The sequence below is a fragment of the Gymnoscopelus braueri genome, assembly GCF_963280865.1.
Source record: "Gymnoscopelus braueri genome assembly, chromosome: 1".
NCBI lineage: Eukaryota > Metazoa > Chordata > Actinopteri > Myctophiformes > Myctophidae > Gymnoscopelus > Gymnoscopelus braueri.
This window is the reverse complement of record NC_137603.1, coordinates 6,250,304-6,322,392: the sequence shown is the minus strand read 5'-3', so window position 1 is coordinate 6,322,392 and position 72,089 is coordinate 6,250,304. Positions and strand designations below refer to the sequence as shown.

The following is a 72,089-nucleotide window of genomic DNA, read 5'->3' as shown; positions in this document are numbered from 1 at the left end:
ATTCAAATCACCTGCTATAAGAGTGAACTTGAGAAGTGATCGTTTCAATTCACACTTTTAAAATTATTAATAGGATTACATGCATTTTTTTATATCATCATGAACAACAATGTTACACTTAAAATTTCATTTTCATATTAGATTTTTTTTTGTATTTCAATAAACAACAACATAACAAATAGCTGAATAATTTGAATCAGTTTGTCTGACACAGTGGAGGATATAGATTCAATTTCAAACGTATTCAAACGTACACAGGTCTTGTAAGAGATCTATCCTGCTTTCAGAACCCCTTGAAGCATGGCAGTTTCCCAGCTTTGTAGATGTAGAGCAAAGGATGAGCAAACAATGACATCATAACAATTGTATATGTGATGAGCATCCTGGAAGGGTCAGATTAGTTAAAACATCAGTAATATGGCTCAGTATAGTCACCATCATCACTATCAAGCTGATCAGAATAATTTTAAAAGCCCTTCTCTTCATGTCATTTCCCTCCCCTCTGTCCCTCTGTCCCTCCTGGTCCAAGCTGTTTCAGAGCTCTGAGGACCGAAAAGCAGCAGAAATACATCACAGAAATGCACACAATGCTAAAGCCCAGAGAGATGTAACCCAACACTGGTTTTGACCAAAACCGCAACGAGCTGAATGCAAGACAGATCAGCCAGGCAACACAGCAACAGGCCACCCTGTACCAAAGAGCTTTGTACCTGAAAAATACCACAGGGTGAACAACCGCTATGTAACGCTCCACACAGATACAACACTGGAACCATGGACGAGAGAACCAGAAACAAACAACAAAAGCAAAGGATTTAACAAAGGTCAAAATAATGTTGTGTGTGAAGAGCGATGCTAAGTTAAAGACAGAGGCCAGGGATGAGATGATCATAGAAACAGTCAGGTTGAGATAAAAGAACTCTGAGGCTATCGTCCCACCAGCTCCACTCAGTATCAGCCACACAACGTAGCTGTTGATGGGGAGACCCAGGATGATGTTGATAGAGTTGACAGCAGTTAGTAGTGTCAGAGGAACGTTGTTGTTTTCTGAGGATATGAAGGGGATGGAGGAGTTGGTGCCATTTCCCTGTGTGTCGATGTCGATCATCTCAAGGCTGCGCGTGTGTCCTGCAACTGGTTCAGAAGAGAAAAATATATTGGCTGGATTTGAGTGCAATGTAACATTGACACAAATAAACATTTCGAACATGATCTTCTGAAAATAACAACTATTCTAATGAACAATGAACTCAAGGTTAAAGTGATCTCACGTTTTAGATGCCAGCAGAGAGTCTCAGATCTCTGAGTCGGGTGTTTTGGTGAAGTCTCTTCTTCAGACAGTCACTGTCTTCCTGATGGCAAATCCTCCAAATGAAGATCTCTCTACTTCGCCTCCTCTAACCATTCCCTTCCCTCCTCATCCTTCCTCTGTACTGCTTATTGTACAACTGCACTTGTCACCTTTCTTTTGATGTTTTTTCTACGGAAATGCATATATATGAATCACCTGGTCACTATGCAAACTTTGCCTTTGCTTTTTTATGAAACGACGCATCTGTGTCGGTGTTGCCAGGTCTGCTTATTAGAATCGAATTTAGGCTTGTTTTTCTGTAAAGTTGCTTGCAAATATTGGTAGTTGCAGGGTGCCAAAATTACCTTGTATAAACCAGTGGTTCTCAAACATTTTCATGTCATTTGCGTTATATTATTACTAAAAATATTATTTTGTTTTACTTTTTTCACAATAGTTTTTTGAAAATAGCAGATCTACAAGCGCACAACGTTGTGAGCTTCTAAATCGGTTATTTTTAAACTTCTGATGCTCATAGGTTAAAAGTGCTCATGTAACCTATAATAGTCATTATATATACTATATGGGCCTGTTTTCATAGAGCTGGTTGCTTATTATTCCTCTCGCTAAATCTGGCAACACTGATCTGTGTGTGACATGATTCATATCAGGCCGATTCAACAAATGTCTTCTAAATCCTAAAGTATCTTACTATATCAGTGGTTGTCAAAGGACCCCCAAAATAATATGTAATTGGCCACCGAACCCCATCTCAAAATATGTTGCTCCAGGGACCCCCAGAAAGCAAAGATTTTAGTTAAAGATGTTTTTAAAGATGTTAAAAACATATATTCAAAGATTCGCACACATGTTCAAGATTTTTCAAAAATAGCAGATCAACAAGCTCATAGAGCGGCACGAAGTGACGTACTATGAGCTTGTATATCTGCTTTTTTTGAATAGCAAACTAATTTGCTATATATATATATATATATATATATATATATATATATATATAGCTAAAATGTAAAATGACACAGATGCTTTCCCGGTCTTAATGGGATAGTGATTGATGTGCTGCTCCATGATGCATCCATCACCTGCCTGTTACAACAACAGCAGCAGAATGACCCGTGGACGCATGAGGTCACTATGTAAAGTTTTGACTCCACCTGACACCATGTTTGTCCACCATAACACAGTTGTCAGACTCTTCTAAACGACACGTACATTTGTGTGTGACATGATTCAAAGTGGTGGTTAAGGCGTGTCCCACATAGGCTTTGGTGCCTGAAAACCGTAAACTTGAAACATAAGGTTCCTACAAAGGTGGGGAAATCATATAACCATAGATTTTCGCCAACATGGTAAGAACAACTAAAACAAATGCCTGGCACGATGCAACGTTGATCATCTTTTGTTCTGCTACCAATGCATTCTGTTCCACTCTGGAGCACTATATTCTGAAAGTATCATTGCTATAGAGCAGGGGTCTTCAATAGGGGGTCCGGGTGTAGTTACTACAGGGGGGGAAAAAACCCTGAGGAAGACTGTATTGTCGAAACGTTGGTTGCATTTCATTCTAATTAAACTTTCTGCATCGTGGCTAGGAGCTGTGCGGCCTCATCCTTGTCTACATTATTATCTGCCGTGGCCAGCACCTCATCAACACAGGTGTGCACTCCTTATTCTGTGTTTTCCTTACTACAGGGGGGGCGCCAAATCTTTGTGTGATAGGATTTTTTTTACATTAACCACTGGAACCCTAGCATCCCTATTCTGAGGAGAAATGTAGCCAAAAATTGCAGATCTACAAGCTCACAACGCCTCGCGCTGCGACCCCCACATGATTTTTGGGGGTTCCCCAAATGACAGTGAAGTGATAATTTAAGGACTTTTAAGACTTTTTAAACGTAAAAAAGAAAAGAAAAGAAAAAATACCATTACTGTATCAAAAGTAATCAACAAACTATAAAAACTGTTCAAACATTGGCCAAATGTTCAAGAAAAAAATAACATATTTAAAATAGCAGATTTACAAGCTCACAACTCTTGTTGGCTGGTTGTCACCAGGTTATGTACGCATACAAATGTATAGGATATAGAAAACTTTCAAAGAATAATGATGATTTTAACGAGTACATCACTAATGGAATCATCCTACAGCTGGAGGAAGGAGACAGGGTTTACATGCGTTTACCTGCTAACAACATGCTCTATGATAACACTGACAACCACAACATGTTCAGTGGTGTTCTGGTCTATGCTATGTAACACTGATACCATTACTTTAAAGAGCCCCATAATGCTCATATGCATCCTGTCAATAAAGTCAGATTTAAAAGCACTGTTGTCTCTCCATGTTTCATTTGATTTAGTTATTATATTATATTCTGTAATAAATATAAGTTCAAGTTTTATGAACTTATATGAGGAGGTGTATGGAGACATTTGTGTGATTTTGCACTTACATTTGCAAATAAATAAAACATTTTTATTTATTTAAAGTGCAAAATCACACGACTGGAAGAGGCCCTCCGGTTTAGCCCTCTCCGTCAGCGGGACCTGCCAGTAGCCCTTGGTTAGGTCGAGGATGCTGACGAACCGAGCCGGGCTAAAGCACTCTATCAGCTCATCCACCCGGGGCATGGGATATGTGTCGAACTCTGGGACCTCGTTCAGCTTCCGGAAGTTGTTGCAGAACCTCAGAGGCCCATCAGGTTTAGGGACGATGACTATAGGGCTAGACCAGGGACTTCAGGACTCTTCTATGACTCCGAGCTCCAACATTTTTTTTACCTCCTCTTTAATGGCCTCCCGGCTGGCCTCTGGGATGCGATAGGGCCTCTATGCATACGTACACCAGGTACGTATGCATTTCACTTTTTGCCATCGGTATAACAGTGTCATTACTCTCGACATAAAACAGGTCCCCTAGTCAGTTAGCACTTCATCTGCAATTCCCAACAGTTTGTGGCCCACGGCTTTTGCTGACGCTGTACGTAGTGGTATCGCCTCTGAGTAACGTGTGACATAGTCTACGATTACCAGCACGTAGCGATGTCCTCGGGAAGGTTTCAGGAGCGGACCCACAATGTTCATCGCCAGGCGGAAGACAGAGCGCTGATGATGGGTAGTGGTACCAGGGGGTTCGCTGTGAGAGGGCCTTGGTGCAGTCTTCTGACACTCAGGACAGCCCTTGCAAAAGTCCTCTACGGCCCGTTTCACCCCGGGGCAATAAAAGTGGGCTAATATACGTTCATATGTTTTTTGTACTCCTAGGTGGGCTCCTAGCTGGTGGGTATGGGTTAGGTACAATACTTGGGAGACATATAGTTTAGGTACTAGCAATTGTTCAACAATATCCTCCCCCTTAGTTATCGCACCTTATACAGAAGTCAATTTTTTTGCAAGAAAATAAGGGGGAACCAGTGCACTCACCCGTCACATTTCTGTCCATCTATGGCCGCTACGCGATGACGGGCCATCTCGAGGTCGGGGTCGGTCTACTGCGTGGTGGCGAACTCTCCAACCCTTGGTGAGCCGGCTGGCTAGGCCAGTGGAGACTCTGCGAAGGGGTTCCCCCCTGTTTCTGCTACAGAGGGGTTTCTCACTGGTGTATCTCTCTCTCTCTCTCTCTCTCTCTCTCTCTCCCTCTCCCCCTCTCTCTCTCTCTCTTATAGGGAGCTGTTACCCAGTGGTCCGTCAGAGGTGGGCCGGAACGCTGGGCAGGCCGACAGGGGTATCGCCGGTCTGGGTCGTGGGTTCTGGCGGCGGCGGGCCGGGATCGTATGTAACCCCGGTGTCCAGTAGCCTACCGGGCAAACAGGAAGCAGTCCGCCCCAATCAAGAGCGGCACAGGGAGGTTCGGCATGACTCCCGCCGGGACGATCACATCTCCTCTGGGCATCTGAATGAGTACGTGGGTGATGGGGTAGTGACGTATGTCCCCATGGACACAGGTTACCGGGACGGTGGCGGAGATGAGCGGAGCCGCAAAGTCAGCATGCACGAGGGTGACGGCGCTTCCGGAGTCCAGGAGGGCATGGGTGTCGGTTCCCTCGACCTTGACGGGTAGATTGGCGTGACGTCGGTGGCCGCTCCCGGAGTGTAGGCAGGGCTGGGTCCCGTCGGAGCTGGCTGCTGTGGGCATTGACACATCACGGTCACGGTCCGGCTGGGCCGGGCTGAGCCTCTCTGGGGCTGCGGTTCTCGGTCACAGTCCAGCTGGGCCTGGCTGGGCCTCTCGGGGCTGCGGTTATCGGTTGGGGTGGTGACTGGGTCGGCGTTGGTGCCCTCCTCCGGTCACGGCTGGGTCTCTCCAGCACCTTTCGGCGTCTCCATCTTTGTAGTCCTCATAATCTCCACACTCACTTGGTGGTTCTCCAGCAAGGCCACCGGCGCTTCCAACGAGCTGGGGCTCACTTGTGAGGCATATTTACGGCCGTCAGGCGGCAAGGAACGGATACATTGGTCAATTACAAGTCTTTCGATACAGGGGGGCTCTCCCCCACTCGTTAACCAACTCTGCGTGATGCGTAACAGGCCGCTAGGTAGGCCCAGTTGTGGTACCGCTGGGCTGTGGCTAGAAGGCTTTAGCCTTGACTGGCAAAGATGGCATCCTTTAGTTAGCAGAAATCCCTGGTGTCAGCCAGCGACAGGTCCCGGCAGACCCGCTGTGCCTCGCTGGTTAGAAAGGGAGCCAAGGGTGATTCCCAGTCGGCCAGCTGGTAGCCCTTGGTGCTAGCTGGAGCCACGCAGAGACGTCCCTGAGACAAAACACACGACGAGCTGGGGGCGCTGGTGTGTTTGTTCGGTTGTTAGCTCTGTGGCCAAGAGGCCACCCCGTGGGGAAAGAACACACGCTATTGTGTCTAACCGGTGTTAGCTTGTGGCTAACGGTCGCCTGTCCCGCAGGTGACCGTTAGCCCGGCGTCCTAGAGCTACGGGGGCCCTGCCCGTGTCGTGTGTATGAGGCTACGAGGGCCCGTCGAGAGGAGTGGAAACTCACTGTACTGGAAGCGGAGACCCGCGTCTGGTCTTCAGTCTTGTTTCCCACTCGCGCAAAACGCGGTGCAGCGCAGTGAAGGGGACCATCCAAACACCCGTTTTTCGTACGCTATCCTTGGTAGCATAGACGGAGCAGCCGCAACACGGGCAGTCACTATTAGCTCCAGGCTAATACGCGGGTAGGCTAGTTAGCAGTTGCAAAGCTCGGAGGTACTGTTAGCTCAAGGCTAAGATTGCTACATGGCTAGGCTAGCTGAGCGGCGGCGAAGCTCGGAGTCAACGTTAGCTCGGGGTTAACAAGTGCTACGTGGCCAGGTCGGCTGAGGCAGCAGTGCTAACGGTAGCGGGCGGGGCTACCAGTATTTGCTAGGAGCAAGCGTCAAGGCTTGAATACTGGTCGACCACCTGGTCGAATACTAACGACCAGGTGGTGTTGGGTGGGTCCTACGCCTGGTCCCGAGAGCCATGCTCTTGGTTCGGCCTCTGGGGCGCTCACCAAGGTGTGGGTGGGACGTGAGATTGGCTCTGGGCAACCACTCACTCCAACCGGGTAGGCTTCGAGGAAGGCTCCGCCGACCACAATCTTCCTGCCGGGTTAGCTTTGGTAGCTAGTAGGACGCAACACATGGAGTCAGGGCTAATGTGTTCCAACCAAGCTACTGTGTGAGCTAGCCGTCCGTTGAGCTAGCTTCTTGGCAGCTAGCAGGACAGCCTGGTCTTGCGTTTGTTTCCGGACGCCATGCTCTTAGCGTCAGGCCTTAGTCGGCTTCGACTAAGGCCTGCGTGGGGCTTGGGAGTGTGGCTCTGGGCCTACTCACATCTGACTAGGATAACTCGAGAAAGGCTTTGTCAATCACGAGTTTCCCGTCGAGCTAGCTTTGGGAGCTAGTGGGCCACAACACGTGGAGTCAAGGCCACCCTGCGGATGTAGCCGAGCAACAGAGGTGAGCTAGCCAAAGCAGCTATCACACGTTAGTCACTTGCTAGCTTCCGTGCTAACAAGTGCTACTAGGCTAGGCTGCAGTTAGTAAGCTAACGGTTAGCGATGAAGCTAACTAGTAACAACAACGCTTGGTGCTAAGTTATTTTTATGGAGAGCCGTATTTCTACGTAAAATAAAAAGTCCGAAAAATCACCTGGATTCTGTCAGCGCCTCACAGTCGCAGAAATTCGATCCTGGCCTAGTGAGACGTTAGTTAAGCTAACAATCCTGTGGTGAAACTGAGGAAATGTGTTCTGTGCTCTTTCACGAGAAGAGACGAAAGGACTGAGTGGCTGTTCATCCCCTGGTTATGTCGAGTGGAGGGCGGGACCTCCGCTTCAGGGGAACGAATCAGATCCAGCAAGGGAGTTTCCTTTTAGGAAGTTTATCAAGATAATGCTTCTGTGTTCGCGCGCTACAGGGCGCTCTCCCATAGCGAGACATCGAAGCAGAGTATTAAATAACCACTGGTTTAAATGTGGAAGCAAACCCAAATAAGATACTAGACTGACCTGGCAACACTGGTGGTAATCTCACACAAACCAACCAGCAGGCCAACAAAGGTCATTCCCTGAATATGTTTTCAAATCGGTCAACAACACCTGTTTTTTTTTCTTTCTTTTTTTTCTAAGAATGTATATAATGTGAGAAGAAGATCCAGCGTCCATCCAGGATATGTCCAGTCTGGAGCTGTTGATTTTGTTTTTTGGGATACCTATCATATCCCACGGGGGAGCATCAGTTTTCAGCTTCACCCAGCTGAGTGCTGAGTGCTGCCCACGGAGGAGTGCAGAGGGTTAAGTGGGGTTAAGTGTCTAGCAAAGGCTAAGGGACACTTCGACACATTGCTGAGAGCTGGAATCGTACCTGGGACCTCCAGAGTCCTATAGGTGGGCTCATTAAATATTCATTCATGGCCGCCCCGTGTGTGAGATGTTGTGGTAACGACAAGAACAACAAAAGCTCCAATGAGCCTCGCTCAAGTTCAAACATGGTGTCAGGTGGAGTCAGAACTTTACATAGTAACCTCATGCGTCCACAGGTCATTCTGCCTGCTGTTGTTGTAACAGGCAGGTGAAGGATGCATCATGGAGCAGCACATCAATCATTATTTGAATCATGTCACACACAGATAAGCGTTGCCAGATTTTGAGAGAGAAATAATAAGCAACCAGCTCTATGAAAACAAGCCCAAAAAAGTGACCATTATAGGCTACATGAGCACTTTTAACCTATGTGCGTCACATATTTAAAAATAGCCGATCTACAAGCTCACAACGCGTCACATCGCGGCGCGTTGTCAGCTTGTAGATCTGCTATTTTCCAAAAACAATTGTGAAGAAAGTGACACATCTTGATTAAAAAAACTACAACATTTTAACAACACAAATGACATGAAAATGTTTGAGAACCAACGGCTTAAACAAGGTCATTTTGGCAATATTTACAAGCAACTTTACAGAAAAACATGCCCAAAGTCCATACCCATATTTTTAAAAGCAGACCTGGCAACACTGTCACAGATGCGTCGTTTCAGAAAAAAACTAAGGAAAGTTTGCATAGTGACCATATATGAATTTCCATGGAAAAAACATCAAAAGAAAGGTGACAATGCTTGTAAGTACAGTTGTACAACAAGCAGTACAGAGAAAGGATGAGGAGGGAAGGGAATGGTTAGCGGAGGCGAAGTAGAGAGATCATCATTTGGAGGATTTGCCATCAGGAAGACAGTGACTGTCTGAAGAAGAGACTTCACCAAAACACCCGACTCAGAGATCTGAGACTCTCTGCTGGCATCTAAAACGTGAGATCACTTTAACCTTGTGTTCATTGTTCATTAGCATAGTTGCTGTTTTCAGAAGCGTTGTTCAACATGTTGTGTCAATGTTACATTGCACTCAAATCCATCCAATATGTTTTTCTCTTCTGAAGCAGTTGCAGCGCTCACGCACAGCCTTAAGATGAACGACACACAGGGACATGGCACCAACTCCTCCATCCCCTTCATATCCTCAGAGATCGACACCCGTCTTACACTACTAACTGCTGTCATAAATGCTATCAACATCATCCTGGGTCTCCCCATCAACAGCTACGTTGTGTGGCTGATACTGAGTGGAGCTGGTGGGACGATAGCCTCAGAGTTCTTTTATCTCAACCTGACTGTTTCTATGATCATCTCTTCCCTGGCCTCTGTCTTTGCGTTAGCATCGCTCTTCACCCACAACATTATTGTGACCTTAGTTAATTATTTTGCTTTTGTTGTTTGTTTATGGTTCTCTGTTCCATGGTTCCAGTGTTGTATCTGTGTGGAGCGTTACATAGCGGTGGTTCACCCTGTGGTATTTCTCAGGCACAAAGCTCTTCGGTACAGGGTGGCCTGTTGCTGTGTTGTCTGGCTGATGAGTCTTGCATTTAGCTCGTTACTGTTTTGGTCAATAAGAGTGTTGGGTTGCATCTCTCTGGGCTTTGACATTGTGTGCATTTTTGTGATGTCTTTCTGCTGCTTCTCGGTCCTCAGAGCTCTGAAACAGCCTGGACCAGGAGAAGGACAGAGGGACAGAGGGGAGGGAAACGACATGAAGAGAAGAGCTGTTAAAATTATTCTGATCAGCTTGATAGTAATGGTAGCGACTATACTGAGCCAAATTACTAATTTTGTAACTCATCTGACTAATTCCATCCAAGTTGCTAAGTACATCACATATACAATTGTTATGATGTCAGGGTTTGTTCATCCTTTGCTCTACATCTACAAAGCTGGGAAACTGCCATGCTTCAAGGGGTTCTGAGAGCAGAATAGAGCTCTTACCAGACTTGTGTGTAATAGTATGTTTTAAATTGAAACTATATCTTCCACTGTGTCAGACAAACTGATTCAAATTATTCAGCTATTTGTTATGTTGTTGAATTACTACATGGTACAGAAAAATGTATTATGTAAATGACATTATAGTTATAACATTGTTGTTCATGATGATACAAACAATGCATGTAATTTTATTCATTATTGTAAAAGCGTAAGCTGAAACGATTACTTCTCAAGTTCACTCTTATAGCAGGTGATTTGACATCATTTTATCTGAAATGTTTTGCAGTGAATATTTGTTATGTCATGTCTATTGATCAGAGATGTGATCAAATGGTTGTAGCTTCGGTGGTGAAGTTCAGAAATGAGTTTGATGTTGTTTAATTACTTAACTTTATTTAATGGTTAGTGTAGAGTTTGGTAAAGGATCTGGGAAGAGTGTCTACATAATTTAACCTGCTCATGAACTACTTTTAATTAATTCATTTTTAAATACATCTACATTATGATTGTGATTGCAAAAAAAATAAAAATCTAGTCATTGTGTTACTGTGTTTTGTCTGAGAGAACCACAAAAAGGACAAGACAAGAAACCTCACAAGCTCAAGATTGTATTATCAACATAGGAACATTGGGCCTCATGCAGCAATACGTTCCTAATGTTTCCTCTTACAGGCATGAGTGCATGGCCCTGCCTGCAGTCACACCTGTGTGTGATTGCTGCTCACAGAAATCACAGGAAATCACACAGAAATAAAGGTGAGAGAATGAAGTAAAGAATACCTAAACTAAAGTCTAAAGATGGTTGAACACCAGACTCTAAACATAAACATAAAAATAAATAAATCAATAGTTCTGAAGTGAACACCAAATTATTTTCTTTAATTAATGAATGTATTTTATTATTTCTCTCACATTAATCAACATATCACCACTAGACATCAATGTAAATTTGCTGAAATGAGCATGTTATCCATATTTCCTGTTCAGGAGTAGCGTTAGTAGTGGATATAAAACATTTTATTACTGAAAGCTGGTGGGTGGATATGGAGGGTCTTTAAGGTAGCAGCTGCTTGGTATGTAATGGGGTGGAAATAGGGGTGCGGTGGGTGATATGGTGGTGCAAGGAGGGGTGTAGGGGCTGTGTGGGGGGTATGGGGATGGGTGTGACGGGTGGGTATAGGGTGGCTTTCAGGTAGGAACGGGACGGGAAAATGGGGGTGTGGCGAATGTCGGGGATATGGGGGTGGGGGTATGGGGGGTCGATGAGGGTGGGTTGGGTGGGGGGTTATGGGGTGGGTATGGGGCTTGGTCTTGAACTCAACCGGGTCCGTTTGGGTTAGATTGTAATTTCAGACCCGTTGAAAACTCTAAAGCAGTTGTTCTCAAACATTTTCATGTCAAGGACCCCCAAATTGATATGCATTTGGCTGCAGACCCCCACCTGAAAATATTTTCTGCTATGGAAATGTTTTCAAGATTTATCAAAATGTTTTGAAAATAGCCGATCTACAAGCTCAAAATGGCCAGTAATGGGACGCGTTGTGAGCTTGTAGATCGGCGATTTTCAAACAAAGTATAAAATAGGGTCAAAGTGATTAAACTGTTCCTCGTTTGCTGTGGACCCCCTGGAAATCCCTCAAGGACCCCTGGGGGTCCCCAGACCACACTTTTGAGAACCTTTTTTGCTCTAAAGATATGATACAAATATTATTGTAATTTAAATCCTATATTATACAACTGTAGAATTGAAGAAACTTCGAGAATACATTATTTTTGCACAAACATGTCACACTTAAGAACTCAAAGGCCACCCTAAGAGTGCTCTTCAGTGCGTGTAGATTCTGTTCTTACCTGAGAACAGATCACAGCTAAGAAAACATTGGAGTATCCCAAAATCTTCTTAAAAACTTCTTAAGTGGGTCTAAGAAAAAAATTCCTCTTAAGAAAGCGTGTGTGTAGATTCTGTTCTTACCTAAGAACAGATCACAGCTAAGAAAACATTGGAGTATACCAACATCTTCTTTAAAACTTCTTAAGTGGGTTTAAGAAGAAATTCCCTCTTAAGAACGGTTGCTGCATGAGGCCCATTGGTTGGAGCTTCCCATTGCAGTACATTAACTAAAGTGCACTCCACTGAGTGCAGGCCTTCACCAGGCTGGGTGGCCTACCCCAGGGCTTTGTCAGTCGTGGGTTACAGGCAAAAGGAAGCTGCGGGGTTGAATAGCATTTGTAAAACAACATACGATTGACCTTTTTGTGGAAGAGAAAGTAAGCTCTCTTGAGTCGGGACTCCCCACATGACTACGTACCACTACGTACAGCTGACGCTGTACGTAGTGGTATTGCCTCTAAGTAGCGTGTGACATAGTCTACGATACCAGTATGTAGCGATGTCCTTGGGGTGATTTCGGGAGAGGACCCACGATGTTCATCGCCAGGCGGGAAAACAGAGTGCTGATGATGGGTAGTGGTATCAGGGGATTAGCGCTGAGAGGGCCGTGGTGCAGTCTTCTGACACTCAGGACAGCCCTTGCAAAAGTCCTCTACGGCCCGTTTCAACCCCAGGGCAATAGAAGCGGGCTAATATACATTCATTATGTTTTTTGTACTCCTAGGTGGGCTCCTAGCTGGTGGGTATGGGCTAGGTACAATACTCTGGAGACATATGGTTGAGGTACTAGCAATTATTCAACGATACCCTCCCCCCTTTACACACACCACGGTGTGTGTGTGGGTGGGTGCGTGCGTGTGTTTGTTATCGCCAACCACTGGACTGATCGGCGCTGAATTACTGGTTTATAAGAACCTCAATTCTCTCAATGACAACTATGCATTTTTCTATAATGACAGAGGAATCATACCTCCAGGATATGGGATACCAGGCTGTGGACCAGGAGCTAGCCAAAAGCAGCAGGCCTATGGGATAATAGGCCTGATTATGCTTTGTGTGTCTATGGGTCCACGTGGATCACGATTCTGTACCAGTATGAGCTCTTTATGATGTATGAGGTCTTTATGATGTTATTTTGAATAGAAAGCACTTTGGGTGAACTTCAGTTGTTTTAAATGTGCTATACAAATAAAGGTGACTTGACTTGACTTGACTTGACCAGTGATTCGAAAACTTTTCAATGACCCCTAAATTAATATTTATTTGGCCAAGGACCCCCAACTGAAAAGATTGTGTGCCAGGGATTATGTAAATAAGAGAAGACTTATGTTCAAAATATTCAAAATCATTCCAGTTTTTTTTTCAATATAAGTCAACATTTTTCAACAATAGCAGATCTACAAGCTCACATGTCGCATTGTGAGCTAGTAGATCGACCATTTTTGAATAGCTGAAGCATAAAATAGGCCTAAAGTGGTGAAACCAATTTTGATGCTATATTAATACATTTTGTTGTGGACCCCCGCAAGGACCCCTTGGGGTCCCCGGACCCCACTTTGAGAACCACTGATGTAGGCCTACATAAGGTGCTTCAATGTGTTGTCTGCAGACACATGTTCAGGAGTAACACAGGCTGCGTTATCCAACAGTATGTATTATTTGATTTTTTTTAAATATATTTAAAGAGGTGGTGCCATGGTTTTGCACTTTTTCTGTTTTTCATGAGTCTATGAGGTTGATAGAACTTCATAAAGCCCCCCGGTGGTGTTTTTATGGTGTTTTATGTCTTCTCTGACTATTTGGAGTTTCTTCCTGGAGGCTGAAACCTTGAGGGTCAAACGTGCCAATAGAGAAACAGCGCTTTAGTGACATCACAAAGCCATACCCTCCCCCTCATTATCATAACACAACAGGTGTGGGAATGAGGAGGAGGAGGGACAAGGACAGGTGGGTGGTGCTAAGGTGGTGGAGGAGGTGCTAAGGTGAGAACCAGGTATACTTAATGAACTGGAGGCGTGTCCACATAAAAACATAATTTTAACAATTTCTGTACACTTTTTTGTTGTTGAAAAAAATCCTTACATAATAATAATACCTTATGATCAGGTTTTAGGGTTGAAAAATATCATGGCACCCCATCTTTAATGTTGTTATCTTGCACCTGAGTAGCTTAAGTGTCCACAAATTACGGTAATTAGAGGAAGTTAGTCCATTCTTGCCCAGCAACATGGTGCCACGGTTTTTCAGAGATTTCCAGAGCATGTCCCCCTTAGGGTTTGTAATATTGGATGTATGTAAATGAGAATTAGTAAGTCCTGTGTCTATTGAATATCATTCTGAGTTCATGGTTTGTCTGTTCTGTTACTTTGTTAAAGGTTGCTATTGTGTAGTCATTGTGGGGTGAAATATGGACAAACTCTCTGTTGTGTAGGTTTATGTATCTCAGTCCATTTAAAGTCAGTCGATTACAAGTCGTGAGCTTGAGCTTGTAGATCTAGTATTTTTTTTTTTTTTTAATCTTAAGGGGAAAAAAGTGCAACATGTGGAATATTTTTTGTGATGTTTGAGAACCACTGGTTTAAATAATAATCAAAAAATGTGAAAGCAAGCCAAAACTAGAAAAAGTGCTCCTCGGAGCACAGGTCTCCGCCAGGTCAGGTACGTTATTGTGGCCTCCTGGTGGCGCTATAATAGGCCAATGTGAAAAGTGTGCCATTTCTTCTTAGGCCTTTCACGGCAATCGGACACTGCATTCATGATTTGAGGCATTTTGTTCCAAAAATGTGTTTTGCTAAATTAGACCTGCTGGTGGCGCTATAACAGGCCAATGTGAAATGGGTGGCATTTCTTCCTCGGCCTAATGGGAATATGCGTGTGAAATTTCACGGAAATTGCAAGCTGCATTCATGATTTGAGAGGCATTTTGTTCAAAATGGACCAATCCTGCAAACTTTGGAAGCCAACCGTAGCCAATAAGGATGGAATATGGGAAATCGGACAGATCCGGGTTGATCACATGACTATAGAGATACTGTGTACCTATTTGCATGACGTTTGGATAACATCTGTAGGAGTAATGTAAAAAAATGGGTTTTGCACAAATCGGCCTCCTGGTGGTGCTATAACAGGCCCATGTGCAAAATTTGGGGCAAAGGTTCCGAATTGGCATCCAGGGAGTGTGTGTGCACAGTTTCGCAGCGAGCGGGCCAACGGTGCCGGAGATTAACTGCTAACACACGGACAGGACACACACGGACGGACGGACGGACGGACGGACGGACGGACGGACAGGGGGTAAAACATACTCTCTCGCCATGCCTATCGGCCTGGCGGAGACAATAAGATACTAAACTTTAGAAACAAGCCCAAAAAAAAACACAACACGCAACTACCAATATTTACAGCAACTTAACAGCAAAAACAAGCCCAAAGTCGCTTATAATAAGCTGACCTGGGAACACTGGTGGTAATCTCACACAGACCAACCAGCAGGCCAACAAAGTTCATTCCCTGAATATTTTTTCAAATCGGTCACCGACACTTTTTTTTTCTTTCTTTCTTTTCTTTTTTTCCTATGAATGTATATAATGTGAGACGAAGATCCAGCGTCCATCCAGGATGTGTCCAGTCTGGAGCTGTTACGTCTGTTTTTTGGGCGTTAAGTGTCTTTCTCAGGGACACTTCGACACATTGCTGAGAGCTGGAATCGTACCTGGGACCTCCATAGTCCTATAGGCGGGCTCGCTAAATATTCAGCAGATCATGTTGTGGTGACGACATTAACAACAACAACAACAGCTCCAATGAGCCTCTCTCCAGTTCAAACATGGTGTCAGGTGGAGTCAGAACTTTACATAGTGACCTCATGCGTCCACGGGTCATTCTGCTGCTGTTGTTGTAACAGGCAGGTGATGGATGCATCATGGAGCAGCACATCAATCACTATTTGAATCATGTCACACACAGATAAGCGTTGCCAGATTTTGCGAGAGAAATTATAAGCAACCAGCTCTATCAAAACAAGCACAAAAAGTGACCATTATAGGCTACATGGGCACTTTTAACCTATGTGCATCACATATTTAAAAATAGCCACTTTACGAGCTCACAACGATTGATTTAAAAATAATAAATATAAAAATAAACATTTTAACAACACAAAAGACATGAAAATGTTTGAGAACCACTGGTTTAAACAAGGTCATTTTGGCACCCTGCAACTACCAATATTTACAAGCAACTTTACAGAAAAACAAGACCAAAGTTGATTTTAAAAAGCAGACCTGGCAACACCTAACCTGTCACAGATGCATCGTTTCAGAAAAAAAAAGGAAAAGTTTGCATAGTGACCATATGAATTTCCATGGAAAAACCATCAAAAGAAAGGTGACAATGCTTGTAAGTGCAGTTGTACAACAAGCAGTACAGAGGAAGGAGGAACGGTTAGAGGAGGCAAAGTAGAGAGAACATCATTTGGAGGATTTGCCATCAGGAAGACAGTGACTGTCTGAAGAAGAGACTTCACCAAAACACCCGACTCATCTGAGTCTCTCTGCTGGCATCTAAAACGTAAGATCACTTTAACCTTGTGTCCATTGTTCATTAGAATAGTTGCTGTTTTCAGAAGCGTTGTTCAACATGTTGTGTCAATGTTACATTGCACTCAAATCCAGCCAATATGTTTTTTCTCTTCTGAAGCAGTTGCAGCGCTCACGCACAGCATTACGATGAACGACACACAGGGAAATGGCACCAACTCCTCCATCCCCTTCATATCCTTAGAGATCGACACCTATCTGGCATTACTAACTGCTATCAACTCTATCAACATCATCCTGGGTCTCCCCATCAACAGCTACGTTGTGTGGCTGATACTGAGTGGAGCTGGTGGGACGATAGTCTCAGAGTTCTTTTATCTCAACCTGATTGTTTCTATGATCATCTCTTCCCTGGCCTCTGTCTTTGCGTTAGCATCGCTCTTCACCCACAACATTATTGTGACCTTAGTTAATTCCTTTGCTTTTGTTGTTTGTTTATGGTTCTCTGTTCCATCGTTCCAGTGTTGTATCTGTGTGGAGCGTTACATAGCGGTGGTTCACCCTGTGGTATTTCTCAGGTACAAAGCTCTTCGGTACAGGGTGGCCTGTTGCTGTGTTGTCTGGCTGATCTGTCTTGCATTCAGCTCGTTACTGTTTTGGTCAATTACAGTGTTGGGTTACATCTCTCTGGGCTTTTACATTGTGTGCATTTCTGTGATGTCTTTCTGCTGCTTCTCGGTCCTCAGAGCTCTGAAACAGCCTGGACCAGGAGAAGGACAGAGGGACAGAGGGGAGGGAAATGACATGAAGAGAAGAGCTTTTAAAATTATTCTGATCAGCTTGATAGTAATGGTAGCGACTATACTGAGCCAAATTACTAATATTGTAACTTATCTGACTAATTCCATCCAACTTGCTAAGTACATCACATATACAATCTTTATGATGTCAGTGTTTGCTCATCCTTTGCTCTACATCTACAAAGCTGGGAAACTGCCATGCTTCAAGGGGTTCTGAGAGCAGAATAGATCTCTTACCAGACCTGTGTGTAATAGTATGTTTTAAATTGAATCTTCCACTGTGTCAGACAAACTGATTCAAATTATTCAGCTATTTGTTATGTTGTTGTTTATTGAATTACTACATGGTACAGAAAAAATATTATGTAAATTACATTATAATTATACAATTGTTGTTCATGATGATACAAACAATGCATGTAATGTTATTCATTATTGTAAAAGTGTAAGCTGAATCGATCACTTCTCAAGTTTACTCATATTTGCAGTGAATATTTGTTCCATCATGCCTATTGATCAGAGGTGTGATCAAATGGTTGTAGCTTGCAGGCGTTTAAGTTCAGACATGAGTTTGATGTGGTTTAATTACTTAACTTTATTTAATGGTTAGTGTAGAGTTTGGTACAGGATCTGGGAAGAGTGTCTAAATAATTTAACCTGCTCATGAACTACTTTTAATTCATTCATTTTTAAATACATCTTATGATTGTGATTGCAAACAAAATAAAAATCTAATAATTGTGTTACTGTGTTTTGTCTGAGAGAACCACAAAAAGGACACGACAAGAAACCTCACAAGCTCATTAGATTGTATTATCAACATAGAAACATTGGTTGGAGCTACCCATTGTATACAATAACTTAAGTGCACTCCACTGAGTGCAGGCCTTCACCAGGCTGGGTGGCCTACCCCAGGGCTTTGTCAGTCGTGGGTTACAGGCAAAAGGAAGCTGCAGGGTTGAATAGCATTTGTAAAACAACATACGATTGACCTTTTTGTGGAAGAGAAAGTAAGCTCTCTTGAGTCGGGACTCCCCACATGACTACGTACCACTACGTACAGCTGACGCTGTACGTAGTGGTATTGCCTCTAAGTAGCGTGTGACATAGTCTACGATACCAGTATGTAGCGATGTCCTTGGGGTGATTTCGGGAGAGGACCCACGATGTTCATCGCCAGGCGGGAAAACAGAGTGCTGATGATGGGTAGTGGTATCAGGGGATTAGCGCTGAGAGGGCCGTGGTGCAGTCTTCTGACACTCAGGACAGCCCTTGCAAAAGTCCTCTACGGCCCGTCTCAACCCCAGAGCAATAGAAGCGGGCTAATATACATTCATATGTTTTTTGTACTCCTAGGTGGGCTCCTAGCTGGTGGGTAGGGGCTAGGTACAATACTCTGGAGACATATGGTTGAGGTACTAGCAATTGTTCAACGATACCCTCCCCCCTTTACACACACCGCGGTGTGTGTGTGGGTGGGTGGGGGGGTGCGTGCTTGCGTGTGTTTGTTATCGCCAACCACTGGACTGATCGGTGCTGAATTACTGGTTTATAAGGACCTCAATTCTCTCAATGACAACTATTACATTTTCTATAATGACAGAGGAATCATCCCTCCAGGATATGGGATACCAAGCTGTGGACTAGGGGTGGGACGATATGGGTACCTCACGATACGATATATATCACGATATTAGGCCCACGATAACAATATGTATCACGATATTCGATATATTGCGATATCACGATATTCAATATATATTGCAAGAAATTTCACCAACGATATATCACGATATCTGAAAATATCGATATATTGCGATATCACGATATATTGCATGAAATTTCACCAACGATATATCACGATAGTCCTTGTATTCAATTCATAAACACATAAAATAGCACCAAACAGTTCAAAATCATCATTACACAAATACAGAGTAGGAAAAACAACGTATCACAAACTAAAAAAAAAAAGAAAAAAAAAAGATATTTTTCGGCAGTATATCGATTAGTTATCGCGGGAGAAAGTATCGCGATATATCGCGATATCGATATATCGTCCCACCCCTACTGTGGACCAGGAGCTAGCCAAAAGCAGCAGGCCTATGGGATAATAGGCCTGATTATGCTTTGTGTGTCTATGGGTCCGCGTGGATCACGATTCTGTACCAGTAGCTCTTTATGATGTATGAGGTCTTTATGATGTTATTTTGAATAGAAAGCACTTTGGGTGAACTTCAGTTGTTTTAAATGTGCTATACAAATAAAGGTGACTTGACTTGACTTGACCAGTGATTCTACAACTTTTCAATGACCCCTAAATTAATATTTATTTGGCCAAGGACCCCCACCTGAAAATATTGTGTGCCAGGGATGTATGTAAATAAGAGAAGACTTATGTTCAAAATATTCAAAATAGCAGATCTAAAAGCTCACATGTCGCATCGTGAGCTAGTAGATCGACCATTTTTGAATAGCTGAAGCATAAAATAGGGTTAAAGTGGTGAAACCGATTTTGATGCTATATTTATACATTTTGTTGTGGACCCCCACAAGGACCCCTGGGGGTCCCCGGACCCCACTTTGAGAACCACTGATGTAGGCCTACATAAGGTGCTTCAATGTGTTGTCTGCAGACACATGTTCAGGAGTAACACAGGCTGCATTATCCAACAGTATGTATTATTTGATTTTGTTAAATATCTTTAATGTTGTTATCTTGCACCTGAGTGAGTAGATGAAGTGTCCACACATTACGGTAATTAGAGGAAGTTAGTCCATTCTTGCCCAGCAACATGGTGCCACGGTTTTTCAGAGATTTCCAGAGCATGTCCCCCTTAGGGTTTGTAATATTGGATGTATGTAAATGAGAATTAGTAAGTCCTGTGTCTATTGAATATCATTCTGAGTTCATGGTTTGTCTGTTCTGTTACTTTGTTAAAGGTTGCTATTGTGTAGTCATTGTGGGGTGAAATATGGACAAACTCTCTCTTGTGTAGGTTTATGTATCTCATGTAGTCCATTTAAAGTCAGTCGATTACAAGTCGTGAGCTTGAGCTTGTAGATCTGCGATTTATTTATTTTTTAATCTTGAGGGAAAAAAAGTGCAACATTATATTTTTTTGTGATGTTTGTGTGTCTGTGTTTTTTCTGAGAGAACCACAAATAGGACAACAAAATAAATCTCACAAGCTCATTAGATTGTATTATCAACATAGAAACATTGGTTGGAGCTTCCCATTGTATACTGTACATTAGCTAAAGGGCACTCCACAGAGTGCAGGTGTTCAGTTACGCTTGTTTATTTCATGTTTGTGTTTTGATTAAAAAAAATATGTAAATTCATTGTTTTCTATGGCAGGTAATGTCTCTTTAATAATAGACAGGAAGTGGTTTCAGCTTTGTCATGTGACACACGTCATGTGACTTCAACCATCAAGTGCACTAGATTTCATGTAACAAACGTTCATGACACAAGCAGACTTGAGCTCCTGTGTTTTTGCATCTGCTATCATCTGCTCCAATCTTCTCCTAGTCGTAGCATCGTTGGTATGTTTTGTCTTCTTTGCACCTGGTCTTTCATTCTAGTTCACTATTTTTGTACGAAAAATAAGTTTTGTGAAGTTTGGTGTAAAAAGCCTGTCAAGTTATTCTTGGTCTAATTCTCACCTGTGATTACCTACCTGTTACACTGCTGCAGAAAAGTCCGTTTAATTCATAGTGTTATGCAACAACATGTGGTACAGTGCTATTATGCAGTTTCCAATTGTTGAATTGTCGATTTATTGTGCAATTATGTAAATGTGACAGTTACATGAGTAATGTAATTTACATGCAAGATGTTTACAAAATGCATAAGTCCTGATTATGTCCTTTTGTCTTTTCTTCAGTTTTACACTTTTTTTCTGTCAATAAACCTGATGACTAAGAGAGGACAGTCTCCAGAGTTTTGATGGAAGGGAGGTGTTTATACTTACTGCCAAGTTATCTACTCTACATAACAGGGCTGTGTCAGTCAAGGGTTACAGGCAAAAGGATGCGAGGAAGCTGCTGCGGGGGTAAATAGCATTTGTACAACAACATACGGTTGACGTTTTAGCATTTGTGGAAGAGAAGGTGATTTTGGAGATGTGCTCTAGGGCAGTGGTTCCCAAAATGTTTAGCTCAAGACCCGAAAGAGAAATTAGATGTTTGCCCGGGACCCGAACTAGTGAAAATAGCAGATCTTTTCATTTCACTTTATCTGAAATGATTGTTAGTGAATATTTAACCATCAGATCATCTGTGTTCTTTGTCTATTGATCAGAGGTGTGATCAAATGGTTAATAGGTTGCAGGTGGATCTGTTTAGACATATGTTTGATATGGTTTAATTACTTGACTTTATTTAAGGGTTAATGTAGAGTTTGGTACAGGATATGGGAAGGATGTCCACCAAGACATGCTCTGACAACAATTAATAGCATTTTCTTTATAAATGCTATCTGATGGATTAATATCCACAGTCCAAATAATTTTACCCGTTCATTAACAACTTATAATTGTACATTGTTACATGATTGTGATGGTACATGTAGCATTAGAGGAAAATAACACTTTAGTAAAGATCCCTCTTTATCCAGAATGATTGGTTGTGAATATTTAACCTTTTTGCTAGAGTGCCAAATCACAACAAGTTGTCTCTAGACACTTTACATGTAGAGCAGAGACCCCACATTGTCCCACCCTGAGCAAGCAATTTTTGCGACAGTGGCAACGAAAAAGTCCCCCTTAACTGGAAGAAACGTCAGGCAGACCCAGGCTCTAGGGTGGGCGGCCTTCTGCCTCAACCTTGTCGGGGTGAAAAGAGAGAGGGACAGATCATCTGTGTTCTATGACCGGTCCTTTTGATCTGGGTTGTGATTTAATGGGGCCAACGAGCTGGAGAGACAGGGAGACCTTTGTTACTGAACAAAAGGTTCTCTTAGCAATGATCGCTAAGATAATGTGGACCTATTTAACACTTATAATCAAATAAATATATATACACAACACGCAGGCACGCTCGCTCGCTCGCACTGGTGACTTATGTGACTTATTTTCTATCAATGAAGCCTTCAATTCATGGAGATTCCTTTGCTTTTGTCGTATTCCTAAGCCAATAATTGAATGAGTGACGGCTAATGGCCTTTGTAGACAGGGTGCGATTAATCAATCAGTTTTTACCGCATGCGAAAAGATGCACAAATCGAACTGGGTTCGACTGAGAAAAAAAACAAAAGCATCGCCGCAGCCACTTGCCGCACGGCAAATTCAGAGCCGGTGTGCATGAGGTCATAGAGAACCATGTGTTCATTTAAAAAATTGTATTGTCATTTTTTTCCGTGCGAACAATCGCACCCTGTCTGCAAAGGCCTTTAGTCTTAGTGCATTGATAGAACACTGGAGTAAGAGCCTCATTATTGCACCATATGATTGCTGTATAGGCCTGGAAATGGGGTAAAATTATGGAATAGTTTTGAAAATGCATTGGTAAAAATGTGCGTGGACCCTGAACAGTGGTTCTCAAACATTTTCATGACAAGGACCCTCAAATCTATTTGGCCGCGGACCTTTGAAAAGGTTTTGTGCCAGGGATCCCCAGAAGAGAAGATTTATGTAAAATAAATAGTTGGATATAGCCTAGTCCAGTGTTTTATGGCTACTGGGATTATTATTGGATATATGTAAATTGATTGGTTGAAAATTTTATTAGGCAAAAATGTTTACAAAAATCTATTTATAATCTAAAAATAAATTACATTTATAATACTTTGTCTAAAAGGTCCGTCCAAAAAAGTCCTTGTGGTCTTGTTTCCATTGAGGTCCTTGGTATTCATTTCATAGACATATATAGTAGCAACCAAACAGTTCAAATATCAACAAAAAAATACAGAGAAAATAACACTATATGTACAAAAAAAAACTAAAAAGCATGACAAACAAAAAAACTAAATAGGTACAAAAAAAAGGGGGGGGGGTCGTCTGTCTAACGGGAAACCGGTACTACCTCCTCATTTGGCCTCCAGAAAGGTGAGTTTTTTAGGGCTGTTTTAAATGAGCCCAGCGAACAGCATTTTTTGAGGGGTGGGGTTAGACTATTCCATACCTGGGTGGCAGTGCTGTAGAAGGAGAATTTGCCCATGTTTGTTTTATGGCTGGGTGGTACCAGATTGTTGTTTACGTTCCCTATAGTTTCGTGACTGTGGGTGTCACTAACTTTTTGGAAGTATTTAGACAGATATGCGGGTATAGGGGGCATTTCGAGGAAATTTGCATATACAATTTTGAAGACCAGTCACATTTTTGGTTGTTTAACCCTGTCTTCCACCCTGAGCCAGCCTAGGCTGGCAAAATGAGTGGAAGAGAGGTGGGTCATGGGCCCCAGTCCGAGAAGTAGTCGAATCAGTTTGTTTTGAGAGATTTGAAGCTTTAGTCTTCAGTGACACTGAGGTGTTGGAGTACCAAGAGGAGCAAGCATAATAGTCAAAAAGGGGCTGAATCAGGGCCCCTGAGGGGGTCCTGAGGGCCTAATCTTTGTCTATTGAAGTTAATGGTTTGTCTGTGTTCTGTTACTTTGATAAAGGTTGCTAGCACAATACCCATTGTGGAATGTTTGTTTCTTAAAACTGATGTTCATGTACATTTTCAGAACCACATTGAGCCAGTAATAAACCTACCAGTGAGAAATACAAATGTGTCATCATTCCTTGTTCTAACCAACCTCTGAGGGTGAATGCACATTCTAGTATCAGTCCTAGCTCTGAGCATATCGAGCCCCATTCCACACATTTCATCCTTTTCATTCCTTCACATTTCATTATCAACGTTGCATCGCACCACGGCGCCAGGCTTTTGTTTGTTTATGGTTATATGATTTCTCCCGTAGTGCAAGCTTTACAAGCTTCTGAGGATTTGTTAGCAGTACGGCATTGGTTTTAATATTAAGTATAACAGGAAGAAGAGTAGCATCATGATTGTGCGAAGTAAAGATATCCTCTGTACTTAGCACAATCATCGCCTTTGCAAAAAAGGCTGTATATCCTCATTTTATTTTCAGTAGTAACATTCTTCTTGTGTGCAGTGAGATTAAGCACCTTGGACATCATATCTCTGAAAGGGATCTCACAGATGACAAAGACTTCCATAGACAACATGTAAACTGTATGCCCAGGCAAACATATTAATGCGGAAATTTTACAAGTGCTCTTCAGATGTCAAGGTTTTGTACACCGTTGTGTACTGATCACCTGGGGCCTGTTTCACGAAAGCAGAATGTAATAATCCTGGATTTAAGCCAAATCCAGGTTTGACAAAGTCTGCTCAGTACAGCCCGGTTTATTCCGTTCTGCCAACGCCAAGCCAGGCTGAGAAGGAGCGACTTTGTCGAGCCAGACTTTGTCAAGACAGGCTGAATGCGCGTTCACGTCTTCCCCAGTAGACCATGAGGTCGAGCACAGATTTACTGATCCTGAAATGGAGAAGGAGGAGACATGGGTAACTGCAGGCAAGATGGCGCTGGAACGTGGGCGTTTTCACACCAATGGGCGTGTTCACATCAAGTGCTGTCACAAGTGTGCGTGTTTACACAAGCTCTGATTGGTCTTTTGAAAAAATATCATTGGGCAGAATTGTTACTAGGTAGATTTGCTGAATCACTTAGAATCATTTTCTAATTTCTCTCTGATACCTCTGTGTTTCGGCCGCAGTAGTCTACAAGTGAAAAACTTGCCTTTTAGCGGCCGGGGGTCCATGGGGGTCACTGGGGGTCCCTGTGGCGGCCACGGGTCCACCGGGGTCCCCGTGGCGGCCAGGGGTCGAACAGGGGTCAACGGGTTTCAACGGGGGTCAACGTCGGTCCGGGAGTATATAAATATCTAAATACTGAATCAAGCAACTTTAAAACTGTCCGGGTGCTCCCAAAAGCCTGAGTAGACGATAAAATGACCCAATTTAAAGAAAAAGTCAAATATCCCTTTAATCTGTCCAGATAACTCAGCTTTCATGAAATCTATTCATGGCTGATCCTGGATAAAATAGTTATAAATCGCGGCTTAATCCCCAATCTAGGTTTAGCAAAACAGGCTCCTGTGGAGTAACTACAGGGCTAGCAGCATGCAAAAACTTAAAGTTGCATACAATGATGCTTTGCGGTTGCTGGTGAGGGTACCAAGATGGCACAACGCCATCCAGCTGTTTGTTAACTTGGGGGTGCCTACCTGTCAAGCCCTTTTAAGGAATCTTATGTGCAAATTCATGTGTCTTTTAGAAGAGTCTGACAACTGTGTTATGCGAGATGATGTGGCAACAACAACAATAACAACAGCTCCAATGAGTCTCGCTCCAGTTCAAACATGGTGTCAGGTGGAGTCAGAACTTTACATAGTGTTCTCATGCGTCCACGGGTCATTCTGCCTGCTGTTGTTGTAACAGGCAGGTGATGGATGCATCATGGAGCAACACATCAATCATTATTTGAATGTCACAAACAGATCAGTGTTGCCAGATTTTGCGAGAGAAATAAGCAACCAGCTCTATGAAAACAAGCCCAAAAGAAGTGACTATTATAGGCTACATGAGCATTTTAACCCTATGTGCATCGGATATTTAGAAATAGCCCATCTACAAGCTCACAACGGCAGGCGATGTGGCGCGCTGTGCGCTTGTAGATCTGCTATTTTCAAAAGACTAAAAAAGTGACAAATTGATTGATTTAATTTTTAAACATTTTAACAACACAAATTACATGAAAATGTTTGAGAACCACTTGTTTAAACAAGGTCATTTTGGCACCCTGCAACTACCAATATTTACAAGCAACTTAACAGAAAAACAAGCCCAAAGACGGTAAAAGGTATAATAAGCAGACCTGGCAACACTGACACAGATGCGTCGTTTCAGAAAACACACACACGAGGCTGCATGGCAAAAAAAGCGAGGCTTACGAGAGGATAGTTCATTTGTTTAGCATCACATTTCAACAAGTGCTTTACATAAAACATGAAGCATTAAGACATCAAGACACAGAGCACAACACATTATTAAAGGACGTTTGAAAATAACTAAAATAAAAAAGGGAAAGAAGTAAGAGATAAAACAGAAAAATAAGAGAATACAAATACAGTGCAGAAGAATGATTAAAAAAAAGGGAAAAAAATCAATAAAAGGCAGTGGCTGAAAGGATTTTACCACTTACTTTATGTAACCACCCTAACCCTATTTGAAAAGTATAGTGACCTACAAGCTTGTAGATGCTCTATTTTTGCTATTGTTTAGAAAAGTGCTAGAAAAGTGCACAGACACCCACCCAGGGCTGTGTTGCAACCTTTTATGGCGGGAGGGGGGTGTGGTGGCCATAGCTGAGTGGTTGGTGAGCCCGCCATGGGGAGCCAGAGCCCCTGGTTATCCCAGGTACGATTCCAGGCCAGGCCAGCAATGTGACGATGTGTGTCCCTGAGCAAGACTCTTAACCCATAATAGCCCTCTGAGCAAATGGCTGCTCACTGCTCCTAGTTGTTATAGGATGGGTAAAAAGCAGAAGACAAATTTCACGTATGTGCATATATACATACAGTGACATAATAACACCCCAATGGAGTGGGGCCTATTATATTCTAGCGCCACCATGAGGCTGATTTGAAACATTTGGGGTGTCAGTTCTTCCTTGGCCTCCTGGGAGTTTGCGTGCAAAGTTTCACACCGATCGGCCCAGCGGTGCCTGACAGCAGCTGTTTACAGACGGACAGAACAACCACAGAGAGAGAGAGAGAGAGAGAGAGAGAGAGAGAGAGAGAGAGAGAGAGACAATAATAATACATTGGCCCTTCCTTGCATTTCTAGATCCTGGACAAAGATGTCTGTATGACATACTTTGATGTAAAATTCCAAAATGTATCTATTCCTGAGTTTCATAAATCCTGATTTCATCGTTGCACGATGGGTCTGTGATGACATTACCGCCGGCCTGTGACCAAAACAGTGACATGTTGAGTTATGAACAGAGGCTGGAGGTGGTCAACGTGGCCAACGTGAAATCGAGCAAAGACACAGAGTTAATATTTTGAGGGCAAAAATAAGAATGAAAACATTTTGTCCTTAAATTGTCACTTCACTGTCATCTGGGGACCCCCCAACATGACATTGTGGAGCAATATCTCGTAGTTTGAGGTAGACTGAACGTGATTTGAACGGCACTGCACCTGAGGTCACATTGTGTATAACGGTGGGACCAGACTGGGAGTACTGGTTCCCTGGGCCGGCCGGGGCAGAGCAACAGACGGCAGCGAAATTATTTTGCTTACCGCAGTTACGGCATTACTGGCCATGGGCAGGGCAGTTCTGGGCTCTTGAAGCGTGCGACCGAGACCTGCAGTTACCGCAGGGTTGTTGTGGTTGTGGATGGGGCAGAGGGCACTGACGTCGTCCCAGTTGGGGGCGGCAGTGGCTCAGGGGTAGAGTGGCCGGTAGAGTGGCCGGATGGGAACCGCGAGGATCCCAGTTCGATCCCAGGCTCCCCCAGTGTTAGTGTCGAAGTGTCCTTGAGCATTAAGCTGAACCCCTAATTGCTCCCAATGAGCTGGTGGTGCCTTGCATGGTTTCCTCTGCCATCGGTGTATGAATGTGTGTGTGAATGGGTGAATGTAATGCACAATCTAAGTAAAGCGCTTTGGATAATTTTTATTTTTTTAAATTTTACATTTTACCCAGTCAGGGTCCGGTGAGTCGCCGTGTGGCGGTGGCGGATTCAGAGAGAGATCAGACGAAGTTTTCCGGCTGGATGTGGCTACTTGCCGTGTAGTTAGCGTAGCTGCACACTCAGCTGCACTCTCAACTTTAAATGCAATCGTAACCGCCTCGGACAGCAACACAGCTGGTCACATATCATTTCATCCTGCAGCGTGCCGACCTTGCATGAGCTAGCCAGCCCCCACAGATTAGCCACATTGGTGTACAGACTCACCGGGCAGCTGGCGTCGTTGCCTGAACAAGAAACGGCGGAGAGGGGCACTTTGCGGGCCAAGAAATGAACCCACAGAAAATCCACGGCTCCATCATACCTGATATCGGGTCAATTTTCCAAAGTCCCGAGCACCCGTTGACCCTCCGTTTCCCAGAGAGTGTTGCAACAGTGTCTTTATGCGTGCCGCGCTAACGCCAGTTAGCCCCATAGCTACTAACCATGTTTCCAATGACTGTTTCCAGCAAGTCCAGGGCACTGGAGGCTCGCCAGGCAATTCCAGGAAGTGGTTAGGTGGTGGGAGAGAAAAAGCAGCCATCCTTGTCGCCAATGTTGTGTTGGTGAATGATCAGGCCATGACACAGTTTGCCAGAGAACTTCACTTTACTTTTTAGCTCTTAGGAGAACAGCATATCGACAAATACAACAACGCAAGACTGAGTAATCGATCCCCAAAATCCCAACACTCACAACACAAGGCAAGGCTAACGAGCGCAGCATTATCGAACAGAGCCCCAGGCAGTGAGACATAACACTCACCCCAAAACAAGATTTATGATTCTGTGCCTATCGGTACATAACGCGTACGACGCTGAGTCGGCTCAAGCAAACGTTGCGAAGTTCGGCAAGGCAACTTGCTGACTTTAGCTTGCTCAGTGGTGCCTCTCGTGGCTCCAGTTCGCTTGAGACGGCGCCCCTCCCACGTGGTCCAAAACTATACTTTATACAAAAATCCTCCGTCGGTGGGTCAGTATCTCTTGATTAGACCAAATCAGTGGTCTGTATGTGAGTAGCACCCACTTGGACAAATCAATAGTTTAATTAAACGTGATGATGTCCCATTCAGTGCATTGACAGCATCCGAAATGGGTGGGCTCAAAGTATTTGTATTACCACCACCACCAACAACAATAATAATGATAGTTAGAGCAGCAGAGTGCTTTCTGCCCGTGATGAAAAACAACTTTCATTGGAGCAGTGGATACAGCTACAGTATGGGGCTATGGGTGTGTGATAAACAAATTGTTGCCCCTGGTTATCCAACCAAAGGCAAAGTTTGCATAGTGACCGGGTGATTAAATATGCATTTCCATGGAAAACCCACCATCAAAAGAAAGGTGACAATACTCATAAGTGCAGTCGTACAACAAGCAGTACAGAGGAAGGATGAGGAGGGAAGGGAATGGTTAGAGGAGGCGAAGTAGAGAGTACATCACTTGGAGGATTTGCCATCAGGGAGACAGTGACTGTCTGAAGAAGAGACTTCACCAAAACACCCGACTCAGAGATATGAGACTCTCTGCTGGCATCTAAAACGTGAGATCACTTTAACCTTGTGTTCATTGTTCATTAGAATAGTTATTTTAAGAAGAGTTGTTCAAAATGTTTAGTTGTGTCAATGTTACATTGCACTCAAATCCAGCCAATATGTTTTTCTCTTCTGAACCTTTTGCAAGACACACGCACAGCCTTACAATGAACGACACACAGGGAAATGGCACCAACTCCTCCATCCCCTTCATATCCTCAGAGATCGACACCCGTCTGGCACTACTAACTGCTGTCAACTCTATCAGCATCATCCTGGGTCTCCCCATCAACAGCTACGTTGTGTGGCTGATACTGAGTGGAGCTGGTGGGACGATACCCTCTACTCAGAGTTCTTTTATCTTAACCTGACTGTTTCTATGATCATCTCTTCCCTGGCCTCTGTCTTCGACATAGCACGGCTCTTCACGCACAACACTATTTGTGAAATTATTCGATTATTTGCTTTTGTTGGTTTGGTCTTCTTCTCTGTTCCATGGTTCCAGTGTTGTATCTGTGTGGAGCGTTACATAGCGGTGGTTCACCCTGTGGTATTTCTCAGGCACAAAGCTCTTCGGTACAGGGTGGCCTGTTGCTGTGTTTTCTGGCTGATGAGTCTTACATTCAGCCTGTTACAGTTTTGGGAACCAAAAGCAACAGTGTTGTATTACATCTTTTTTGGCTTTGACATTGTGTGCATTTCTGTGATGTCTTTCTGCTGCTTCTCGGTCCTCAGAGCTCTGAAACAGCCTGGACCAGGAGAAGGACAGAGGGACAGAGGGGAGGGAAATGACATGAAGAAAAAGGCTTTCAAAATTATTCTGATCAGCTTGATAGTAATGGTAGTGACAACACTGATCCATATTACTGATGTTGTAATTTATCTGACTTATTCCATCGGAGTTGCTTTGCTCATCACATTTACAATCGTTATGCTGTCAGGGTTTGTTCATCCTTTGCTCTACATCTACAAAGCTGGGAAACTGCCATGCTTCAAGGGGTTCTGAGAGCAGGATAGATCTCTTACCAGACCTGTGTGTAATAGTATGTTTTAAATTGAATCTATATCTTCCACTGTGTCAGACAAACTGATTGAAATTGTTCAGCTATTTGTTATGTTGTTTATTGAATTACTCATAGTACAGAAAAATGTATTATTACATTATAATTATAACATTATTGTTCATGATGATACAGAAAATGCATGTAATCACATTAATTCTTGTAAAAAGTGTAAGCTGAAACTATCACTTTTCAAGTTCACTCTTATAGCAGGTGATTTGACACCACTTGATCTGAAATGATTTGCAGTGAATATTTGTTCTATCATGTCTATTGATCAGAGGTGTGATCAAATGGTTGTAGCTTGCAGGTGGTTAAGTTCAGAGATGAGTTTGATGTGTTTTAATTACTTCACTTTATTTAATGGTTAGTTCAGAATTTGGTAGAGGATCTGGGAAGAGTGTCTAAATAATTTAACCTGCTCCTGAACTACTTTTAATTCACTCATTTTAAATACATCTACATTATGATTGTGATTACAAACAAAATAAAAATGTAGTATTTGTGTTGCTGTGTTTTGTCTGAGAGAACCACACATAGGACAAGACAAGAAACCTCACAAGCTCATTAGATTGTATCATCGACATAGAAACATTGGTTGGAGCTTCCAATTGATTGTATACATTAACTTAAGTGCACTCCACGGAGTGCAGGCCTTCGCCAGGCTGGGTGGCCTACCCCAGGGCTGTGTCAGTCGTGGGTTACAGGCAAAAGGCTGCGACGAAGCTGCAGGGGTGAATAGCATTTGTACAACAACATACGGTTGACCTTTTCACATTTGTGGAAATAATGTGATTTTGGAGGTGTGCTCTAGGGCAGGGGGGGACCCTGCAAGCATGACCATTTTAATTAATGTTACATGACAAATAGAATTACAGGGAATGAATTAAGACCCCCAAGGGGAATCTAGAAACAGAGCCTACAGGTGGATGCCTGGGAGGCGGTGGGATTGCAAACTTGATGGTCAGCAGCAGACAGCGAGGCAAGGCAACAGACAGCAGAGGAGACGGCAGAGAGGCAGCAACACCAGCACAGCGAGGAGAGAAGCCAGAATGACAGGTAGGCAGAGAAGATTAAATAGCCGCCCAGATCAGGAGAAGAGAGCATGTGACTGGTCACCTGATTAGGGGCCTATTTCACGAAAGCAGAATTAGGGGTTAAGCCTGGATTTAACAGCTATCGTGGCTTAATTTATCCAGGATTAGCCATGAATTGGTTTCATGAAAGCTGAATTATCTTGCCAGATTAGCTTAGCCAGTTCACCCTGGATAAGTTTATCCATGACTCGGTTTCACGAAAGAAAATTTAAGCAATCCTACCTTAGTTACCATGGAAATTTAGCTGTGAAGTTAGCCTGGTCCGGACCAGGCTAACTGCCAGGTTTAACTAATCCTATTGCCTTTACTATTCATTAAGCAGTCAATGTGATCACAAACCAATGAGTTTTTCCTTATCCACTTATTCAATTCTTATGTGAAAATCGAAGATCTACAAGCCTGAAAAAAGATTGTCTTATGGCGGCCGGGGGTCCACGGGGGTCCCCGTCAACACAGAGACCCCCGGCCCCCCGGACCCTCGTGGACCCCCGGACCCCCAGACCTCTGTGTACCCCCAGACCCCCGTGGACCGGGGACCCCCGGGCCAAAAGGCAAGCTTTTCACTTGTAGATCTTCAATTTTAGAAATTAGAAATTAGAAAATCATTCTAAGTGTTTATAATTATAATTCCAATATTCACTTAAACTCCTCATGTTTAAGCCTAACTGAAATATACATTTATGGACTTGTATATAAATAAATTTTATATTTTTGGACGACTTTCATGCATTTCATTTGTCGGCAATACTTTGCCACGCTTTCTCCCTGGATCTATATTTATTGCGGCCGTGTTTCCTTTCTTACTTATTATACATTTTACTTCCTTGTATGATTCCATGAGCTGCATGCTGCAGTGCTGCTGTTCAGCCACAGAGAAGAACGCCGCTCTGGTTTTGGGCTCCATGATTGGTCAAGTTATTTATTTATTTTGGTCAAGGATTCTGCTATCGACTTTCATGGTCTTTTACAGGAATACGTGAAGCCTGGCTTTACCATCCTGGCTCGACACAGTCTGGTTTGACAAAGTCTAGCTCGACAAAGTAGCTCCTTCTCAGCCTGGCTTGGCGTTCGTGGAACGGAATAAACCAGGCTGTACCGAGCAGACTTTGTCAAAACTGGATTTGGATTTGGCTTTTGTGTGCCATGGCTAATTTTCTACTTTCGTGAAATAGGCCCCAGGTTGGCATGCTGCCTTGAGTTGCCTGTCTGAACTAGCTCCGCAGGCTTCACATCATCTGGGAGGGAATATGTGCAATCTTGAAAATGATGCCTTTCCAGAAGTTTGATTTTCTAATATGATATGATATGTTATTTAGCATACCCAATAGTAACAGAATCCATTGAAAATCTCTTTTAGCAATTATTTGGGGCTTCAACCATATACTGAAATATCTAATATTGGAATCATTGCAAACAGACCACTAGGGGGCAATCCCAACTTGCTTGCGATGGTTTTTGAAAACCTTATGCCCATACCTAACACCATGCCATAAATCAAAAACTTGTCACCAAGTGATCTTGATGATTTTGGCCGAATTCCTTAATTCCCAGCTATTTGGCCTGGCAGAGATAATGAAAACAACAAGTGACAAAAAATGTATATTTGTAATGCTTTATTGAGAATATAGGCTTTATACATCATATTTTATGACATTTTATAATGCTTTATTGAATATAGCCCTAATGCGTCATATTTTATGACGTTTTAGGGTGAATTCTTGGATTGAAGAAACTATTCAGCAGCATCTTTTCCCTGTTAAAAGATGAATACACAATTAGACTAATATATTCAACACAAATCTTTAGTTAAATCTCAGTTAATGATAACCAACATAATGTGCCTTGTTCATATTGTATTGAGTTCTTACCTTGGAGTCACGAGTTTTAGCTCTCATCTTGTTGACCTGGGATTCAGCAATATCAGCACGCTCTTCAGCCTCCTCCAGCTCATTTTGAACCTTTCTGCACTTGGAGAGGTGAGTGTTGGCTTGTTCCTCCTACAATATGATAGAGATGGTTCAAAGCCTCAATATTTGAAAAGAGCATCTTGCGATAACAGTTTAAGACAATATCAGTAAAATTGTAAAGTGTGGTTGCAGCTAATGCAGTGTTGCATGTTAATGAGTGTCTTGGGTCCAGCCCTGCATGGTATCATCATTCAGCATGATCATCCATGACAAAAATAAAAATAAAAGAAAAACAGGCATGCCATCTCCGGTTTATTTCCAGTATCTGCGTGAAGTAGGTGGCCGCCTTTTTAGGAGAACGGAAAAAGGTTGGAGTCTATTAATTCCAATGGAAGAGAAAACGTGAACACGATTCTTTATCCCCATGGTCACTGAACTAAATATTGGACCCAATCGTCACAAGCCACACAATCTTCCCAAGATTTTCATCCTAAAATGGCTTTTTTCAGAGAGACAAATCAGGAGACAATCAACCTTTCTCCTTCCCAGCAACACACTCTTGTGGGATTGAGCACCAGTAAACATAGGATGTTCGCAAGAGCTGCCATCAGCAGCACTTACAATAGGAGACCATTTGTAGGATTTGTGTACCATTTCACCTCTAGTGATTCCAATTGGGACGGTCTATCTTTCTAAATCAATCAACCATCTTTGTGATCATGACGGCACGGCTTGCTCGGCACTCAGGCAGACATTTCTCAATGGCAGCTGGGTAATGTAGTTGTATCATGATGCCTGAAACACACTGCATGCGTGCAGTGTGCATGCGTGCAGTGTGCATGCGTGCATCGCTCGTGCGTTGTGGACTCAAGGAAGCTCAGCATCCATACGTTAACAGGCCATAGCATCCATCCACACATAACCTGCATGTGCAGTGTGGCACTATGGTGTGGCTGCCGTGCCACGCCAATCTTTGAGATTTGTGTGGAGACTATTTCTATTGTGCCGCTCACAGAAAGCACCTAAATAGACAGTGAAGAACACACTGTTGATGGTCATATTCACATCATACCAGCAGTATACATAACTGATTCCTATGATTCCATAGTGTGAACTTGAACCCTAGCATCCCTTCTCTGGGTATGTTATAATATGCAAACCTTGTGTGAAAACAGACGGATATTCTGCGTAAATGAAGCAGATCTACAAACGTACAATGCATCATGATGAGCTTGTAATGTTTTCAGCTGAGATATTTGGTTAAGAGGGAAAAAAGGAGTGAACCTATAGTAGTAATATTCTGGTCATCATTGATTATGGCATTTATATTGCAACCACACTAATTAAGAAAACATGATTCATATGATTCCTTAGTGTGGTTGCACACACACACACACACACGAAAAAACATCATATTTTTCTTACCGCTTCCTCAGCCTGTCTCTTGTAGCCCTTGACCTTCATCTGCAGTTTGTCTACCAGATCCTGAAGCCTGGCAAGATTTTTCTTGTCCTCTTCAGTCTGAAGTGACAGTGAAGTTATAACATTAGTTGTATGTTCATGCAATCTATTGATTTTGTCACTGAAGTGAACATGGTATTACAGTACCTGGTATGTCAGCTCCTTCACTCTCCTCTCGTATTTGCGGACACCTTTAACAGCATCCGCTCCACGTCTCACTTCAGCTTCAGTCTCTCCCTCCAGTTCACGCACCTTCAGAATTGAATTATGCACTATGAAGTTATTTCTTCTTATTTCATTGTCTATGACTATAACACCATCAGAATTGAATTATGCAATATGAAGTTAATTCTTCTTATTTCATTGTCTATGACTATAACCTGTGTTGGTATTAAACCACATCTTACCCTAGACTCCAGTTTCTGGAGCTGCTTCTTGCCTCCCTTCATCGCCAGGTTCTCAGCCTCATCGAGGCGGTGCTGCAGGTCCTTGACTGTGACCTCCAGGTTCTTCTTCATCCTCTCCAGGTGAGAACTGGTGTCCTGCTCCTTCTTCAGCTCCTCGGCCATCATAGCAGCCTGGAATGTCATTGTTGCATTGTATTGTATTGTATGTTAATATGAATCATGACGTAAGGATATCTAACCGATGAGAGTAGGACATCCCAACTCACATCAGTGATGGCTATAAGAATATCTAATAGATGAGGGTAGGACAGGACATCCTAACTTACATCAGTGATGGCTATAAGGATATCTAATAGATGAGGGTAGGACAGGACATCCTAACTTACATCAGTGATGGCCTTCTTGGCCTTCTCCTCAGCATTCCTTGCTTCTTGAACACTATCATCCACTTCACCTTGGACCTGGGTCAGGTCAGCCTCCAGTTTCTTCTTGGTGTTCAAAAGGCTTGTGTTCTAAAATAAACATTCAGTTGAACAATGTAAGTATGCATGACTTGTATGTTAAACATTTGGTGTTCAGTTTTTCATTGACTTGACCTGGGAGTGCAACAGTCCAGCACGTTCACTAGTATCCACTAGTTCTTGTTCAGCCACTTTGCGGCCTCTCTCTGTCTGTTCCAGAGCCACTCTCAGCTCCTCAATCTCTGCCATCATGAGGCCGTTCCTACGCTCCACCATGGCAGCTTGTTCCTTCACATCCTCTTGACCTCTGACAGCATCATCAAGGTGCAGTTGAGCATCCTAAGATAAATCACATTTGAAGTGGTGAAGAGAAACAACAGAATGTGACTCATTGTTCAGAGCAGTTTCACTGTTTGGATATGTGTCTAACTATCTACGTTTTGCACCTTAAGCTGTGCCTGGACATTCCTCAGCTGCTTCTGGGACTCAGCAGCCTGGCGGTTGGCATGACTCAGCTGAACCTCCATCTCGTTCAGGTCTCCCTCCATCTTCTTCTTGATCCTCAGGGCATCGTTTCTGCTCCTGACCTCAGAGTCCAGAGTGCTCTGCATGGAGTCAATCACCCTCTGGCTGTTCCTCTTGATCTGCTCCATCTCTTCATCCTTCTCTGCCAGCTTCCTGTCCACCTCACCCTTGATCTGGTTGAGCTCCAGCTGGACACGAAGAATCTTGGACTCCTCGTGCTCCAGAGTACCCTAATATGTAACACAGGATCAAAAGGTAGAATGGACCTACAAATGTAATATGTATAACTCCACTTTTTGACAATTGCCTTCTTCATCTACAACCTAAAAGTCTTACCTCAGCTTCCTCTAGGGCTGTCTGGATCTCTAACTTCTCTGTCTCCACCTGTTTCTTGGTCTTCTCCAGCTCATGGATATTCTTTCCAGTCTCACCAATCTGTTCAGTTAGTTCTGAGATCTCCTCTGCATTGATTGAAAATCATCAATCAGAAATTAGAAATGCATTTGAATAAACTGGGTGTAGCCTCTAAATATATTGATTGATCCCACTTCTGACAATTGTAACGTTTCGTTTCTAAATAAAGTACTCAATTGACAATTGAGATAAATTTGTAGAATGTTGACTTTAAAAACGTTTAAAGGCATATTTATATTTACTTTGAATATTGAACACACATGAACCCAACTTTGAGATAAACTGATTAAAATGAGGACCCATTTTGACCCGTTAACAAACACCAGCCTTGGCTCAAAACAAGTTGACAAAAAACATTGAAGCGAAACTGATATTGAAAGAAGTATGTAGAGAAAGTCTTACGTTGCAGGTTCTTGTTTTCACGCTTCATGGTCTCCAGTTGGTCCAGAGACTCCTCGTAGGAATTCTTCATCTTAAACACCTCAGTGCTGAGAGAACGAGACTCTTTCTGAGCTCCCTCCAGCTCTGCCTGCCCCTCTTCGTATTTCTGCTTCCATTCTGCTAGGACCTGCACACCATTTGTAATGACGTGTGATTTACCACCACTTTATGGAGGCTAAAATCATTACGTTTAAAAAAAAACTGTATGTCAAAGCACCTTATCGAAGTTCCTCTGTTTCTTGTCAAGGTTGGCAGCCAAACCATTGGCCCTCTCCACATCAATCATGAGGTCTTCCACTTCACCCTGGAGTCTATGTTTGGTTTTATCCAGAGAGCTGCACTTGGAATTCACAGCCTCAATTTGCTCCTCAGCTTCCTGAAGACGCTGGGCTAGCTTCTTCCTGTTGGTCAGTTTAGAATGAGATCAAATCATTGTGAATAATATTTAGTATAAAGAGTGGTACCTGATAGTGTAAAAGACTGATCACTTACTTTGTATAGAGAGTGGTGCCTGATAGTGTAAAGCATTGATCACTGTATAGAGAGTGGTACCTGATTGTGTAAAACACTAACCACTTACTTAGCTTCCTCCAGCTCCTCAGTGCGTTGGACAGCATCAGTCTCATACTTGCTCCTCCACTGAGCCACCTCACTGTTGGCCTTGGACATTCCACGCTGCAGTTCAGCCTTGGCCTCCTGTTCCTCCTCAAACTGCTCCCTCAGAAGGTCACAGTCATGGCGAGCTGATTGCACACCATGGGCAAGGGCATTCTTTGCCTGACAAAAGAAAATTGCCAAAATAATGTCAACTGAATATAATAACACAAAAATATAATACAAGGCCGCTTTGTAAAATAAAATGCTCCTCACCTTGACCTCCTCTTCAACGTGTCTCTTCAACTCCTCAATCTGCTGGGTGAAGGCCTGCTTGCCTCTGGTGAGCTGTGAGACAAGAGCGTCTTTCTCCTCAACTTGACGAGTAAACTCACCTAGTTATAAATTTAAATATCCGTTTGAAAAGGTTGTTGGATATATATTCGTAAAAGGCCTGGGAAACTGTTCATCATCTCTAAATATGGAATTTGGTGATATTGACAAACCATGTCAAATAGACTTTACAAAGAACATTTACCATTTTCCATCAACAGTCTTGCTCTCTGAGCTCCAATATCATTTAGCTGGCGAACATTCTCATCACACTTGGACTTGAGTTCACTGAGTTGGTCCTCAAGGGTGCGGCACATCTTCTCAAGATTTCCCTGTTAATTAACATTACACATATTCAATTAATTACTGTGTGACCTACAGTACATGTATTAGCTTTTTTTTCCTTTTTTTCTTTTCAGTTCATTGAACAAGTATTATCTGAAGAATTATCCACAGACATTCCATTCTTACCTTTGCCTTAGCGACAGCCTCCATGTTGCTGGACAGGTCATCGATCTCCATCTTGTATTCGCTCTTCTCCTTCTCCAGTTTCTGCTTGACACGCTGGAGGTTGTCGATCTGTTCACCCAGCTCCGCAACACTGTCAGCCTGTTTCTTACGGAGGCCAGAGGCGGTGGCCTCGTGCTGCAGGGTGGCCTCTTCGAGGTCACGACGCAGCTTCTGGAACTCAGCCTCGCGCTTCTTGTTCATCTCAATCTGAGCGGCGGTGGCTCCACCAGCCTCCTCCAGCCTCTCACTGATCTCCTCAAGTTCCCTGGAGAGATCAGCTCTCTGCTTCTCAACCTTGGCACGAGCGGCACGTTCAGCCTCGATCTCTTCCTCCAGTTCTTCAATACGAGCCTTTTCAAATTAATGATATTAGAATAACGTGTGAAAATCATGATTTACTCATAATTATTATAAAAAGATTGAACCACTTGAATGAACCCTTGCATCCCTAGTTTGGGCATGTCATAATAGGCAAACATTTACAAGCTCACTACGTGCTGTGATGTGACATGTCGTGAGCTTGTGGATCAGCAGTGGCGAAGAGATTTGGTGTAAAGGGGAAAAAAGGAGGGGGCCAAGTATAGACCCATGGGGGACCCTGATCAACTAAGTACATAGGGTTTAAGTATAGACCCATGGGGGACCCTGGTCAACTAGGGTTTAGGCGGTTCAACTTTAGATTTGAAAGAAATGTTAAATACCTGGAGCTCTTTGATCTTCTTCTGCAGCTGAGCCCCCAAAGATTGTTCATCCTCAATCTTATTCAGAAGCTGGCTTGTTTCAAACTCCTTCCTGTGAAATACAGTACATCATATTTAATTTTAGTGTCATTTTGCAGGTGTTTTTTCTCCATGACATTTCATTGTTATTATTATAAATTAATTTGTAATTCTTCACATGAATTATTATTATTAATTAGTATTATTGTGTTCCACATTACTTCTTTATCTTCTCGTCTGACTGCTGCTTGTCGTTCTCCAGGTCCATTATGGATTCCTGGGCCAGTTTCAGATCCCCCTCAAGCTTTCTCTTGGCTCTCTCCAGGTCCATGCGGAGCTTCTTCTCTTGCTCCAGAGAACCCTCCAACTGCACAATAATAAAAACAACAATGAATAATTCAGTAACAACAATAAACATAATGTGTTCAAAACATCTTGATTCACTTGATGAACTCACATCATCAACTTGCTGTTCCAGCTTGGTCTTGGCCTTGGTCAGAGTGTTGACTTTGTCTTCCTCTGCCTGCAGGTCATCCAGGGTCTGCTGATGGGCCTCTTGGAGGGCCTTCTTTTCCTTGGTCAGCTTAGCAAGACCTTCATCCTGAGAGGCCATCTCCTCGGTCAGGTTCTTCACCTGAATAAGCACGACAGAACTTGTATTATAAATTGATAAGACAACTAATAGAGTGTATAACCATGAACCTTGTTCATAGTGTATAGAGTGTATAATCACAGAGTGTATGATCATAGAGTGTATGATCACAGAGTGTATGATCATAGAGTGTATAATCATAGAGTGTATGATGATCATAGAGTGTATAATCATAGAGTGAATGATCATAGAGTGTATAATCATAGAGTGTATGATGATCATAGAGTGTATAATCATAGAGTGTATGATGATCATAGAGTGTATAATCATAGAGTGTATGATCATGGAGTGTATGAGTGTATGATCATAGAGTGTATGATCATAGAGTGTATAATCATAGAGTGTATGATCATAGAGTGTATGATCATAGAGTGTATAATCATGAACCTTGTTTTCAGTGGCGTGTTTCTCCTTCTCCACTTTGGCCAAGGTCAGCTCCAGGTCATCAATGTCCTTCTTGAGCTCAGAGCATTCATCCTCCAGCTTCCGCTTCTTGGCGGTCAGCTCAGCGTTGATCTCCTCCTCGTCCTCCAGTCTCTCAGTTGTCTCTTTGAGTTTTGCCTCCAACTGGATCTTACTTTTAATAAGACCCTCACATCTCTCCTCAGCATCGTTCAGACTATCTTCTCCCTTGAGGTCAAAAATAAATAAAATAAGGAAACATGTCAGTGTAGTGACCCCGGACAAGACCCGGCCTCAACATATCTCTGCCAATCGAGTTTAGCTCCATTACAATCTGGCGTAGTTGGCAGGATGTGGAGCGGGAGGTCCTCACGTGAGGGACATGAGGGACGTAGTGCGTTGTGAGGGGCGTGATGCGTGAAGTCTGAAGCGTGAGGACGCGCTCCCAAAAAAATGAGGGGGTAGATGTAGTGATCCCGGAACAAGAATAGAGCTTAGCTCTATTCTTGTTCTGCGTTTGGTTGCCGAGTTGGGGAGCGCGGTTCGATCCCAGATCGGTGCACAAACTCACTACATCAGCATTTTTTCAGGATGAACATAATGAGTTAAGATAAGAGAAAAGATTCAAGCTAAGATTACAATACGATTTGAACTACAAAACGTCCTTGGACTTACTGATGCGGCAGCCATTGCCAGGTTAGTCTTCTCCTGTACCAGAGACACCATCTTCTCCTCCAGTTCTTTTTTCTTGGCCAGAGCAGTAGCCAGGTCAGTTTTCATTTTGTCATAGTTCTCCTTCATATTGGCCAGCTCCTTCTCAGTCTCAGCACTCTGCAGAAGAGGCTTGATCTTGAAGAACATCAACATCCATGGCCAGTGTTTCACGTTGCAGAATGCGCGCACGTTGAACTGGATACAGAGAATGGCATCTCTGTTGGGAAAACAGTTCCGGTAATTTAAAAAGTGTACCGTAAGAAATTGTAACTAAATACTACATTAAATTATGTAAATTATGTCAAAGTATACCTTCTTTCCATCATCGCAATAAACTCTATCCTCATGAGGAAACCTCTGCAGCGAGCCTGAATCATGCCGACCAGAATAGCCAGCTTCTCATCTCGCATCTCCTCCAGCGTACCCAGCAGACCAGCTTTGAAGAACACCTGCATAGGATATTACAAACTATATATGTAAATAATCGACTGCAAAACCAACTTTTGGTCCTCTCTCAATAACGTTAAACAAGGTTCGCAGTGTGTTTACCTTGGTGTGTCCAAACTTGTACTCCTCGTGAGGTACATCAATGGACCCAAGCAGCTTCTCAGAAGCTTTCTTGTTGTCCATGAACTGGCCATCGGGACATGCGCTGGCATTCAGTACTTTGTACCTGTTTTGCAAAAGTTCATGGTCATTTTGCATGCCTTCCGTTAATAGTTATGGAACTAAAACCTGTACTAAAGGAATTATACCTCTGCTTGAAGTCAGCATAGGGGATTCTGCTGGGGTAGCCCTTCCTACAAATCCTGATGCCCTCCAGCACACCATTACACCTCAGCTGATGTATGACCAGGAAGTTCTCCATCAGGCCTGTAAAGATGTTGCTTCATTATTATTATTCTCATTGTCATTCTCATTCTCATGTTTTTACCTGGAGTATTGGACTTGTTAGGAATCATATGTGTATGTATACATACATACATATATATATATATATATACACATAATTATATGTATAATAATAATTTGGTGTTTACCTGGAGTCTTGGACTCGTTAGGAATCAGGCAACGCACAAAGTGAGGATGAGTGCTCCTCAGGTTGGTCATCAGCTTCCCCAGGTTCTCCTGTCGAGACATAATAAAGAGCCAAGTACAGTAGGTTCATTATCAGTAAAAAATTATACAATATTGTACTTTTTCCTTCAATACAATTATTTGCAAACTTTAGTTACTAGTAACTTTGCAGATTTAGAATATTATTTAAAACATTTAGGCAAAACATACAACAAGCACTATTTTATTCTATAGCTATTCAAGAATAGCTGATCTATAAGCTCACAACATTGTTTATTAATATTTACAACATGAAAATATATTGTGCCTATTTGATGCATGACTAAATAATGTTGATAATGAATAAATACTCTTACCCTGAAAGCAGCAGACACAGTCATCATGGAACCACCCTTCTTCTTCTTGCCTCCTGCCGACGCTCCTTTGGTAGAATCATGAGCAGACAGTTTATTTTGACTTTAACAAATTATTCTTCATTTGTTAAGTCAACAGATATATTGTAGGCTCTATTAGCTCAATGGTAATCTCTCAAGAACAGATTCTGCTCTGCGTTTGAATCTGTCGGTAGCCGTGTTGACAACCCGTGCGCATTGGTTACAAGTGGGCGTGCTATCAGATCAGGAAGCAGGCCACGCTTTACCCAATCAAATGTAGTCGGTGGGATTTACGTGTGTGCCGTTCCTTCCCCACTAGAAACAAGCCAAAACTCATTTAACAATAGCGTCCTCGAAGCCGACAAAACCACGGAAAGTTAGTAACATTTTATATCGCTCTTTCATCATAGAAACAAGTGGGCTTATAACCAAAACGATCCATGTTCTTTGGGAGAAATTGGTGTTAGTGTTCCGTGGAGAAATATTGTTAGTGGGAATGAAAACATAGTCGCACCACCGGAAGTGGAGCGCTGAAGGCAGACCAAAAACCCCGGTTTCCTTGCGCACGGGTGCTCCGATGAGCTTGTCCCAGAGCCAAGTGAATAAGTAAAAAACAGCAGAGGGCGCTGTTTTTACTTTTTATTTGGCGATGGGTTCCCAGATTGGCTCAATGGTAAAAGATCCAGCACTTGCACAGGAAACCGGGTTCAAATCCGGGGTAGAAGAGGAAAGTTACATAGTGCAGCTTTAATATCACAAGTTGAGGATTTTACTGTCAAATAATTATGTCATTATTTTATGAACTTGGTAATTGATTTGATTAGATATATTGATTTCCCCCCCAAAAAATGGGGCGGATAGAACACAGCCAGCAGTTTAACTGTTATATCATTCAGGCTCAGGAGGAGGATAGAACACATATATTATATTATATGATTATATTAATAAACATACCTTCAGGCTCAGGAGGAGGATAGAACACAGACAGCAGCTTCACTGAAGACTTCTGGTACAGTTGCACCACAGAGTCGTTGAGGGGATCCTTGTTTTTCTCTAGCCAGCCTGCGATGCTGTAGTCCACCGTACCGGCGTAGTGCACCAGGGCGAAGTGGGGCTGCATATGCTCAGGCTTGCCTTTGACAGGCTTGGGCTTCTCAAAGGCTTTACACTTTCCAAGATGCTGATCATAGAGCTTGGCCTTGAAGGTGGTGTCTGAGGCCTTTGGGAACATGCACTCCTCTTCAAGGATGGAGAAGATGCCCAAGGGCTTTGTGAAGGAGACAAAAGACAAATCACCAAAAGCAAAAACATAATGCATTAACATAGACAATATTAAAGACGTGGTGAAATAAAAAAATACGGGTTTCGCACTTTTAGAGCATACCCACGGTCATAATGAGCACATATCTATCATTAGATGCCAGAATTTTGAGGAAAGAAATATATATTTGTTGTATTCTTACGTCAAAAGTCCATGAAAATCTAATTTTAATTGCTTCCTGAAAACGCGAACGTACTGCGGAATGACATAGATAGGCCCTTATGAATATATATGAATATTGATTGAATTCACCTGCGTGAGTCCCATATCTCACGTTCCTCCACTCGCTCCTGATTTCAATTAGGGAAACACTCTTGGACTGCTATGTTCTTTATCCAACTCAAGATGATGGCCATTACTTATTTTAAACTTAAACAGTACATCAAAATATGTATCTGAAAACATAAACGTGTCTCAGTCAGAATCAGTCAGCAGCGCTCTCTCTGTCTGCCAAATGCACAATGAGACAACAAACAGCTACGCTGCTGTGAGACGAGACCTCCTCTCTCCCATTGCTCGAGACGCCAGTAAACTTCGGACTTTTGCAAGATTTTCCATCAGACGCCCACTTAGGAGACCATTTGTAGGATTTGTGTACCATTTTCCTCTAGTGGCTCCAATTGGGATGGTTTATCTTCATAAATTAGCCATTTGACTAAGCTTAGCAGAAAAGTTAGCAATAAAGCCATTTCATGACGTGTTTAACATCACAAAATAATAGTATACCTTCTCAATGAGCTCAATGCAGACAGTCAAGTCCATGTACCTACCTTCTCAATGAGATCAATGCAGACAGTATATTACCTTCTCAATGAGCTCAATAAAGACAGTATATTACATTACAGTCATTTTTTTTTTTTTTCTCGTCATCTCCCGCCTGGACTACTGCAACTCCCTCCTTGCTGGTGCTCCGGCATCTGCCATCAAACCTCTGGAGCTTGTTCAGAAAGCTGCGGCTCGTCTGGTGTTCAACCGCCCCAAGTTCTCCCACACAACCATCCTTCTCCGCTCTCTACACTGGCTCCCCGTAGCGGCTCGCATCCAGTTCAAAACCCTGGTGCTAGCCTATAGGGCAGTGAAAGGAACAGCTCCTTCCTACCTCCGGGCTATGGTCGATGCCTACACCCCTGCCCGACCACTTCGGTCTGCCACCTCGGGGCGACTGATTGCCTCGTCACTCAAGGGTCCTTCTGGCCGATCCACACGGTCACGACTCTTTTCTGTTCTGGCCCCACAGTGGTGGAATGAACTTCCCACTGATGTTAGGACAGCAGAGTCACTGCCCATATTTCGCCGCAGGCTGAAAACTCACCTCTTCAGGAAACACTACCCTTCCTCTCTGCCTGACCTACTTGTTGTTAACTAGTTGTACGAACGCTTGTTTTCTATTGCTGTATTGTTTATTGGATTATTGGATTGTTTATTGGATCTTGTTTAGTCGATACACTTATTTGTTTTAGCTCATGCTCATTTGATTTAGCTATTTTGTCTCATCTGTTTAAGGAAATAGGTAGCTGATATATTGCACTTTTACCTTAGCGCTAGGTATACTCTTGGTTGCTTGTTTTTGCAGAAAATGCACTAAAGACTTCTGGTGATTAGTAGTTTTCGTTCCCTACCTATGTTGAATACACTTATTGTAAGTCGCTTTGGATAAAAGCGTCTGCTAAATGACTGTAATGTAATGTAACAGTATATTACCTTCTCAATGAGCTCAATGCAGACAGTATATAACCTTCTCAATGAGCTCAATGCAGACAGTATATTACCTTCTCAGTGAGCTCAATGCAGACAGTATATTACCTTCTTAATGAGCTCAATGCAGACAGTATATTACCTTCTCAATGAGCTCAATGCAGACAGTATATTACCTTCTCAATGAGCTCAATGCAGACAGTATATGACCTTCTCAATGAGCTCAATGCAGACAGTATATTACCTTCTCAATGAGCTCAATGCAGACGGCCAGGTCCATGCCGAAGTCAATGGTATCCCAGGGAATGCCCTCTTTCTTGTACTCTTCTTGTTCCAGTACAAACATGGTGTGATTGAAAAACTGTTGCAGTTTCTCATTGGTGAAGTTGATGCACAGCTGCTCCAGGGTGTTGAACTGTAGGTGGAAATATCATTACTTTAATATTTTAACCCATTAAGACCTGAGGCCGATTCTACAAATGTCTTCTGAATCCTAACAAGTGTTCTGAAAAAACCTATGTTGCTAAAGTATATATATCGCTGTTGTCGGGCAGAAACCTCTTAACCTCTTAACGCCTTAATTGCACAAAAACACTTTACTTACACAAAGGAGACTCTTTGTGTCTCTTACCGGAGAGACCGCCGGTTATCAAATGATTGGCTTAGGAATGCGATAAAAACAAAAACATCTCCATGAATTCAATGCTTCATGGGGTGTGTAATTGATAGAAAATAAGTCATTTTTTGGGTGAACTACTCCTTTAAAGTAATTGTGACAAAAAGTCATTAGTCTACAACTTAAAAAACAAGTCCATGCTTACATCAAAGATTTCAAAACCAGCGATGTCCAGCACACCAATGTAGTAGCTTCTCGGGTTCTTGGTGTCCAGCATCTCGTTGATCCTGATGACCATCCACAAGAACATCTTCTCATAGATGGACTTAGCCAAGGCACCCACTGAGTTCATTACCTGAGGAAATAGGAAAGTTATTAGTAGGGGTGTGAATGGTATTACATTTCTTCCAAAATACATCCATGCATTTTCCACCCCCATTTAGTGTGGGTATAGCACTGTGGTATAGCACGGAATGATTAACTTGAAAGCCTGGAAGACTGTCACCCACTCTGTTGAAATGAGACATTATGTGAATTGTTAAGTGATTTGTTTTGAATATAATGACTTTTTTATTACTTTAAAATGTTGAATGTTAAAATGTGTGTGTATTTAATTGCTTATAGTTTTACCGAACCACCTAAGCTGGCTCCTTTCCAAGTGGAGGAGCAGTTGTTCTACTCAGTGTGGTCTCTCATTATTTATTTGGCAGTGTATCATACTGTACATATAATATACTAGAGGTTCGGGCTGTGTGTGTGTGTGCGTGTGTGTGTGTGTGTGTGTGTGTGTGTGTGTGTGTGTGTGTGTGTGTGTGTGTGTGTGTGTGTGTGTGTGTGTGTGTGTGTGTGTGTGTTATTATTTGTGCATAGTGTGGAAGCATGTAGAGAACGTAAGGTGCGTATGAATTCAGAACAATAAAATACATTACAGTTCTAATGGTAAGTCATGTAGAGAATATAAGGTGTGTATGAATTCAGAATAATCAAATAAAGTAACTTTCTCACCTGTGAAACAGTTTGTCCCTTAGTGACATACTCGTTTCCAACCTTCACTCTAGGATAGCAGTATGCCTTCAGCATCTCTCCTGAGTTCAGACCCATCAGGTAGCCAATCTTGTCAGCCTCTAAAATAAGTCATAAAAATATAGAATGTATTAAAATTACTTATGATAAACTATTGATTGTTTTCATTCCTTGGCTGAAGATAATGCTCACCCTCTGTGCCATCAGGCTCAGCCTGTTCCTCGCGCTGTTTCTGTTTGAACTTCAAGACCCCATGATGCATCACTGCACCGGTGAACTTGTAGATGTACTGCTTCTGCTCATTGTCGAAGCCCAGGACGTCAATAGCATCCTGTGTTCAAAGGATTTACATTAACACATTACTTTAACAAACATCCATACATCCATCTTCAACCGATTATTCAGAATCGGGTCGCGGGGGTAACAGTTCCAGCAGAGAGCTCCAGACTTCCCTTTACCGAGCAACATTAGCAACTTCTTCCTGGGGGATCCTGAGATGTTCCAAGGCCAGCGTGGAGATGTAATCCCCCCATCTAGTCCTTGGTCTGCCAGGGGGTCTCCTCCCAGTGGGACGTGAAGTGAAGACCGCCCTAGTGAGACGCTCGGGAGGCATCCGTACTAGATGCCCGAACCACCTAAGCTGGCTCCTTTCCAAGTGAAGGAGCAGAGGTTCTACTCCGAGTCTCTCGCGGATGACCGAACTTCTCACTCTATCATTAAGGGAGAGAGAGATGGCCACCGTCTGAGAAAACTCATTTCGGCTGCTTGTATCAGCAATCTTATTCTTTCGGTCATGACCCACACTTCATGACCATAACAAACATCACTTTGGAAAATACAAGCATTGCACTTGCAGAGCAACTGACTGTACACTGAATATTAAAAACCTATTATAAAAATATGTTTACTGACATCAGTGGCGTCCAGCTCCTCTTTGTCATTAATGCTGGCCACAGTGATCTGACCCATGCTGCACAATGGGAAGTCATAGGGGTTGGTGGTGATCAGACACATGTCTGAAAAGGGATTAAAAAGAAAAAGGGTGAAAATGAGTTTTTATTAATTAATTGATGTAATCACTACATCATTAGTCCATTTTCAATTTACCAATAATGTAAGCTTTGTGACCGGTCATCATCTGATAGAAGATATGATATCCTCTCTCAGCAGCGAGCTGGTAGGTCACTCTGGACTTCTCCAGCAGATCTATAATATATATATTATATATTATTATTATTATCATTGTTATTGTTATTGTTATTATTAATGTACAAAGTCAAAATGTATTCCTCTAAAAATTAAGGCACATATGATTTAATTATCATATGTGAATTTCATACTTACATGTCTCAATATCAGCACTGGCCAGTTTACCGCTATTATTGAACCAGATTCGGATGAATTTACCCTGTTTCATAAAGCACAATTTGTAACAAATCCCTCTACATTATGAAATGATTGCAGGATTTTACATTTTATTATTTACACTTACAAAGCGAGAGGAGTTGTCATTCCTCACAGTCTTGGCATTACCATAGGCCTCCAGCAAGGGATTGGCTGCAATAATCTGATCCTCCAGTGACCCCTAGACATCACCCAATTTAGAATTTGGTCAGAATTATTTTAAATTGAATTGCTATTTTGCATATACATTCTTTACGTTCAAAATGTGTAATTTGTCCAAGTTTAAAACCTATACAAATACCTTGATTTTGCCAGCACCGATATTTGGTGCTTCCTTCTTGTCTCCAGTACCAGATGCTGCTGTTGCAAAGTACTGGATGACACGCTTGGTGTTCACAGTCTTTCCAGCACCGGATTCTCCACTGGTTATAAATGCATACATTCAGAGAAACGCAGTTAGGGAATTTGATTACATTGTTATTTTTTTATGCTTTGTAGATGAGAAACTTACGTGATCAAGACAGACTGATTCTCTCTATCTGTAAAATGTAAAATGTACTTTTAGTCATGTATGCAGCACAAAACCATTATAGCTGTATATGTGTTTACATTGTCCTGACCAGTACGTACCCATCATCATGAACTGATAGGCGTTGTCAGAGACAGAGAAGATGTGAGGTGGAGCCTCAATACGCTTCTTGCCTCTGTAGGCATTTACAACCTGCTGGTCGTACACTGGGAGCCACTTGTAGGGGTTCACAGTTGCACAGAACAAGCCAGAGTAGGTCTGAAGGGGACAAGAGAGAGAACATTATAACATACAACATAGCAGAGAGCACTACACATAATCTGGGACAACGGATCACTAGGGCTGGGGGCAATGGTGGAAAGCAAGTACTCAACTGTACTTCAGTACAATTCAGTACTTCAGTACAATTGTGAGGTATTTTTTGCTTTACCAGAGTATTTCCAATTTTCAATACTTTTACTTACTCCACTACATCGCAGAGGCAACTATTGTCCTTTTACTCCACTACAATTGTTTAAAAACTTTTAGCTACTAGTTACTTTGTACATTTTGATATGGGAAACAATGTATTTGCAATGTATAATGCAATGTATTTCTTCATTGCAGTATTGATCATTTTACTTAAGTAAAACATTTGAGGACTTCTTCCATCACTGGCTGGGGGATTACAGCCACCAGTTCCAAGTGGCATGAGGGAACAGCCAAGCATTATTACATCTTGTTTTCAGGATGTTACTTTTTTCTTTTATCTTCGCTATTGACAGCTCAGAGCAGAATGCTTTACTGTTCTCAGAGTCAGCAGGTATACATCTTACATAGATCATCCACGCTGCATAACGCTCTTTGAGGTTATACAGGACAGTGGCTTCAGAGAGGTGGGTCATCATGGCCATGTCCTCAATCTTGTCATACTTGGGAGGGTTCATGGGGGTCACATCGTCCTCTTTCACAGTTCTTTCCTAGACAATAAAAACAAGAAAAAAACAACTTCAGAATGTGTTGTGATTACAGTTGTACTGTGCCACGATTTGATTTTAGATACACCTCTACCTACGTACCTCCTTGGTGTCGTTTATTTCCACGGTGACTTTGTTACCGTCCCTACTTATAACTTTACACTTGAGATACAGCTCCTTAACATCGGCCACATATGCTGCAGTTTTGGCATCAAAGGGTGCAGTTTGAGCCTCGAGTCTCTCCCTCTCTGGCTTACGGAGGTACATGGCGGCCCCGCCATATTGCTCCATCTCCGCGTCCGTACTCATGGTGGCGGCTTTCTGTAGACAGAAATAAAGATGGCGTTGATGCCTTTGCTGACTTGAGATCTGAACAGAGAATTGTAGGACTTTTTAGGACTATATAGTCTTGTAGGTTAGTTTAATAGAAAAAGTGCAAACACTCACTTTTCCCCTCTACAGCTGGAACCTTCAAGTGCAAACCCTAAGTGTGTGTGTGTGTGTGTGTGTGTGTGTGTGTGTGTGTGTGTGTGTGTGTGTGTGTGTGTGTGTGTGTTCACCATTTTGAAGAGGAAGAAGAAGGTTTTATTTGTCAGTACTCAAAGTGCAATTTTGCACGCTACATCGTACTGTGCTTAAACAACAATGACAATAGTAATAGTGAATTAAATCAATATATAATAAAAAACAAGATAATATAAGAATACAAATACAATTTTAATTTTAATTTAATTAAGTATGAAAAGTCTTCAGCATAGCACAATAAGGGCAGGGAGAATAAAGGGAAACATATATACAGTAAATGTGCAATGAAGCACGAGGCATATAAATGTACAATGAGGCATAATGTAGCTTTAGAACAACATGTGTATGCTATAACAGATACTGATACTAAGGCAGCAAAAGTAACAGTAACTAATATTTATACTAAAACGGCTAGTAGTCACGATAGAAGTCACAAACCTTGTATCTATATATTGTATACATAGTATATGTGTCACGGGGCAGCCCGTGCCCGATAGAGACTTGACAGGAACAATGCACACTCACTCATCAAACGTCACAACTGCTTCTACATTTTAGCTTGGAAGTGACTGTTTGGGCGTGTTGTGTGTTTCATATTTGTATACCGGTATACAAATAATATGAAACACACAACACTCCCAAACAGTCACTTCCAAGCTGGCCAGCGATGTTAAATTTAGAAGCAGGCGTGTAGTTTGATGAGTGAGTGTGCATTGTCCATGTCAAGTCACTAGGGCAAGGGCTGCTCCGTGACAATATGTACATTGTGCAATGTTGGGTTGAACACACTATACGAAAAGACTACCGATTCTATGTGTTAAATATTACATTACACCACTTGGTAAGAGATAAAAAGCTCAGTTTGTCAATAGTTCCACAGTTTGATCCATTTTAGGATACGTGTTAGTTATATTCATGCCATCAAATTAAATTATATTTGCTCAAATATAATTTGTGTTTAGTTTCTTAGTTCTGTTATATTCTAATCTATTCTAATGTCATTGTATGAATTAAGGTTACATTATTTGTTTATCAAAGACAAATTGTCAGGCAGTTAGTTAGCATCTTACATTTATTTCACTATAAATGACAGTTAAACAAGTCTCACTCACCTCCCAAATGAAACTCTGAGATCGGCCTGCGCTCAAACCATCTCCCGCCTCTTTTATATTGAGGGTTTATTGCTTTCAACGCAGAAACTATAAGTAGGGGCATGCCTTTAAAAGGATTTTAATCAGTATCTGTCGACATGCATTGTTTGTTCATGATTTTATTAGTCATTAACATCTAAATCCTATTAATATACCGTGGTATGATATTGTAACAATACCTTCAACCTTGTCCAACAGAGTTGGTACCACTAGTAAGACATTTCTGACATTGACTTCATACCAGTTGCTTGTAATAAAAATAATCAAGATTTATTGGCAGGGTGCTGCTGGGTTTCTTGAGTTGAATGAAATGCTAAATGTGATCTTACTATTCAGAATATGTTTGATGACCCAAACGGACGCAAGCAAAGACGCGGAGGAACAAGCAGGGGCGTCAATTGGGGATTGCCGCCCCTCGTGTCCTCATGTCCTTCTTTGGGTCAGTTCAGGGCAACCAATGGTTTGTAACACTTTTGTTGAAGAGTTAGAAACCAAGTATGTTTTTGATGGTCGTTTACATCATTGGAAAGCCTTTTCATGGCCACGTTGAGATCATATAGTTTAAAATATATTGAGATTGTGTCTCTAGAACTTGAACTGAATTGTCATCCTGAAATGTTTTTTAAGTGAAAAGAATTAGAAAATACTTAAAACTTACACGTTTGTAAGTATTTTCTGTCTTATGATTCATTGTGTTTTTTATTATTGTTGTATATGAATGAGTATTGTGTTCTGTATTGTTACCTCGGCTACATTGAAAATGAGGGCCTGCCCCTCAACTGTTCTCCGAGTTTAAATAAAGTTTATGATGATGATGATGCTGATGATGAACCTCAAATTCACTTCTTCTATGTATATTTGCTACACTTCTGAAGGTTTTTTGCAGATCAGCTCGGAATTCATCTCAATCCACGCCCATCCATCTACACATCTGACACAGGAAACATGTCTGCATACATTCATTAGCCACTTTCAATCTGGTGTCAATATGCCCCCCTTAAATAGCAGATCTAAAATCTTACAACACGATACGTTGTGACTTGTGAGCTTGTAGATCGGCTACTTTGTTACCCTGTCCTTTTTTCTGAAATGACAGCTCTGGTTACAAGGGGGAGAAGAAGATGCAACCGTACTAATGTTCCAATCAGACCAGGAACAAACAATAATGAATATTTCTGGACTACGCCTAAGCCTTAAAGGTGGACTCATTCTAATTATTTTGTTCTTTGCATTTGAAATATCTATCTATTTCATCTAAGTAAGTAAGTTGGAGAGGCTTATTGTCGTTATCAGCCAAGAATGCGGGAGTTTGTTCTGTCCCCGTTACAATACGCTAGACCCCTGGGAGATGGAATGCTGAGGTGAAGCGCCACACCTACCATCAGCTCCCAGTACTTGCCGCACAACTTACCGCACCCGAGTCATGCTACTCATATACGCTGAGTTGACGGTGCCCGGGATCGAACCCATGTGGCCCAAAGGCAAGAGCCCAACCGATTGAGCTACGGGGACATCTAACTAAAAATGTAATAATGGTGATGTGGTGATCGGGAACTTAAAGGTAATTGTGACGATTACATGTGCCTCACCATTAGCTATGGTAGTACCATAGAAACCAGCCCGTCTTTCTGCATGCATGGGACCCACATAACAACACATGAAAACACACTGTTTGGTCAGGTTCCTGTGGTTAATAATAGCTCAGTTTGTGCTCTAGGTCTCTATACTGCAGGTAACGTGATCTGTGTCTGAGTTTCCATGCTAGATCACTGTGATGCAATCACTGTGATGCAATCACAGGTCATACAGTATGGGTAAATGGTAGCTATAATAATAATATCTCAAATATATAATAGTACCCAAAGACGCTTTACATGGGGGGAGGAGAAAACAACAAAAGAAAATCAACTTTATTAGAAAAAAAACAGTAAACAATAAAAACAGTGGAATGGTGACACAGGGGGGAGTGCAGTTAGCTGGGCAAAGCCATATTGAAGAGGTGGGTTTTTAGAGTGGTTTTGAAGGTTTGGATATCCATCAGGGTAAACATATAATGGAACATACTGTACACATAGGCCCATAGATGTGGGATTTATTTACACAATCAAGCAGAGGTGGAAGAAGTACTTAAAAGTTAATGTAGCAATACCACAATGTAGAAATACTGTTACAAGTAAAAGCCCTATATTAAAAATGTTACTAGGGTAACAGGACAAAAGTATTAAAATACAGTATACTTACAATACTTACAATACCAAATGAAACGTACTTATTATATAGAATGTCCCATTTTGCATGTTTTTTAAATAGCGTTTTGCATGTTTGTTTAAATAGCGGACTATAAGCTCTCAAAACCTTTGCATCACAATGCGTTGTGTGGTTATAAATTGGCTATTTTCGAATAGCCGACGTATACAATTCTCCTTTATTTGTTGGGAGAGGGTCTATCTTCTTTTTTTAATCACCAGGGCGGGCCAAGAAAGTATTTCTGTCAAAGGGAGGGTCATGATTTAGTTTCAGCAACCCTTCAATATAAATAAGGAACCGTCCCTTACTGTAAACTCTGGTCATTCAACTCATCCAGAACACAGTTATACACAAGTATAACTGTGTTTCATACACATGTACCTCTTGACAGGGTGTGTGGGGACATGTCACTGAGCTGATACTCTTCTGTAGTAGGCTAGTTATGCTTAAAATACTTTAATTAACGCACAAGCCTCCTCAAATGACCACTGATCATTGTGCAGCCAACGCTGTAAAAACAACAGACAACTAGAAAAAGTGCTCCTCGGAGCACAGGTCTCCGCCAGGTCAGGTAGGTTATTGTGGCCTCCTGGTGGTGCTATAATAGGCCAATGTGAAAAGGGTGACATTTGCTCCTCAACATAGTGTGAATGTGCGTGCAGTTTGACCGCAATCGGACGCTGCTTTCATGATTTGCGGCATTTTGTTCAAAACAAGCCACTACTGCAAACTTTAGATGTCAATCTTAGTCAATCAGGATGGAATATGAAAAATCAAACACATCCGTCGTGATCACATGACTATAGAGATCATGTGTACCGATTTGCGTGAAATTTGGATAAAATCGGAAGGAGTAATATAAAAAAATGTGTTTTATATAAGTCGGCCACCTGGTGGCGCTATAAAAGGCAGATGTGAAAAATGCAGGGCAAAGGTTTTTCCTTGACCTCTAGGGAGTGCGCTTACAAAGTTTTACACAGATCGGTGCAGTTATAGGTAAAAACACGAATCGGCCTGTTACAGCGCCACCATGAGGCTGATTAGAAAATTTTCAAGTGGCATTTCTTCCTCGGCATAGTGGAAATATACATGCAAAATTTCAAGGAAATTGCATGCTGTGTTTATGATTTGAGGCATTTTGTTCAAAACGGAGCACTCCTACAAACTTTGGAAGCCATTTTTAGCCAATCAGGATGGAATATGAAAAATCTGAAAGACACGTTTTGTTTAATGACTATAGAGATACTGTGTACTGATTTGCGGGATTTTTGGACAAAATCTGTAGGAGTACTGTCAAAAAATATGTTTTGAACAAATTGGCCTCCTGGTGGCGCTAAAAAAGGCCCATGTGAAAAATTTGGGGCAGAGGTTCTGCTGTGGCATCCAGGGAGTGTGTGTGCACAGTTTCACTGCGAGCAAGCCAACGGTGCCGGAGATTAGCTGTCCACAGACAGAATGACGGACGGACACACGGACGGACGGACAGGGGGCAAAACATACTCTCTCGCCATGCCTTTCGGCCTGGCGGAGACAATAAGGGGCCTCAAAACAGACCAATACCTCCTCCTATCATTCTGAACAACCAGGCAGTATAGAGAGGGTGACCTTATATGGTAAGTTCAGTTTATGCTGAAGAAGGCCCAGCCAGGGTTCATTATTTCAAGTGTGGCCAAAGGAGCAAGCCTCCTCCTCAGACGTGTTGATGACCCAGATATACCTGACCTTCATCAGACCAGTCCTAGAATATGCTTCACCTATTTGGGCAGGACTCCCAACACACTTGATCCCCGATCTGCGAAGTCAGTCAGAGACAGTGCGACCACATCATTGGGATACCAACAGATTCCTTCCCTTGTCTGGAGGCGAGGAGAGAGGAGGCCACTCTAATAGAATTCAGTCGACTATACTGAGAGAAGTCCTATGATCTAGAGCCTGTGAGTCGCACAAAAACCTACCAGATGTCCTCCCTCCTAAGAGCATACAAGCTTTATCAGAAGTATTATGTTTTACTGTTTGATGTTTTGATGTAATCTTAGAGCGTTCTCTGTAAGAAACATCATAAAACTTGAAATAATGTTATGGACGAACACATATATACCAACAGTTGTTGATGGTCTTATAAGTTTCTCCAAAATAGAATAAAGAATAAAGAAAAATAAATGTTGCTTCACTGAGGCTGAGCAGAGCAAAAATCATGTATGTTCCAAGTACAATAATTTAAATCAAAAGAAGGAATTAAAAAAACAAAAACAAAAGGGTAGCATGAGCCTTTCTCAGAGCAGAAGGCTCATAGCCGAAACGCGTAAGCGTGAGTGTGAGCACTTTGTCCTCCATTTTATTGATTTTTTTGGATGTGCTACCCTTTTGGGATTTTTTTTTTAAATTCCTTCTTTTTATGTGTATGCTGGACTTTGGGTCTAGCATGTAATAATAATACACATTATTACTGCTGTATGTAACAATAACACACTTTGTTGAACCATGCATCACTGTACATGTACACTGTGGGAAACAAAACACAATCATATTTAATTACATGGTCTTTGTGGGAAATGATTAAGCAATATTGTCACATCATCAGGTTTCTAAAACAAAGCACATTTACTCAAGTACTGAAGTACAACTGAGGTACTTCTACTTCACTTGAGTATTTAAAAAAAGATTCTCCATTTGACCAACTGCCAATAAAAGAGAAGGAGGGGACTGTCCCTTTAACTGTCTTTAATACCAATCCTATTGATATTTGTCTAACCCTGTCCCTGAGCCACCCCAAATGTGTTGGAATGGAAGAGTGGGAGAGGGTTGGATACTTTAAATACTTGGGAGTTATATATATCATATTGTAGTGAGTGCCTAAGGCATGGGCCATTATTCACCATGGGCTCTTTGAGAGAGTGGGCCTGGGGGGGGGGGGGTTGAATAGAGACAATAAGGAACAGGTGCGTGTGTGTGTGTGTGTGTGTGTGTGTGTGTGTGTGTGTGTGTGTGTGTGTGTGTGTGAGTGTGAGTGTGAGTGTGAGTGTGTGTGCGTGTGCGTGCGTGCGTGTGTGTGTGTGTGTGTGTGTGCGCGCGCACGTGTTGTGTTGTCAGTATGAGTGCAGTGTGTGTAATCAATGGGACACGTCGTTCTGCGTGCCCAAAGTGAGAGGTTGCAATAAGTTCATTCTACAATATCACATCATATTTGCTTCTATTGACATGGGTAGAACTTATTAAGAGAATATAAGACACATGTAAAAATGTGATGAGGTGTTTGTCAGGTAGTTGCTCTGCACTGGTCAGGATTAGATTACGAAGTGTGGCATATGGTTCAGCAGCAAAGACACTGAGAAAATGTAACGCTTGCACGGGTGCCTTAAACATTTTTTAAATAACAAGTGCTGTAAAGTGTGCAATATATATTTTTGCTTTAAACGGAGCCCATCGGTGCATGTGCAAGCATTTGACTTTCTTAGTTTACTGTTATTTTTTGCTCAGCACCTAGCCGACACTGTGTGTATGTGCACGTCTTTCTATTATTCTATTCTTATTCTATTTCTATCTGCAGCAGCAAAGACCGACTTAAAGGGACTGGATGTAGTTCAGGCTCAAGCATTACGAGTATGTAGGGAGCATTTAAAACATCACCGGTGTCTGCCCAACTCTGGAGATGGAGAAATGCCTATGGATTTAAGAAGGAAACAACTGATGGCCAATTACTGGGTATATCTGAAGGGACATAATGAGTATATACAGGTGTATAAAGATGGTGCTAAGACGTTTTAGGGGTACAGTAGCAGTACCAGGAAAAGAGATAGGAACTAGAAAAAGTGCTCCTCGGAGCACAGGTCTCCACCAGGTCAGGTATGTTATTGTGGCTTCCTTGTGGCACTATAATAGGCCAATGTGAAAAGGGTGGCATTTCTTCTTAGGCCTTTCACGGCAATCGGACACTGCATTCGTGATTTGAGGCATTTTGTTCCAAAAATGTGTTTTGCTAAATTAGACCTGCTGGTGGCGCTATAACAGGCCAATGTGAAAAGGGTGGCATTTCTTCCTCGGCCTAGTGGGAATGTGCATGTGAAATTTCACGGAAATCGCAAGCTGCGTTCATGATTTGAGGCATTTTGTTCAAAACGGACCAATCCTGCAAACTTTGGAAGCCAGCCAATAAGGATGGAATCTGGAAAATCCGGGTTGATCACATGACATATGATATAGAGATACTGTGTACCGATTTGCATGACGTTTGGATCAAATCTGTAGGAGAAATATTAAAAAATGGGTTTTGCACAAATCAGCCTCCTGATGCCGCCGAATGTTTGGACCCAAACATAATGGACTCTGTTTTGCCAAGGTATAGTGACAGTTTGTTATCAGTAAGCCAAGTACGGATTGCAGAACTGAGAGCTTCCTAAACCTGCAATTTGTCCTCGCCCGAGATCAGGAGTGCTGAGTCATCAGCGAACAGGAAAAATTGGCAGATAATGGGCAGAATTCATGTCGTTAATGTATAGAAGGAACAGTAACGTAATCCCGCAGCTCACTGGGAGGGACGAGGACATGGTTCCGTTGATGTCAACCACTTGTTCTCTTCCCTCAAGGTAGGATTTCATCCAGTTTAATGATGTGCTATCAAAACCAATCGCCCTCAGCTTATTCAGTAGAATTAAATGACTTACAGTGTCAAAAGCCATTTGAAGGTCCAGCATGACCATGCTGCAGAAATTGCCCCGAGTCTACCTCACGTTTGATGTAGTCGGTCAAATACAGTAGGCATGTGTCAGTGGAGTGGGATGTTCTGAAGCCAGATTGGAATTCAAACAGGAGTTTACGAACACACGTTCGGTAGCTGTTGATTTTGTTCGTGACTTAATCTCTCTATAACCTTTTGAAACGGGCGGTAGTTGCCAGGTTCTAATTTGCTTCCTTCTATATACAGAGGGATTGCTCTCGCCATCTTGAATTCTTGTGGGACGTGACACTGACTGATAAAAACATTTGCAATGTGGGCTACTATGGGAACAATAGAGACAGCTGTGTCTCTGAGGAACCTGGTGTTGATGTTGTCAAGGCCGGTGGCCTTGTTTGGCTGGAGGGTGATGAGTTTATGAGTTTCAGGTCATTTCATTCAAACAGCCACCAAGATATTCTGCATGAAGTTCTTGAGTCAGTCACCAGAATAGCAGAACAGGGAGTTCAGGTAAAATATGTATAGGTTAGTTTGGCTACCAGCACATGTAGGGGTGGAGGGGGATGAGAAGGTGGATGAATTGACAAAGGTGGCTTTAGAGAAAGGAACAGTAGAAATGGAATTAAGTATTAGTAAGTCAGAGATCAAGAGTGTAATATGTGGTAAATTAAATCCACTGTGGCAGGAAAGGTGAAACAAAGAAGGCAAACGGAGACATTTGTATAAAATTCAAAAGAACATAAAAGGTAATAGAGTTGGTAGTGGGCAGAGGAGAGAGGAAATGGTGATGACAGGATATTAAGGCTGGCACACTGTGGCCTAAATAAAACACTGAGGATGTTGATACAGTAACATGATACAGGACTATGTGAGTGTGAGTGTCAGGAAGAGGAGTCGGTGGAACATAATTGATGAGGTGTAGAAGATACAGTATGAGACAGATTATACCTGTCAGCAGTGCGTTGTCCGTTACTTTTTTCAGTAACTAGTACTCTAACGCATTCATTTTTTAATTCAGTAACTCAGTTACCGTTACTACATGGTGCGTTACTCCGTTATTTTTTATATAGTATTTATATAAACAGCGAGGCGAACAGTGACTGAGAATTGTACTTAAGTACAGTACTTGAGTGAATGTACTTATTTACTTTACACCAGTCTGTGCGGAGACGTGCTGTGAGCGGCTTTGCAAGCTCTCTCTCTCTCTCTCGCTCGCTCTTTCTTTCTGTCTCTCTTAACAGCATATGTGTGTTTCTGACTGGGACTAGGAATACCACGATAACGCAATGGTGACTATGAACCATGTACCCAAACCCGTTGGAGGCTGCTTTTCCCAAGCTGAAATCTGCACTTAAACTGCAAGGCTTCATGGCTGTGTTGTTGAACACACACAGCTTAACGTCGGGAAAGTTACACGACTCACTCGCCCAGGTGGTGTGAATAATAATCTACTAATCACCGTAATCGTAACAAAATTCAGAATCACAGCGCTGCCTGTTTCGGATTCCGCACGTTAAAGTATATTAATTCATTTGTTCGTCTATTTATTAACTGCTACTGCAGTCCCTGCGGTACATGAAAACTCCTGTTACAGTCAAGGATCACCTTCAACCTGGTGTTTGCACTTTCTCCATTTACGGTCCGTACATCTATATGAACGTTCAGATTTCAAATATAAAGTGCTTACCCCATGGCCACGGATGTTACAATTATGCACAGGACTCTCAAAAGTACCCGTATATTCTGTATTGTTCAATGAAAAGCATTTTAATCCGATTAGTGGCCATTTTCTCATAATGTATTGGAGTGCAATACACCTACCAACCAATAGGGTCACTCAGTTGAAAGCATATGGAGAAAATGGCCACCGATCAGATTAAAATGCTTTTTATTGAACAATACGGATGATACAGGTACTTCTGAGAGCCCGTATATGTAACATCCGTGGCCATGGGATAAGCACTTTATATTTGAAATATGAACGTTTATGTAGATGTACGGGTCATAAATGGAGAAAGTGCAAACACCAGGTTGAAGTTCATCCATGACGGTCGTGACAGTCGACCGTCGTGTATCCATGGCTTTTACTCCCTCTAACATTTCCCATGTTTTTAGTTTATTGAAATAATGTCATGCACATTTGTCCAGTGCATAGCCTACTGCAGGCCTTGTTGACTAGATTTAGAAGAGAGTTTGAAGCTCTTGCTCCTGAAATGATCGATTATTTTTAAGGGGAAAAGCCATCATTTAACATGCAAGTCAATGGGTGAGAAGCAGAGATTGCCAGGCGCAAATGGTAGTGTAGGTAATTAATGTATTTGTGCAAGATGACCCTACTACTGTATATAAAATGTGTATATTACTCGTTCATCATGGTTCATGTTCAAATAGCTCAATCCAAAATATAATGCTGTAGGCCTAAGTGTTAGGCTGTATTTACGCACCTGCTTGTAATTAATGCTTAAACATAATTATGACCGGTATTTTTTATCAGATGTCTGATAAATTTGAATCATTCCGGACATTGGGACCAGCAGATTACAATCCTATAGCGCGACCCCTGGTATAGACCACATTGCTTAGCAATGTGGTCAGTGATGCAAATGAATGTCAAGTTGATCAACAGATTGTATTATTCTCCAATGCGATAACAGTACTGAAATGAAGGCTATAAGGGCAATAATGGGAGCCCTTTAAAGACCCTGACAGATGATGATCACATATGAGGCCACCTGTTCATCATCATTTTCAGGCGGCCATGCGGCCTTCAAATCCAGTCCTATATTGCGCTGTTCAGAACAATGGTCACCGAGTTATGGCCATCTGAAATGTTAGAAACTGCTGCACTCTTTACCGTTGGATTCCTTGTAGACAAAAATGGGAGGGTAGGCAGAGTTGGAAGGTTGCACCATTGAACTCCACACCCCTCAAATAGTGTGTGGGTGAAGTTTCAAGGCAATCCGACAAACCGGAAGTAGGATGGAAAAACTGGAAGTGGTCATTTTTGTTGAATTGGAAGTCGGTGGTACCACCTACCAAGTTTGAAGCCTTTAGCATGCTGGGAACTAGAGTTATGGCTGTTTAAACACCAGCCAATAGGAACACAGAGGGGGTGGGGCATCAGCAAATAGGAACACAGAGGGGGCGGAGCAATGGTGCGCCTGGTGGCTTTTCTGACACGCTGGGCAAGACCTGGGCTGTTGGTTGTCTAGGGGGAAGTGGTTGAATTTGGCGGAAGTACCGCCCAAGGAAATGACGTTGATGCTTTACAAATCTGTTTCTCCGTGAATGAAAACAGTGTTGCGATTGGTCAATAAATATAGTTTCCGGGGGAAACACGTACGACGGAAATCCTGTCCACTCAGGACTTCCAAGACACTCGCTGGTTTAGGTTGTGACCAGGCTCTTCTCTTTGCAGATGAGTGAGGCTGGGAACGAGGCTACTTTTCTGATGGCAGACCCCTAAACAGTGTCTGTGCCAAGTATGGTGTGGATCGGACCAAGCCTTGCATTACTACTGTAATATGGACTATGAACATGGACTACTGAAACTCTCTTTTTTCTGAACTCCCCAAAAAATCTATCAATCGCCTTCAACTCATTCAAAACAAAGCAGCTAGAGTCCTTACAAGAACCAGGAGATTTGACCACATTACCCCTGTTCTTGCCTCACTGCAATGGCTAGCATTCAGAATTGACTTCACAATTACATTGTTTGTTTTTAAAGCACCGACTGTCTCCTCAAATACCCACCCGTAATCTTAGATCAGCAGAAAAGCTTTTACTTGACCCCCCCCCAGACAAGGCTTGTGACGGAAGGTGACAGGGCATTCGCTGCTAGGGCTCCATTTCTGTGGAACCAACTTCCGCTGCAAATTAGACAGGCCACTTCAGTGTCCACTTTTAAAAGTATTTTAAAAACTAATTAATATAGATTGGCTTTTAGCTAGAAGCAATGGTCGGCTAGTTTTCTGCTTTCACTCTTATTTTTGGTCTTATTATTTTTGTATTGTTCCTTTGTTTTTAAATGTCCATCATTAAATTGCCTTTATATTTCCTGTTTAATGTATTGTATGTGAAGCACTTTGTAAACCTGTTTTTAAAAAGTGCTATATACATACATACAAGTTTATTATTGCATTAAGTCTGCATGTTACATGTGACGTCCACCGTCCGCCCACCCACCCTCTAGGCAATTTTACTATAGGATTAGATTTTATGGCCGCTCTTTGAAGTGTTAAACACTGCTGTAACACTGCTGTATCGGCCAATATGTGTGCAATTTAGATTTTGTAATATGACTCTTACAGTATATTATGCCAGACCCCGAACAGTGTTTTTGACAAGTTTGGTGTAGATCGGAGCACATTGACAACATGTGGCCCCTGGCAGCAGTAAGCATTGTTGTACAACATGTGGCCCCTGGCAGCAGTAAGCTGTGTTATCCAACATGTGGGCCCTGGCAGCAGTAAGCTGGGTTGTACAACATGTGGCCCCTGGCAGCAGTAAGCTGTGTTATACAACATGTGGGCCCTGGCAGCAGTAAGCTGGGTTGTACAACATGTTGCCCCTGGCAGCAGTAAGCTGGGTTATACAACATGTGGCCCCTGGCAGCAGTAAACTGGGTTCTACAACATGTGGCCCCTGGCAGCAGTAAGCTGGGTTGTACAGCATGTGGGCCCTGGCAGCAGTAAGCTGGGTTGTACAACATGTGGGCCCTGGCAGCAGTAAGCTGGGTTGAACAACATGTGGGCCCTGGCAGCAGTAAGCTGGGTTGTACAACATGTGGGCCCTGGCAGCAGTAAGCTGGGTTGTACAACATGTGGCCCCTGGCAGCAGTAAGCTGGGTTATACAACATGTGGCCCCTGGCAGCAGTAAGCTGGGTTATACAACATGTGGCCCCTAGCAGCAGTAAGCTGGGTTGTACAACATGTGGCCCCTGGCAGCAGTAAGCTGTGTTATACAACATGTGGGCCCTGGCAGCAGTAAGCTGGGTTGTACAACATGTGGCCCCTGGCAGCAGTAAGCTGGGTTATACAACATGTGGCCCCTGGCAGCAGTAAGCTGGGTTGTACAACATGTGGCCCCTGGCAGGAGTAAGCTGTGTTATACAACATGTGGGCCCTGGCAGCAGTAAGCTGGGTTATACAACATGTGGCCCCTGGCAGCAGTAAGCTGTGTTGTACAACATGTGGCCCCTGGCAGCAGTAAGCTGGGTTATACAACATGTGGCCCCTGGCAGCAGTAAGCTGTGTTATACAACATGTGGCCCCTGGCAGCAGTAAGCTGGGTTGTACAACATGTGGCCCCTGGCAGCAGTAAGCTGTGTTATACAACATGTGGCCCCTGGCAGCAGTAAGCTGGGTTGTACAACATGTGGCCCCTGTTAGCAGTAAGCTGGGTTATACAACATGTGGCCCCTGGCAGCAGTAAGCTTTGTTATACAACATGTGGCCCCTGGCAGCAGTAAGCTGGGTTGTACAACATGTGGCCCCTGGTGAGAGGTTTTGTGCGGATTGGAGCAACGGTGCGCCTCGCAAGCCTGGATTTGTGATGTCCACTGTCAGTCCACAGTCCTCCCACCCTCTAGGCAATTTTAATATAGGATTTGAACTGCGCCGCATGTAAACAACTGTGAGGGACGTACAGTTACACACGCACATAGAGACTGCTGGGGCTGTTCTGTTTACCATTAGGCTATTCTCTCTCTATATTTTGCCTGCCCTCCGACCCTCCAACACTTGAACTTTCTTGCCATCCTATAGAAAAGGGGTTGTTCTTCTGGACACCCTCATCATCCATATTAGTGTCGTCTAAACTGTATTTGTCACCACCAAAAAAGCAAGATAGGACTAATTGTAGTTTCACAGATTATGGTAATACTGACTGTACTGTCATAGTACCCACTGCTGCTGCTCAATCTAACTGGTGAGCTTCACTTTCTATGCCTATTATTGCTGTGTTTTGATGTCTTAATGCTTCATGTTTTATGTAAAGCACTTTGAATTGCCTTGTTGCTAAAATGTGCAAATGCATAATATATTAACATACAAATAAACAGACATTCAAATAATGATGAATGTGATGCTCCATGATGCAAAAACCATGCAGGCACATGATGGATTTTCAATGCAAAATTCTTCCCCTGACATCAATATGTTGGAACAGAAGCCAGACTCATTGCAGCTGTTGTTGTTATTGTCACCACAACATGTAACGTTAAAGAGGTACAACCCACACGCCAAGCCATGGTGAAGACGTCTTTATTTGAAGAAAGCAGACATTTTGATCTGATGTAGATCTTCATGTCAAATCACCAGCATCGGCTCCAGACTGGCCGTGTATCCTGGATGCAGGCTGGATCTTCTGACATTATACATTCATAGAACAAATAAAAATGAAAATAAAAAATAAGCTGTTGTTTTGAAAAAATATTCAGGAAATGCTGCTATATTCGTCCCTTCAGAACCACACCTTGGAAAGAATGTAAGTGGAGTGGTTTCACTGTTGAGCTTTAAGACACAAACTACTCTAGGTTCTGTTTAAGTTCAAGTATATAACCATAAATAAGATACAAAATAATGTCTAACAACCCTCAACCGTAAACAAAATAATAAACTCCTTACAAACAGACAACTAACAGAAAAACAACTGGGGCAACATTTGCCAAAAATAGCAGATCTACAAGCTCACAACGTGCTCTGCGACGTGTCGTGAGCTGGTGGATCTGCTATTTTTGGCAAAGAGGTCTGGTGTAAAGGGAAACAAGAGCAGATCGTGTACAGAGCCAAAGGTCAAGTTTACTAAGTATTGAGGGTTTAAGTTAAAGCCTGACACTCAGCCTGAATTTTCATTTGGTTTCACTTCAGTCTGAAAGTCCGTTTTCTGAGGTGGGGGCGTGGCCAAAGTGGGACTCTTTGGCGATTGGTTCATACTGGATTATCCCGATCTTGATTGGGCCGGGCCGCTGGTTAGATTTTCAACCGAGAAAACCCATAGATATAGAAACCCAGATAATTGTCCGCTGCAGTTCATCGGAGCGACCTGTATCGCGGCCGTCATATTAGAGGGTGCACTCTTCCTGACTCCTGGCCCCAGAGTCGGAGGAGGCGTGTGTGTGTGTGTGTGTGTGTGTGTGTGTGTGTGTGTGTGTATGTGTGTGTGTGTGTGTGTGTGTGTGTGTGTGTGTGTGTGTGTGTGTGTGTGTGTGTGTGTGTGTGTGTGTGTGTGTGTGTGTGTGTGTGTGTGTGCGCGCGTGCGAGTGTGTGTGTGTGTGTGTGTGTGTGTGTGTGTGTGTGTGTGTGTGTGTGTGTATGGGTGTGCACACACAAGTCCATGTGTCTGCATGTGCATACTTAAAGTTGTACAATGCAGATTCACAAATAACGATTTTTAGCAACCTCTGCTGGTCACTACCGTCACTGCATACAATTTCCGTAGTCCTCGATTACCCAGAATTCAATTTGTATTCACCGGAAGCCGGAAGCGTTTCAAAAAGCGTTCTTTTAATTGTTTTATACTATCTGCGGATCGTTTCTCTTAGCCAGTGGAGCATTAGTTACCATGAGCTGTGCTTTCTTGTTCTGTTCTTTTTCGATCTTCCAATCCTACATTCTCTTAAAATCAGCGTGAGGTTCCTTTTTGTTATTAGCGCGGTAGTTCCTGGCCAAACAGGAAACCGTTGCGGTAGTTCCTGGCCAAACAGGAAACCAGTGCATTTCCGCCTCCGTTTTCCGGCCAGATGACGTCATTTTCCCGGGAAAGTCCCCCCCGACACCGTTCAATAGAAAATATATAAATAAAAGGCTTCCGGGGGTGAAATTCATGGAGTGGGTGTTGTGAAACTTTTGCCACTCACAAAAGATATACAATTTAACTTTAGTTTTGTTGAAAAAGTTACCTAGTATTACTTTAATTTATGGGTGTTGATGGGCTTTCAGCAGACTCAACAATGGGGGACACGTGGTCACATTTACCATGCAGTCTGTAAAGCACTTTGTAACTTTGTTTAGAAAAGCGTTATACAAAAAAAATCATTATCATTATCACTTTTTTTTACTTACTTACTTACAATCTCTCGATGTTGTAACCCATTTTTTCACCCAGTGCCAATTGCCTATTTTTAGTTGCCTAATTCTTATTTTTGCCCTCAAAATATAAAATCGGGAGTCGGGCAACCGGGTCTAGGAAAACAAGCCCAAAAGAAGCAACTATTATGCCACATGAGCACTTTAAACCTATGCATCGACTATTTGAGAATAGCCGATCTACAAGCTCACAACACGCTGCGATGCGTCGCGTTGGGTAAGCATTTGAACATGCTTGAACATTTGACATTTAAGGCCTAATTTCAACTATTACTATAAAACCTGTGGATGTTATTATGGCATAAACAGTAAGTTGAAGGGTACATTTATCAGGTTCAAATCATGCATACTTTATTATTTCAAACAATTTTCCAAAGCATTATTTTATTAACTTTTTTCATATTTTGGAAACAATTTCAAATTTCAAACTGCAAAACATACATAAACAATACATGTGGTTTATGGCTGAAGCATTGCATTTCCTTGTGATTATGGTATGAATAATCACAAGGAAATAACCATGTTACTGTAAGTGCAATGCAGTAATGCAGGTGTAAGACCTGTTGTGTTTGTATTGTGTGTTAGAAGTATAACTGTTCCCCAAATGCATAGATTTCTATGCATTTCAGGAGGTTTGGGGGGCTAGCTCCCCCCAAAACTTTTGGAACTAGAAAAAGTGCTCAGGTCTCCGCCAGGTCAGGTAGGTTATTGTGGCCACCTGGTGGCGCTATAATAGGCCAATGTGAAAAGGGTGCCATTTCTTCCTCGGGCTAGTGGGAATGTGCGTGTAAGTTTTCACAGAAATCGCACGCTGTGTTCATGATTTGAGACATTTTGTTCAAAACGGACCAATCCTGCAAACTTTGGAAGCCAACCTTAGCCAATCTGGATGGAATATGAAATATCGGACAGATCCGTCTTGATCACATGACTATAGAGATACTGTGTACCGATTTGCGTGATGTCTGGATAAAATCTGTAGGAGTAAATGGGTTTTGCACTAATCGGCCTCCTGGTTGCGCTATAACAGGCCCATGTGAAAAAATTGGGGCAGAGGTTCTGAATTGGCATCCAGGGAGTGTTTGTGCACAGTTTCGCAGCAACCGGGCCAACGGTGCCGGAGATTAGCTGCTAACACACGGACAGGACAGGACACACGGACGGACACACGGACGGACGGACAAGGGGTAAAACATACTCTCTCGCCATGCCTTTCGGCCTTGCGGAGACAATAAGTGTCCCATATTTCAATTTCTGGAAGGTGGCAAACCTATTGTCACTATGGGCAATGAGACGAGGTGGAGAAGCAGTACAGGCTAGCAGGCTTCAGTGCTAGCTAGTGTGCTACCTTACTGGTAGCATCAGCGTTGCTAGTCGATTGCAGAAGCGAGAGAAGCGAGGTGAACTGCTGTTAGCTGGCGAGCTAGCGTGCCGACATACATACGCTGTCAGGCACCAACCAAAACAAAAAGGATTGGGATCACTCATACATTCGATCAGTGATCATAGAATACCCAAGTTCCTAATCTGTTCAACTTGGTTAAACCTAGAACACTAACGTTATCACACCATCACAACGTTGGGGATATCTTACCCAATATAATAAATTCCATAAGAAATACTGCTCTTCCAAATATATTAAAGTACAACAATACATGGCAAATTGAGGTACTCTTCTTCAATGTTTCAATATAAAATATCACAAAAATTTAAAAACATCATCGGGGGGCCCTATGAAAAAGCAATACCATAATAAGACCTCATGTAGGCAAAATCTGTGAAAATGTGGGAATTGCTAACAAAGAATTCCTAAAAAAATAAATAATAATGGGACATGTGAGTGTGAGCCTTGTCCAGTGAAGTCACAGTTTCCCTACACGACTGACAACTGTGGGAGAGCCCGCCCGATTTTGTTGTACTCTCTATCACTAGCGTTGGGTGAAAATCACCAAAAAAATCACCCAATCACAAAGAAACGAGGGATGGGGCAGAGAAACAAGCCTATGATGATGTCACTGAGCAGCCTGAAGGTACCCAAGGACCCACCAAACTCAGACATCAGCAACACAGTTTTGAACTTGGTTATGAAAATGTATTTGTTGGGATAAACAAATTATTGTCACGTCGTTGTTGCCTGAGGTTATCCAAACAGGGCCTGCGCTGATGAAACCCTGCCAAAGTTTGCTTAACGACTGTATGGGTGATTAAATATACATTTCCATAGAAGGAACATGCTCATGTGTGCAGGTGTACACAAAGCAATATAGTGGAAGGAGGAGGAGGGAAGGGAATGGTTAGAGGAGGCAAAGTAGAGAGATCATCACTTGGAGGATTTGCCATCAGGAAGACAGTGACTGTCTGAAGAAGAGACTTCACCAAAACACCCGACTCAGAGATCTGAGACTCTCTGCTGGCTTCTAAAACGTGAGATCACTTTAACAATGAACACTTGTGTTCATTGTTCATTAGAATAGTTGTTGTTTTCAGAATAGTTGTTCAAAATGTTTAGTTGTGTTAATGTTACATTGCACTCAAGCCAATATGTTTTTCTCTTCAGAACCAGTTGCAGGACACACGCAGAGAGCCTTAAGATGAACGACACACAGGGAAATGGCACCAACTCCTCCATCCCCTTCATATCCTCAGAGATCGACACCCGTCTTACACTACTAACTGCTGTCATAAATGCTATCAACACCATCCTGGGTCTCCCCATCAACAGCTACGTTGTGTGGCTGATACTGAGTGGAGCTGGTGGGACGATAGCCTCAGAGTTCTTTTATCTCAACCTGACTGTTTCTATGATCATCTCTTCCCTGGCCTCTGTCCTTAACCTAGCCTGGATCTTCACACACAACTATGTTTTTGGCATGGTTAGTTCCTTTGCCTCTATTTTTGTTTTCATCTTCTCTGTTCCATGGTTCCAGTGTTGTATCTGTGTGGAGCGTTACATAGCGGTGGTTCACCCTGTGGTATTTCTCAGGTACAAAGCTCTTCGGTACAGGGTGGCCTGTTGCTGTGTTGTTTGGCTGATGAGTCTTCCGTTCAGCTTGTTACAGTTTTGGTCAACAACAGTGGTGTGTTACATCTCTCTGGGCTTTGGTATTGTGTGCATTTCTGTGATGTCTTTCTGCTGCTTCTCGGTCCTCAGAGCTCTGAAACAGCCTGGACCAGGAGAAGGACAGAGGGACAGAGGGGAGGGAAATGACATGAAGAGAAGAGCTTTTAAAATTATTCTGATCAGCTTGATAGTAATGGTAGTGACTATATTGAGCCAAATTACAAATTCTGTAACTTATCTGACTAATTCCATCGGAGTTGCTATTTTCATCACATATACAATTGTTACGATGTCAGGTTTTGCTCATCCTTTGCTCTACATCTACAAAGCTGGGAAACTGCCTTGTTTCAAGGGGTTCTGAGAGCAGGATAGATCTCTTACCAGACCTGTGTGTAATAGTATGTTTTAAATTGAATCTAAATCATCCTCTGTGTCAAACAAACTGATTCAAATTATTCAGCTATTTGTTGTTGTTTATTGAATTACTCATGGTACAGAAAAATGTATTTTTAAAATAACGTTATAAATGTAACATTATTGTGCATGATGATACAAAAACATGTTTTTTTTTGGTAAGCTGAAACATCACTATCTGAAATGATTTGCAGTGAATATTTGTTCCATCATGTCTATTGATCAGAGGTGTGATCAAATGGTTGTAGCTTGCAGGTGGTTAAGTTCAGACATGAGTTTGATGTGGTTTAATTGCTTCACTTTATTTAATGGTTAGTGTAGAGTTTGGTAGAGGATCTGGGAAGAGTGCCTAAATACTTTAACCTGTTCATGAACTACTTTTAATTCATTTTTAAATACATCTACATTATGATTGTGATTGCAAAACAAAATAAAAATGTAGTAATTGTGTTGCTGCGTTTTGTTTGAGAGAACCACAAAAAGGACAAGACAAGAAACCTCACAAAGCTCATTAGATTGTATTATCAACATAGAAACATTGGTTGGAGCTTCCCATTGTATACATTAACTAAAGGGCACTCCTCGGAGCACAGGCCTTCGCCAGGCTGGGTGGCCTACCCCAGGGCTGTGTCAGTCGTGGGTTACAGGTAAAGGGATGCGAGGAAGCTGTGGGGGTTACCGTATGGTTGACCTTTTCACATTTGTGGAAGAGAATGTGATTTAGGAGGTGTGCTCTATAGCAGTGGTTCTCAACCTGTGGGTCGGGACCCCTAGGGGGGCCCTACATGATTTTTTGGGGGGGGGGGGTCCCCAGATCAGTGGCGTTCCCAGAAATTACATTTAGGGCAGGCGAGATTTTTTCTCTACCTACCAGCACCTCCCCGCACCCCCGCCCCCCCACCCCCCCCCCCCCCCCCTCCGAAAAATCTCGGGGGGAAATCTCGGGGGAAACAAGTTAACAACAACACTACACTGACTACAAAACTGAAAAATGTTAATAGAAACAATATGTAAGTATAATCAATCAATCAATTATTCAGCAGTGGTCTCTTCATGTTGTAGTTTAATGGCTCAAGCTGATCTCAGACTCAGATCCCCTTTAATGCCAGGTGAGTAGCCTACTACAGGTGATGGCCCAGACCCCCACACCTGCCACTCCTGGCACCCCATGAAGATAAAGGCAGACATTTGCATCACTATAGGCGACGTCGCTCTGCTGAATGGATACGGTAGTGATTGGCTGCCTGCCCGCGTAAATGGACGAGGAGGTCCGACGGCCACTATTCACTTTGGATTTTTTTCACTGCCTGTTTTTTTTTTCTTTTACTTTATTTTCTAGGGGAGGCTAGATTTGGGGCAGTGGTACCCCACTGCCCCAGATGACAGTGAAGTGACAATTTAAGGACTTATAAGACCGTTTTAAACATAAGACGAAAATAGAAACGAAGAAATGCCATTACAGCATCAAAGGTAATCAACAAACTATACTATAAAACTGGTCAAACATTGGCCAAATGTTCTAATAATATAAGAAAGAGGCAAATATAATTAAAATAGCCGATCTACAGCACAAGCTGTGAAAATAGCAGATCTATGCAAGCTCACAACGCCTTGCGTTGTGAGCTTGTAGA

The 72,089-nt window shown here is 42.5% G+C and overlaps 1 protein-coding gene across 1 annotated transcript; it reads right to left on the bottom strand.

Moving 5' to 3' along the window:
- Positions 1-33,381: 33,381 nt before the first annotated feature.
- Positions 33,382-51,956, bottom strand: LOC308089606 (myosin heavy chain, fast skeletal muscle-like). The gene is made up of 41 exons (XM_080434421.1): positions 51,938-51,956; positions 50,748-50,784; positions 50,403-50,621; positions 50,160-50,303; positions 49,446-49,602; positions 49,327-49,354; positions 49,117-49,237; positions 48,904-48,996; positions 48,756-48,819; positions 48,519-48,617; positions 48,324-48,427; positions 47,604-47,742; positions 47,394-47,512; positions 46,594-46,743; positions 46,017-46,187; positions 43,711-44,023; positions 42,739-42,803; positions 42,346-42,433; positions 42,061-42,178; positions 41,855-41,978; positions 41,618-41,754; positions 41,267-41,522; positions 40,577-40,819; positions 39,995-40,171; positions 39,759-39,904; positions 39,520-39,610; positions 38,780-39,169; positions 38,514-38,640; positions 38,252-38,370; positions 37,962-38,158; positions 37,599-37,782; positions 37,343-37,508; positions 36,863-36,987; positions 36,448-36,756; positions 36,137-36,340; positions 35,927-36,052; positions 35,541-35,711; positions 35,281-35,385; positions 35,098-35,193; positions 33,634-33,762; positions 33,382-33,518 (listed from the first exon to the last, which is right to left on the bottom strand). The coding sequence occupies exons 3-41, from the start codon at positions 50,607-50,609 to the stop codon at positions 33,498-33,500; spliced, it is 5,823 nt and encodes a 1,940-aa protein (XP_080290547.1). The 5' UTR covers positions 50,610-50,621; positions 50,748-50,784; positions 51,938-51,956; the 3' UTR covers positions 33,382-33,497.
- Positions 51,957-72,089: the final 20,133 nt, after the last annotated feature.

Bases quoted from the DNA above. Each gene is read 5' to 3' on its own strand.
- LOC308089606 (XM_080434421.1), bottom strand. From the start codon at position 50,609: ATGAGTACGGACGCGGAGATGGAGCAATATGGCGGGGCCGCCATGTAC. The intron at 48,820-48,903 runs GTAAGTGTAAAT...TTTATGAAACAG, and splicing joins ATGACAACTCCTCTCGCTTT to GGTAAATTCATCCGAATCTG. The intron at 44,024-46,016 runs GTAATATACTGT...TCCTTCACAAAG, and splicing joins GCATTGAGCTCATTGAGAAG to CCCTTGGGCATCTTCTCCAT.